Source organism: Staurois parvus, unplaced genomic scaffold (assembly GCF_062004578.1).
Source record: "Staurois parvus isolate SC_StPar_1 unplaced genomic scaffold, SC_StPar_1.0 ptg000415l, whole genome shotgun sequence".
Classification (NCBI taxonomy): Eukaryota; Metazoa; Chordata; class Amphibia; order Anura; family Ranidae; genus Staurois; species Staurois parvus.
This window is the reverse complement of record NW_028318211.1, coordinates 3,662,890-3,728,372: the sequence shown is the minus strand read 5'-3', so window position 1 is coordinate 3,728,372 and position 65,483 is coordinate 3,662,890. Positions and strand designations below refer to the sequence as shown.

The window sequence follows — 65,483 nt, the reverse complement described above, 5'->3', positions numbered from 1 at the left end:
GGAAAAATTCACGGGTCCTTAAAGAATTGAGCTCTGTCATTTCAAAGCCATTGTTTCTAATCATTGGGGACTCTTTAATGACTGGCATAGTACCAGTGGATTGGCGTAAGGCCAATGTGGTGCCTATATTTAAAAAGGAATCAAAATCTTTACCAAGTAATTATAGACATGTTAGTTTAACTTCTATAGTTGTGAAGATACTGGAGAGTTTAATAAAAGACCACATAGATGAGTTCTTGCTGGAAAAAAATATTTTAAGCAACAGACAGCATAGATTAATGAGAGATAGAAGTTGTCAAACAAATCTGATTTCTTTTTATGAGGGGGTGAACAAAACCTTGGACAGAGGGGTGGTGGTGGATGTGGTATACTTGGATTTTGCAAAAACGATTGACACTGTTCCCCACACACGGCTAATGTGTAAGGTAAAGTCTACAGGCTTGGAAAAATCTGTATGTAAATGGGTAGAAAACTGGCTAAAAGATCATATTCAGAGAGTAGTGGTTAATGATTCATACTCTGAATGGTCTAGGGTTGTCAGTGGTGTACCCCAAGGTTCAGTGTTGGGACCCTTATTTTTTAATATATTTATAAATGATATAGGGTCTGGGATTAAAAATACCATTTCAGTCTTTGCAGATGACACCAAGCTGTGCAGTGGAATAACGTCCTTACTGGATGTCTCCAACTTACAAGCCGACCTCAATGCACTGTTTAATTGGGCAACTATGTGGCAAATGAGGTTTAATGTTGATAAATGTAAGGTTATGCACTTGGGGGCTAAGAATATGCATGCATCATACATACTAGGGGGGTACAACTGGGGGAATCAATGGTGGAGAAGGATCTGGGAGTTCTGGTAGATCACAAGCTTAATAATGGCATGCAATACCAAGCTGCGGTTTCTAAAGTGAGCAAAATCCTCTCTTGTATTAGAAGAGGTATAGACTCCAGAGAGAGAGATATCATATTACCCCGGTACAAATCATTAGTAACACCTCATCTGGAATATGCAGTTCAGTTTTGGGCACCAATTCACAAAAAGAACATTGGGGAAGTGGAGAAAGTACAGAGAAGGGCAACCAAACTGATAAAAGGCATGGAGGAGCTCAGCTATGAGGAAAGATTAGAGGAACTGAATTTATTCTCTGTTGAGAAGAGGAGATTAAGGGGGGATATGATGAACATGTATAAATACATCAGTGGTGCATATAGTGAACTCGGTGTAGAGTTATTCACCCTGAGGTCATCACAGAGGACAAGGGGGCACTCTTTACGTCTGGAGGAAACGAGATTTAATCTCCAAATACGGAAAGGTTTCTTCAAAGCAAGAGCTGTGAAAATGTGGAATAGACTCCTGAAGAGTTGGTTCTGGCCAGCTCAGTAGATTGCTTTAACCACTCACCTACAGGGCACTTATACCCCTTCCTGTCCAGGCCAATTTCCAGCTTTCAGTGCTGTCGCACTTTGAATGACAATTGCGCGGTCATGCAACACTGTACCCATATGAAATTTTTATTTTGAGACAGACAGAGCTTTTTTTTGTTGGTATTTAATCACCTCTGGGTTTTTTATTTTTTGCTAAACAAACCAATAACCACTGAAAATTTTGAACAAAAAAAATGTTTTTTCTTAGTTTTTGTTATAATATTTTGTAAATAAGTGATTTTTTTTTCCTTCACTGATGTGCACTAATGAGGCTGCAGTGATGGGCACTGATAGGCTGCACTGATGGACACTGATAGGTGGCACTGATGGGCACTGATGAGGAGGCACTGGTAGGTGGCACTGATGGGCATTGACAGGCATCACTGATGGGCACTGAAAGGCAACACTCATATATGGCACTGATAGGCAGCACTGACTTGCACTGATAGGCGGCACTGACTGGTACTGTTAGGCGGCACTGACTGGCACTGTTAGGTGGCACTGATAGGCGGCACTGACTGGCACTGATAGGCGGCATTGACTGGCACTGATTGGCAGCACTGATAGGTGGCACTGACTGGCACTGATAGGTAACACTGAAAGGCAGCTCAGATGGGCACTGATATGTGGCATTGATGTGCACTGGTAGGCACTGATATGTGGCATTGATGTGGCACTGATGGTCACTGGCAAGTGGCATTGATGAGCACTGACATCTGGAACTGATGGACACTGACAGGTGGCACTGCTGGGGCTACACTGATCATCAGGGCACACTGATGATCAGTGCCCTGATGATCAGTGTACATGTCCCCTCTGAGTAAAGCCGATTACTGGCTCTCCTCTCCTCTAGAGCTGTCAGCGTGACAGCTTGTGAAGAGAGAAATGCCGATAACCGGCATTTCCCTATTTACATGTGATCTGCTGTGATTGGACACAGCTGATCACATGACCGAGCCGACATCTTTGGCTCTTTCCATTGATCAGTGATCCGCTGTGTCCAAGGGACACAACGCACCACCGATCGCCATGCTGCACGCTCCCGGAGCCACGCATGCGCAGTTAGGATGTGAGGACGTCATATGACGTCCTCCCAGAATGAGAAAACCGCTTTGCGCCCGTCATTTCCTTATATGGTGGGCGGGAAGCGGTTAAAAAAGGTCTGGATTCTATCTTAGATACACAGAATATAACTGGATACTAACATTTATAGGTAAAGTTGATCCAGGGAATATCAGATTGCCTCTCGGGGGATCAAGAAACAATTTTTTCCCCTGCAGGAGCAAATTGGATCATGCTATGCTGGGTTTTTTTGCCTTCTTCTGGATCAACTGTGAGTATAGGATTATAATTTTTTGGTTGAACTGGATGGACTTTTTTCTTTTTTCAGCCAGACTAACTACTGTATGTAACTATGTAAAAAGGAAGGATGCTGTCACAAATGTGCTGTGTGCCGCCTCAGAAGTGTCAGCCTGTAATCTACTGATAGGATCTCTGAAGTGGTTATAAGATGTGCAAGTGCTGAGTGCATGGTAGTGTGTGTTCGATGTATTGGAGTATATCATTGACTGTGCTGTGCATTGGGGTGCTTGGTGAGGTGTTCAGAGTTCATTGGATTTCTTGTTGGGGGATGCTGATCATATTGGGGTATACACTACAGTGTTCTACGTTTGTTGGGGTGCATGGTAGGGTGTGATTAGTTTATAAGGATGCATAGCAAAGTGTGCAGAGTGTATTGAAGCTCATAGTGAGAAGTGTTGAATATATGAGGGTACACGGTTGGACACTCTGAGTCTGTAGGAGTATACACTCCTATACATTCCAATGGTAATATATAATAAATATATTGGGATGCATGGTGTTATGTGCTGAGATTATTGGGGTACATGGTGAGGAATCAAAAACAAAATATATCAACTCAAAGGGCTTCCCTCTATAATAAATATAAAACAAACTTAAACTGCATATACAGTATATGCTGTATAGTAAGTATCCAAAATAATATTCATTATGAAGTTCAACTAATAGTGTAGTCTATGGTGAAATTGTGCAATATTCTTCCAAGTAAGTGCAGAAATCACAATTCTGTGCTCCCCTCCTGTGTACCCACACTCACCAACAGTTGTGGACTCTCACATGTAATGTAAAGAGTCTAATGCGCATGTACTGCAGATCTCTTGGGATTGCTGAGATTTTTTTTTCCTCCTGATCAATCACTCCTCTGCTGTATTGACAGGATTCAAAAGGCTGATGCACTCTCACATGAAAAAGGAATGGCAAGAGGGGCCCAATAATGTAATTCCATTTTATTGAGGTAACATCATACAAAATCGGTTGCACATATATAAAATCACATAGAAGTGCCGAACCAGAAGTTAAGCACTGGCATGCGTTCCACCGGCCGGATATGATGTCACACTTAGCTCAGGAACTTCTCTTGCGCAACACACTTCACATAATGCGGTTTGCTACTATTGCAGTGGGATTTATCACACAAGAATCGCAGCAAAACCACGCTGAGTTTTAGGTGCCATTAAAATGAATGGCACCTGAACATGTGGTTCCACAATTTTTCATTTTAGGAGAGCGTTTTGAAATCAAGGAGAGAATCACTGCAATTCTGCTGGCGATTCAAAATGCCCATGTGTGAGTGCAGCCTCAGACAAAGCATTAAAAGGTTATAGGTTGGTACAAAGTATTTCTGTAGGGCATCCTTCACACTAAGTAAGTACCTAATGAGCCCTTCTCTCCTAGATACAATATCATTGTACATATTTTTCTATGTAGAAAATCAAAATCATATATATTTAATGTTGCCCAACAATTGAAGAATTTAATCCCTCATGTAGGGAAAGTGGTTTTGCTCTCAGTGGTAGAAATAGGGTAAGTGGGTAAAGTCAGAATGCTGTTTGGTGGGTTTTTTTTTTACCATAGTGCAATAATTTGCAGTAGTGTGTAAGGACCTGAGGTACCTCACCATAAGGGGTCTGGTAGGAGGAATAGAAGATTCCGTTATTAGCTGAAGGCATTCCTATTTACATGCGATCAGCTGTGATTGGACACAGCTGATCACATGATAGAGCCTGTGTCATCGGCCTTTACTGCGATCGATGATCCGCTGTGTCCCTGTGAGCACCGATCACCGCGCACCCCCAGGGGCACACATGCGCAGCTAGAGTGGGAGGATGTCATATGACATCCTCTCAGAATGAGAGAGCCACCGCCCTCCCGTCATTTCCTTATATGGCGGGTGGGAGGCGGTTAAGCAACGCCCAGGCTCCAAAATAGCTGCTGTCTTGTCCTCTGCTGGACAGGTTGCTTCTGGCTTGACTGGGAGTCTGCAGCTAGGCTATGTTTAGATCTAAGCTGGGTGAGCTCCTGGAGCTCTCCTCTTCCTTCTCTCTCTCCCTCTTCTCTTCTCTGCCCCAGGGACAAAGCTCCCCAGCACAGGGATCCCTCCAGACGAATGAAACCTGGACTCTGCTCCCAGACTGCAAGGCTTCAGAATATTTATGGGTTGCTTCTCCACCTTTTGGGCCCACCTCCCCAGGGATTGGTGGACGTTTCATGAATATTCAGGTTGCAGCCTCCACCCACTATTTTCTGGAAACATCCATTGAGTTATAGAATGCATGCAGAGGTAACACAATCTCAGAAAATTAGAATATTACATGCAATCAATAAAACAAGGATTGTACATAGAACAATATCGGACCTCTGAAAAGTATAAGCATGCATATGTACTCAGTACTTGGTTTGTGCCCTTTTGCAGCAATTACTGCCTCAATACAGCGTGGCGTGGAAGCTATCAGCCTGTGGCACTGCTGAGGTGTTATGGAAGACCAGGATGCTTCAATAGCGGCCTTCAGCTCTTCTGCATTGTTCAGTCTCATGTCTCTCATCTTTCTCTTGGCAATGCCCCATAGATTCTCTATGGGGTTCAGGTCAGGCAAGTTTGCTGGCCAATCAAGCACAGTAATCCCACGGTCATTGGACCAGGTTTTGGTGCTTTTGGCAGTGTGGGCAGGTGCCAAGTCCTGCTGGAAAATGAAGTCAGCATCCCCATAAAGCTCGTCTGCGGAAGGAAGCATTAAGTGCTCCAAAATCTCCTGGTAGATGGCTGCGTTGACCCTGGACTTAATGAAGCACAGTGGACCAACACCAGCAGGTGACATGGCTCCCCAAATCAACACTAACTGTGGAAACTTCACACTGGACTTCAAGCATATTGCAGTGTGTGCCTCTCCATTCTTCCTCCATACTCTGGGTCCTTGGTTTCCAAATGGAATGCAAAAGTTGCTCTCATCGGAAAAGAGGACTTTGAACCACTGAGCAACAGACCAGGTCTGTTTTTCTTTAGCCCAGGTAAGACGCTTCTGACGTTGTTAGTTGTTCAGGAGCGGCTTGACAAGAAGAATACGACATTTGAAGACCATGTCCAGGATCCGTCTGTGTGTGGTGGCTCTTGATGCCCTGACTCCAGCCTCAATCCACTCCTTGTGAAAGTCCCTAACACTTTTGAATGGCCTTTTCCTGGCAATCCTCTCCAGGCTGCGGTCATCCCTGCTGCTTGTACACCTTTTTCTTCCACACTTTTCCTTTCCACATAACTTTCTATTAATGTGCTTTGATACAGCACTTTGAGAACATCCAACTTCTTTTGCAATTACCTTTTGAGGCTTTCCCTCCTTATGGAGCGTGTCAATGATGGTTTTCTGCACAACTGTCAGGTCAGCAGTCTTTCCGATGATTGTGATTCCTACTGAACCAGACTGAGAGACCATTTAAAGGCTCAGGAACCCTTTGCAGGTGTTATGGCTTAATTAGCTGATTAGAGTGGGACACTTTGAGCCTAGAATATTGCACCTTTTCACAATATTCTAATTTTCTGAGATTGTGGATTTGGGGTTTTCATGAGCTGTAAGCCATAATCATCACAATTATGACAAATCACGTCTTGAACTATCTTGCTTTGCATGTAATGAGTCTATCTCACATATTAGTTTCACCTTTTAAGTTGCATTACTGAAATAAATGAACTTTTGCACGATATTCTAATTTTTTTGAGTTTCACCTGTATGTATTTTCTCTAAATCTGTGTTTGGAAAACCACTGCACAAATGCTGTGTGGAATAAAAAAAATTGCAACACCCACTATTTTAATCTCTAGGGCCTCTGCTTAAAAAATATATAATGTTTGGGGGTTCTAAGTCATTTTCTAGAAAAAACACTGATTTTTAAATGTAAACAAAAAGTGTCAGAATTGGCCTGGTCTTAAAGTGGTTAAGCAACATCTCTGTATTTCATGTTTGCTAGATCAGTGTTTCTTAACCTTTTTTCAGTCAAGGCCCCTTTAGAATTATGGGCAGTCCTGAGGCACCCTTTAAAATTATAGACAGTCTTGAGGCACCCCATTCTAAAATGTGAAAAACTATTGTAATAGATTTTTTATAATGCAGCAACATCCACACACATAGGACACCCAACATTAAAGGTGATTTATTCTTTCAAAGTAAATACACTTTCGCACACTGGTACTGACTAGTATTCCAGTGTTTCTCTTCTCCCTCAGTTTTTCTTCATCACTGAGCTCATGTGACCCCAGCACTGATGGAGAGGGGCAGGGGAGGGTCAAACTAGGATGCTCTGCAGGCAGTTGACATCCTCCTTATCAACTGATGATGTCATTGGTTGTCAGGATGCCGGTGGCTAGAATGTTGAAATGGTGCACAATGAAAACCTATGGCGTTGTGTAACTAAATGGCAGGCTTGTTCCACCCGCTGACTTGTATACAAGTTTTGGTCAATTTTTAGACACTTTGCCAAGGCACCCCTGAAGAGACCTCAAGACACTCCAGGGTGCTTGGGCACCCTGTTTGAGAAAGGCTGTGCTAGATTATTGTGCCTATGACAATATCTCATTTCTTGTTGTTGGTATATTGCAAGTAGCTTCATTTACTGCTATCAATGTATTAACTCTTGGCTAACTTCTCTTCATGGACCTTCTCTTCTTATCTAATACCTCACATAATCCATCACATCTTTTGCCAGTTATGTACCAAACCCAGCTTGCGCTTTTCCTTGAACTTGCTTTCCAGCAACTGGATTATTTTCCTGATCCCAGTGACAGAAAAACTTGACAACATAAAGTCTGCTGGAGCAGGTGGTATGGCTACTATAAGGCAACAAGTTGCTAAATTGAAGGTGTTTGTTGTCATTTCAAAAAATTCTGGTATACAAACACAGTTAAAGCTCAACAAAATAAAATGTGTGTTTTATTAAAAGGCTTCATTAAGCAATCTACATCTCCTGCATAGGCAGCCATAGTGTTAAAAAGAAGAAATCAACGTTCTGTCCATGCATTTACTGGAAATAAATAAGGTCACTGTTAAGAATTGATATCTACTATCCCTCCTGAACTACTTGAAAGACTTCGCTCAACTAAGATATTTACCGAATTAGACCTACATAGTACATGTGCATCCACCAAAGAGAGGAAAAGAAAATGACTTCAAAAACATGATGTGAACATTTTGAATATTTTTGGTTACGCTATTTGGCCTTTGTAATGTGCCTCCTATTTTGCAAAATGTTATAAGTGTGTGAAGTGTGAGATAGATGTTCTTTCTCAATAAGGAGACGAGATGTAGACTCCTCCATGTGCAATAGCATTGCGAAATTATCCTTGTTACAATATCCTTATCATTTACAGCAGTATGAGACATATATATATATATATATATATGTATATATATATATATATATATACAGTATATACGTATACACTATATTGCAAAAAGTATTGGGACACCCCTCCAAATCATTGGATTCAGATGTTTTAATCACCTCCATAGCCACACGTATAAAATCAAGCACCTAGGCATGCAGACTGCTTCTACAAGCATTTGTGAAAGAATGGGTCGCTTTCAGGAGCTCTGTGAATTCAAGCGTGGTGCCATGATAGGTTGCCACCTGTGCAATTAGTCTATCCCTGAAATTCCCTTGCTACTAAATATTCCATGGTCAAATGTTAGTGGTATTATAACAAAGTGGAAGCAACTGGAAATGAAAGCAACTCAGCCATGAAGTGGTAGGCCACATAAAATGACAGAGCAGGGTGAGCGCATGCTGAAGCGCACAGTGCACGGAAGTTGCCAACTGTCTGCAGAGTCAATAGCTAAAGACCTCCAAACTTTTTGGCGGTTTCCAGGAGAACGGTAGTTACCTGACTGCATTGTGCCAAGTGTAAAGTTTAGTGGAAGGGGATTATGGTGTGGGGTTGTTTTTCAGGGATTGGGCTTGGCCCCTTAGTTCCAGTGAAGGGAACTCTTAAGGCGTCAGCATACCAAGACATTTTGGACAATTTCATGCTCCCAACTTTGTGGGAACAGTTTGACGATGGTCCCTTCCTTTTCCAAGATGACTGCGCACCAGTAGCAAAGCAAGGTCCATAAATACATGGATGAGCGAGTTTGGGATGGAGGAACTTGACTGGCCTGCACAGAGTCCTAACCTCAACCTGATAGAACACCTTTGGGATGAATTAGAGCAGAGACTGCTAACCCTACAGACTAAGACTGGGATACCATTAAAGCTCATGTGCGTGTAAAGGCAGGCGTTCCAATACTTTTGGCAATAGAGTGTATATATATATATATATATATATATATATATATATATATATATATATATATCAATGTGTGTATACACAGTGGATATAAAAAGTTTACACACCCCTGTTAAAATGTCAGGTTTCTGTGAAAATGAGACTGTTGGATTTTTGAGACACATATAATACTTCTTTAGTGTCTTGAGGCGATTATGAATAAAAGAGCCATTGAAATAAAAAATAAAGTGTGATTTTATTCTATCACACAATGGCTTAAAATAACAAAGTAAAGCATATCATGAACAGTTCCATGTAAATGTCAAAGCAGAAGTTATAAAGATGTGTCACCATTATGTCCGTTGTCTCATGTGCTTTTTGTCTAGTTCAATGCAGTTGAGTCTGACCAAGTGACGAGATCTTTTCTTACAGCATGCACCTGTTCCAGCTTCTCAGAATATGCTTGTGCGTGTCTGTTTGGACAGACGTGTGTGTGTGTGAGTGTGTATGAGCGTCTGTGAGACTGTCCCTTAGGGCCTTCTATGAAGCAAGTAAGCGTCATAATTTGGGATCTTGGGACCTTGTATGGCAATCAATACTGCTTAGCAAAGCAATTTCATTGAAGGGAGGGGACGCTACATATATGGTGTTTTGATTGACAGGTACATATGTAACGACCATAATAAGCTGGTGATGTAACCTCAGCTTACTCATATTTAAATGATAATATAAATTAAGAACGTATCTTTACAACATCACAATAATGTTGTATAACCACAAATCTACGTATGTAACAATATTACCAACTTATAAAACATGAGCTAAATACACACAGATACTATTAGTATACATCATGTAATACTTATTCTATTTTGGTTACTCCATGACATTCTACACTAGAGTCTTCTAACCAGCTATGCCTTAATATAGAATACTCAGCTCTCAGCTGGTTAGTTAGCTCAGCTGTCTCAGCTTAACTGAAGAACCTAACACTATCACCGGCTAAAGGCGACCATTCACACATTTTAATATTAATTATGATTAATCATAAAAACCAAATATTTTGCAAGCTTGCCATCAATATAATATAAGTGCCAAATTATGAATTTGATATAATGTTTATCAGAGACAAAGATAAATCATTTCAGAACTTTTTCTACCATTTAATGTGACCTATAAACTGTCCAACTCAATCAAAAAACAAACTGAAATCCTTTAGGGGGGAAGTAACCATTAAAAACTAAAGTAATGTGGTTGCACAAGTGTGCACACCCTCTTATAACTGAGGATGTAGCTGAGTTCAGAATTAAGCAATCACATTCAAAATCATGTTAAATAGGAGTCAGTACACATCTGCCATCTTTTAAAGTGCCTCTGAAGAACCCCAAATAAAATTCAGCTATTATAGTAGGTCTTTCCTGACATTTTCGTAGTCGTATCCTACAGCAAAAGCCATGATCCGCAGAGAGCTTCCAAAGCATCCGAGGGATCTCATTGTTAAAAGGTATCAGTCAGAAGGGTACAAAAGAATTTCCAAGGCATTAGATACAGTGAAGAACAGAAGTATTTGAACACCCTGCGATTTTGCAAGTTCTCCCACTTAGAAATCCTGGAGGGGTCTGAAATTCACATTGTAGGTGCATTCCCACTCTGAGAGACAGAATTTAAAAAAAAATTCAGGAAATCACATTGTATGATTTTTAAAGAATTTATTTGTCTTGCACTGCTGAACATAAGTATTTGAACACCTGAGAAAATCAGTGTTAATATTTGGTACAGAAACCGTTGTTTGCAATTACAGAGGTCAAACGTTTCCTGTAGTTCTTGACCAGGTTTGCACACACTGCAACAGGGATTTTGGCCCACTCCTCCACACAGATCTCCTCTAGATCTGTCAGGTTTCGGGGCTGTTGCTGAGCAACACAGAGTTTCAGTTCCCTCCAAAGATGTTCTATTAGATTTAGGTCTGGAGACTGGCTAGGCCACTCCAGAACCTTGATATGCTTCTTACGGAGCCACTCCTTTGTTATCCTGGCTGTGTGCTTCGGGTTGTTGTCATGTTGGAAGACCCAGCCACGACCCATCTTCAATGCTCTGACTGAGGGAAGGAGGTTGTTGCTCAAAATCTCACAATAAATGGCCCCATTCATCCTCTCCTTAATACAGTGCAGTTGTCCTGTCCCCTTCGCAGTAAAGCACCCTCAAAGCATGATGTTACCACCCCCATGCTTCACAGTAGGGATGGTGTTCTTGGGATGCAACTCATCCTTCTTTTTCCTCCAAACACGACGAGTGAAGTTTAGACCAAAAAGTTCTACTTTGGTCTCATCTGACCACATGACTTTCTCCCATGCCTCCTCTGGATCATCCAGATGGTCATTGGCAAACTTCAGTTGGGCTTGGACATGTGATGACTTGAGCAGGGGAACCTTCCGTGCAATGCATGATTTGAAACCATGACGGCGTAGTGTTCTACCGACAGTGACCTTTGAAACTGTGGTCCCAGCTCTCTTCATGTCATTGACCAGCTCCTCCCTTGTAGTTCTGGGCTGATTCCTCACCTTTCTTATCATCATTGATACCCCATGAGGTGAGATCTTGCATGGAGCCCCAGTCCGAGGGAGACTGACAGTCGTCTTTAGCCTCTTCCATTTTCTAACAATTGCTCCAACAGTTGATCTATTTTCACCAAGCTGCTTGGCAATTGCCCCGTAGCCCTTTCCAGCCTTGTGGAGGTCCACAATTTTGTCTCTGGTGTCTTTTGACAGCTCTTTGGTTTTGCCCATGGTAGTAGTTGGCGTCTGACTGACTGTGGGGTTGACAGGTGTCGTTAAAGAGCTCAGACCGGTGCTACTAAGTTAGATTAATGAGTGGAGTAGAGGTGGACTTTTTAAAGGCACAGTAACAGGTCTTTGAGAGCCAGAATTCTTGCTGTTTCTTAGGTGTTCAAATACTTATGTTCAGCAATGCAAGACAAATAAATTCTTTAAAAATCATACAATGTGATTTCCTGAATTTTTTTTTAAATTCTGTCTCTCAGAGTGGGAATGCACCTACAACGTGAATTTCAGACCCCTCCATGATTTCTAAGTGGGAGAACTTGCAAAATCGTAGGGTGTTCAAATACTTCTGTTCCTCACTGTATACCATGGAACACAGTGAAGACAGTCATCATGAAGTGGAGAAAATATGGTGCAACAGTTACATTACCAAGAACTGGAAGTCCCTCCAAAATTGATGAAAAGACAAGAAGAAAACTGGTCTGGGAGGGTGCCAAGAGGCCTACAGCAATATTAAAGGAGCTGCAGGAATATTGGCAAGGACTGGCTGTATGGTACATGTGACAACAATCTCCTGTATTCTTCATATGTCTGGGCTATGGGGTAGAGTGGCAAGATGGAAGCCTTTTCTTATGAAGAAAAACATCCAAGCCTGGCTAAATTTTACAAAAACACATCTGAAGTCTTCCAAAAGCATGTGTGGAAAATGTGTTATGGTCTGAAACAATGGTTGAACTTTTTGGCCATAATTCCAAAAGATATGTTTGGCACAAAAACAACACTGCATATCACCAAAAGAACACCATACCCACAGTGAAGCATGGTGGTGGCAGCATCATGCTTTGGGGCTGTTTTTCTTCAGCTGGAACTGGGGCCTTAGTCAAAGTAGAGGGAATTATGAACAGTTCCAAATACCACTCAATATTGGCTTCGGCTAGAAGGCTGAACATGAAGAAGAAGACAACGACCCAAAGCATACATCCAAATCAACAAAGGAAAGGCTCAACCAGAAGAAGACTAAGGTTTTGGAATGTCCCAGCCAGAGCCCAGACCTGAATCCGATCGAAAATCTGTGGGGTGATCTGTGCACAGGAGATGCCCTCGCAATCTGACAACTTTGAAGTGTTTTTTCAAGGAAGAGTGGGCAAATATTGCAAGTCAAGATGTGTCATGCTGATAGACTCATACCCAAAAAAGACTGAGTGCTATAATAAAAGGTGCTTCAAAAAAGTGTTAGTTTAAGGGTGTGAAAACTTATGCAACCATATTATTTTAGTTTTTTTATTTTTACTTCCCTTCACCTAAAAGATTTCAGTTTGTTTTTCAATTGAGTTGTACTGTTTATAAGTCACAATGAAGGTGGAAAAAGTTCACAACATGATTTATCGTTGTCTCATCTTTTCAACAGCACAGAAACCTGACATTTTAACAAGGGTGTGTAGACTTTTTATCATATATATATATATATATATATATATATATATACACACACACACAAAACCCTAGCACTGGAACACTAAGCTGTGTGTTTTAAGATAACTGCAAAAGTACGAGTTCAAAAAGTTTAGTCATTGCTAAAAATAAGTACATAATATGGTTAAAGTATCTAAATTTGTCTTGATATGCGGTGGTTTTAACCTCTGCAGAGAAATGAGATCTGATCCTAAAACTGAAGTAACAAGGCAGAAGTAAGAAACTATGTTCACAAGATAAACAGTGAGCAGGAGAGCAGCAAGTGGTCCACACAGATTTTTTAGAAGACATATCAAGGCACCCTCGTCTACCAGGGATTTCTAGAGATATAAGGTAAACTGAATAATTCAATTGCAGTAGTCTAATTTGGTAATACTTCAGAACTCCAGGATATTATTAATATGTACAGTTTTTAGAAAAATATTGTAGTTGTCTTAAAGCAATTTTTTTTCTTAGGCTGGCCACGGTTTCCCTAAGACAGAAAACAAACCTGCCACACAGTATATTGCAACCTGGCGAATGTTGCCTGCATTTTGCAGCACCTGCATCTCTTTCTCTGTCAAGTGTACATGGGATTGGCAACCCAGGGGTCCTCTGGGTATCACTATGGTTTTGGGACCCCACTGTAAATGAACACTAGGCCACGACAACACCCCATTTTGGGCTATGCCTTTTGGCTGAGACCAAGGCAATTTTTGTTACTAGGCAGAAAAGGCTATCCGTTGTATATGCTGTACACTTTGTATTTCTTCTTCTTCACTTTAGTCACTACACTTCATATGTATGGCGTTTTTCATTTACCAAGGGTGGTAGGTTTGTTTTCTTCATGCTTGCTCTGAAGTTTAGGGATGGGGAGGATGTGTGGCTCATAGGTTCCTTCCTCCATTGCCCGGGGGTCTCTCTTTGGGATAGCCCCTTGCCTAGTACTCAGTGGATGGCTTTGACTAGCCACGTGCAGTGGGGTCCACCAGGCATTTTGGCTAGGTGGGCCAGAGTGCCTTGCCCCAGTCAGGAATCTTGAGCCTCAGAGGGGCCAGGGAAGTTTTTCCACTTTGGGAGGGGATCACTGATGCACCCTGTGCATTTTTGTGTGTGTTCAGATGCACTTTTTTGGCTCATATGGTGTGTAGATTGTGTGCACCGAATGAGCTAAAAGAAATGTGGATTAAATGGTGTAGCGTTGTTTTCAACTAAAAAATATTTTTTTTCAGCCTCTATTCCCCCTATTTCAGTGAAATAGTATATCATGCAAATATTGTCCACCATAATATTAAAATAAATAAATACAAACTACACATAAATCACATGACAATCAAGTACATCTAAATAATACAAGTGTTATACCCAATTACAATAAAAAGCAAAAAGTTAAATCTGCGTATAGATCTGTTTAAAAAAATTGTTCTTGGATCAGCACATAGAAGTTTTTTATTATTATATATGAAACACTATGAAAAGTTCAAACTTTCCACTTTTTCCAACTTTCACCCGAAGTGATAGGTAAAAGTATGGGCTTTTTTTTTCTCCCGTTTATCCTTACCTAGGTGGATGCAGCATCTGTTTGATGCTGCATCTGTCCCACGCTGGCTCAATGTGTGAAAACTCAGTGATCATACGACCGCTGATCGCTGAGTTCTCACAGTGAGCACTGGGGGGGTGTAGAGCAGAACCTGTGTCATTAATATGTGTTCGGTTTTAAAGGGATGAGGTGGAAACCTTAAAGGGAACCCATGTCACTTCAGCACATTTCTAGCAAATATATGGTCAGGGACAGTAGCCCACTTGTGAGAGAAAGGTTCCCGGGGGTGTAGGGACAGCATAAAGCAGGCTCCTTGGTTATTGCTAATCCTTCAGTGTTAAGAACAGAGACCTGTAGTAGGAGAGAGGTGTTACTTTTTTCTACACACCTCTTTTAAAGGCAGTCTACCCTCACTAGCCGTAGCTGCCCTCTGGTAACACAGTTGGTAAATGCAATACTCTATAATCCTGCACTGTTCTGCAAATACTGAATATATCCATACATCTTTGCTGAAGACAGTATACTTGACTGTGTTGTGCAATAATAAGGACACATAAAGGAACTATGTTTATCTGAAGTGTGTGGATGATTACTCCTAACCTAACCTACTCAGTTTATGCCCCACCTACAATGGCAGTTAACAGTTTGGCCTCCTTTCTTTTCCTTGTTTCACTATTTATTTCCACTATTTATTCCCTTCTTTACTCCTGTTGGGCCTCACAGGCAAATCTTTCTTTGACATTACCAGCAACAATGCTATGTCCAAACAATTAAACAATAGATTGCACCTATTCCATCAGGAAACCACCCCTCTGCAGTCAAAATTGAATGTAACACTTTCACTAGCTCTGCAGTATTAGAGAAGCTGAGTACAAGGCAGGTCATAGATGATGCAATTCCCCCACTAGTGCAGCCAGTGCTAATGGGGGAATCCCTCCTGCTAAGTTATTGTGTTCCCCAACGGGATGGGGGACGCAGGTATAGCCACTGGCAATAAATGCATGCAAGAAATTTCACATGCTGATTGTACCCAAGTTGATCAATGGATTGACTTGGGTGCAACCAGCCTGCCCATGCTTGGATCCGTAGTTCAGCAGGGACTGGCTGAGATTCAAACCATCTATGGCAGGCCTAGGGTTGGCCATAAATTGTGTAATTTTCTTTTCTTCAACCATGGGAGTACACACAGGAGCCTCTCACTGACAGCCTTCCCTCCTCTAGTTGTGGTGAATGAGAACACTCCTTTCTAGTGCCACTTGCTGCCAGAGTTCAGTGTTGTCACTTAAACCAAATGATATGTCTGTCTCCTTACTAGCAGTGTGGTTTGACTGCAGTGGGGGAAGCAAACTGTTGACCATGGATCAGAACAATATCAGGTTTATGTTGTGGTGATACTTCTTTTTTTAAGTGGTTGTAAAGGCTGAAGGCTTTTTAGGTTCATGCATTCTATGCATGAAGGTAAAAACCCTCTGTGTGCAGCAGCCCCCCTAATACTTACCTGAGCCCCCTCTCGATCCAGCGATGTTCACTAGAGCAGCGGCTCTCCTGTAACTCTTCCTCCTCAGTGGCTGAGACATAAGTGGGAACAATTGACTCCCGCTACTGGCAATCACAGCCAGTGAGCCAATGAGGAGAGAACGGTGGCAGGGCTGAGCCGCATTCTGTGTATGAATGGACACGTAGAGCAACAGCTCGGGAGTGAGCCTGCTTGGTTGCTCCCATAGCAAGCTGTTTGCTATGGGGGCACATGGCAGGAGGGAAGGGCCAGGAGCGTTGGTGGAGAACATGAGAAGAGGAGGATCAGGGCTGCTGCAGGTACCTATAGGTGATTACGCTTTATAACTTAAGCAGCTCATTTTTTAAGGTGGACCAGAACAAAAACACTGTGTTGAAGATGTACAGTGCCTTGAAAAAGTATTCATGAAACGTAAATGTATTTTATTGGGATTTTATGTGATAGACCAACACAAAGTGGCACATAACTGTGAAATGGGAAGGAAAATGATAAATGGTTTTTAAAATTTTTTACAAATAAATATCTGAAAAATGTGGTGTGCATTTGTATTCAGCCCCCTTTACTCTGATACCCCTAACTAAAATCTAGTGGAACCAATTGCCTTCAGAAGTCACCTAATTATCAAGTCCACCTGTGTGTAATTAATCTCAGTATAAATACAGCTGTTCTGTGAAGCTTTGAGAGGTTTAATAGAGAACATTAGTGAACAAACATCATCATGAAGGCTAAGGAACACACCAGACAGGTCATGGATAAAGTTGCGGATACGTTTAAAGCAGGGTTAGGTTATAAAAAATATCCCAAGCTTTGAACACACCAAGCTTTGAGCACTGTTCAATCCATCATCCAAAAATGGAGAGAGTATAGTACAACAGCAAACCTACCACGGCATGACCATCCACCTAAAATGACAGGCTGGGCAAGGAGAGCATTATTCAGAGAAACAACCAAGAGGCCCATGGTTACTCTGAAGGAGCTGCAGAGATCCACAGCTCAGGTGGGAGAATCTGTCCACAGGACAACTATTAGTTGTGCACTCCACAAATTTGGCCTTTATGGAAGAGTGGCAAGAAGAAACCATTGTTGAAAGAAAGCCATAAAAAGTCCTGTTTGCAGTTTGCGAAAAAGTCATGTGGGGGACACAGCAAACATGTGGAAGAAGGTTCTCTGGTCAGATGAGACCAAAACTGAACTTTTTGCCTTAAAGCAAAACACTGTGTGGTGGAAAAATAACACTGCAAACCACCCTGAACACACCATCCCCATTGTAAAACATGGTTGTAGCAGCATCATGTTGTGGGGATGCTTGTCTTCAGCAGGGACAGGGAAACTGGTTAGAGTTGATGGGAATATGGATGGAGCCAAATACAGGGCAATCTTAGAAGAAAACCTGTTAGATTTAGAGTTAGATGTCACTCTCTAGATGTGCAAAGCTGATAGAGACATACCCAAAAAGACTTGCAGCTGTAATTGCAGCGAAAGGTGGTTCTACAAAGTATTGACACAGGGGGGCTGAATACAAATGCACACTACACTTTTCAGATATTTGTAAAAATGTTGAAAACCATTTATCATTTTCCTTCCACTTCACAATTAAGAGTCAGAGCACATGACGTCAGCACGCACCGGAACATGGCGGCCATCTTGTTAGTTAGAAACATACCATTTGGTTATTTGGTGACATGCTGTTTTAATTAACTTTTAATGTACATTTAATACTACGTTGTAAGGCAATAAATCCTGCTAATCATACTACACTATGAGGATTCTTTTGCTTTTTGGATGATTTTGTCCTCTTTGAGGATAATTCATTGTTTTAGGTCTATATTTGGCAAATTACCTGAAGTATCAATTGAGAGCTAATGCCTGGATTTGGGAATCTATTGAGAGGGATCCAATAGGCGTCCATCTACATCCAACATTTGGAGTTCACCTTATCCTTCCAGAGTTAATAGTGTCTGGGTTCGTCAGCCTAATTTGATATCTGTAGTATGCTTCTCCTGACCGGCACTTAATTGTGTGGTCATTCAAATCTGGAAAGAGGCAGTATGTCTTGAGGTGCTGGTGATGGTGGATTCCCAAGGCGTTTTTTTTTAACTATTTAACTTTATATTTGTCTTGAAAGACTTTTTTTATTTTTTATTTTTTCTGCAAATCATTGGACTTTTTAATTTTTATTAATTATTTATTTCATTTTTAGTTGTAGTTTTTGTTATTATAGCGCCGTACCTTTTCTTTTTATGTGCCATTTTGTGTTGGTCTATCACATAAAATCTCAATAAAACACATGTATGTTTTTGGTTTTAACATGACAAAATGTGGAACATTTCAAGGGGTATGAATACTTTTTCAAGGCACTGTATAAACATTCACCCAAGGTCTATACAACTTTCATGTGAAAACTACTACTAATCATTGGTGGAAGTTGTGTGAATCTTAAGGCAAAATGTTGTATTGGACATTAATAAAACATCCCCAATATTTCATCCCTCATCTGAAAAAAATCTCATCTTTCCTCCATAAGTTCTTATCCATCATTTGGCAAACCCTCACCCTAAATCTAATAAATTTGCATCCTTTTTCTGAAAAACAGCCATCCTTCATTTAAACCTTAGATTGTGATCTACATTTATCACACAAAGGATCAGATTTTGACAAATAATGGATAACAATCTGCACACTCTAAAGAAATACTAGTAGGTTAATTGGCTCCTTTCTAAATTGGCTCCATATGTGTATGTATGAATGTGAGTTAGGAACCTTAGATTGTAAGCTTCTTGAGGGCAGGGACTGCACAATATACTGTATATGTAAAACACTGCATACATTGTTGGTGCTATATAAATAATAATAATAATTTGAATTTGACATTTTGCTAGTTAATGGAACTGTTTTAGTCATGTACTGCAAGTGATGAGCTTGTGTCAGCCATAATAAATGAGTTTGCCTGGGACTGTGAATGAGGGTGTATCAGGCACACAATTAATTTTCCTGGGACAATAGGACAAGATGAATTTGTGTTGGACATATCATAAGGTAACAGGCAGAGTGCAATTTTCTCATGTGCACGATGGTATACCTAAAGGCAAACCTTTTTTTTTTTTATTTGGATCTGGTTTTGGAGTGGTGAGTAGGTTCGAACCCCTGTCAGGTTTTTATTGCTGTCTGTGTCGCCAGTTGGGAAATTCACTCTCTATTTTTGTCCTGATCACCAACGTCAATGTGAATGAGGGTGAATCCAAAATTTTGGGTTGCCACCAAAACAGGAATAGAGAGGAAATCTTACAGTGGGGACACTTGAAAACTAAGAATGGAATTCCCTTATATTGGAAATATATTTTCTGACTTCCAGTTAGGTCTACATGGCAGGAAGTGAAGGGAAAGGCCCCTAATAAGGTTCTCCCGTACTGGATCCAGATATACTTTCAACTCTGACACTTTTGCAAAAAGCTAGATGGAACTTACATGAATAAATGCCGGTTACATTTTGTACAGTTAACCCATACAGTGGCAGACTGTAAAGTGCAAGTGTAATGTGTATCCGATTCTACATTTGTGATAGAGATTCTGCATATGGGAAAAGAATGGTGCTGGTACTGGAATGCATGAGCTGTACCTGTACTGTTTAAGTTTGTTACCTGGGATCAATTTACATTGCTGTTATCTTTTTTTAATGTCATTTTCTGCAAAGATAAGTCTTATATGCTATATCATGTTCATCAATAGTTGTGGTGTTTGTGAGTTAATTTGTATGACTTTACCTTCCTAGGCTCCTTCAGGACACATTCATAATCTGCTGAAAACATGTCAATTAGCTGTGCAGTATTGTTTGGTGAGTACAGAAATCAAAGCACCTGTAAAACTATTCCTATTATGGGGGTCGTCTCATTGTTGCCCATCAGGTGCACCTGTTGTTAATGTAATTAATAACAAAGCAGCTGAAAATGATTAACAACCCCCTCTGCTACTTATCTGACCAGATCAATATCCCAGGAGTTTAATTGACTTGATGCTATACTCTGATTAAAAAGTGTTTTTTTTTTTTTTGAGCAATATATTATCCCACTAATAACTGTAAATACATTGCCGCTCTAAACCATCATTGATTACAAATGTGTACAAAAGAAAATGGTGTAAAAAACATCAACATATAGTCCCAAATCAAGTCCAAATAGAGAAAAACACAGAGGAAAGTCCCAATATTCTGATAATGTGTAATCAAATACCGCGTGTCTTCAAGTAAAACAAGTGCACCACCACCGAATAATGGTAGGACTCTTACTGGAACATATAGACTCTTAAGCTAATAAGAGTCATAAACGCATGAATATAAGGCCTGAAGATGTGTTTCCACCATAGCTATCAAGCGGAGGAAAGATGCTGGACAACCAATATAAACAGAAAGGATCCCTTCTGGCTATCCCCGTTTTATATGTCTCTTCAATGCATATAATCAATCAATCCATAAAGGAAGAAACAGGAGAACAATCATCGCGTAAAACCTTACAGAGAGTCTTGTGTAGACAGATAAGCACTGTGTAAAAATACAAAACCTCTTGTCCTGGGAAAAAATCCAACTTCTTGGTAAGCTAAAACAGAGTGATGACATCAAGAAAGCAGACTCCACCCGATGCACCAGGTGATGTCATTTGTGATGAAATGCATCGGCAATTTATTTATGGTTATCTATACGCAATTTATCTGATTGTTTTGCCAGCAGCATATTTTTAATTTTTTACTTTTTGCGCACCTTTCTTGACATTTTTTACCTTATTATCCCACTGACAATGGGGCTTATTTTATCCCACTGAGATTAACAATGGGGTTTATTTTGTCCCACTGACACAAACGACAGAGCTTGTTTTTTCCACTGACAGCAACAACAGGGCTTTATTTGTCCCACTAACACCAATGGCAGGGATTATTTTAGAACATTGACACCCACGGCTGGGTTTTAATTATTCCTTTAACACTAAAGTCAGGGATAATTTTATCCCACTAACTCCAATGATGGAGCTAATTTTATCCCACTGACTCCAAAGATGGAGATAATTTTATCTCACTGACACCAATGACCTTGTTGTTTTATAGCCCACTGACATCAAAGACATAGCCCATTATAACTTATGCCGGCCATAGATGGGTCGAAAACCGGCCGATTTTTCAGCCGAAAAAAAAATTGGCCGATTTTTGCACTGTTACTGGGTTAATTGGTTGGCCATTTTTCGGGGTTTTTGCACATTTTTTTTAATTGGTCATGTTGGAAAATTCACGTCCAATTTTGACAATTGGCCGATTTTCCCAGCAATGATGGGCAAATCGGCCAATCATTTTACTGATAAAAAAATCTGCTCATGAGCCATGACGAAGAAGAAGAAGAAGAAGAAGAAGTTTTATTCTGCTATAGTGTATCAATCATAGGAATGGGAGACACCTGAATCCTTCCTACGAACTGGAAGTCCAGTTCTATTCTATTCTGTTCCTATTATATTTTATATGAAAGTCTTGCGGTTGCAACAAATGTATCCATTTGTATCTAAATAAAAACATCTGTATCCAAATAAAAACATTGTAATCCAAAAAATTTATTTGTTTTGCTGTCACATTGTATGGTGTTCTCCCCTGTCTCTGTCAAATGCCGGCTATAGATGGGTCAAAAATCGGCCAATTTTTTTAACGTTGGTGGTAACGTCGGCCGATCGAACGACCGATTTTTCGGGGTTTTTTTTAAAAATCAGCCGATGTTCGACCCGTCTATGGCCTGCATTACTAACACCAACAACAGGGTTTTTTTTTTTATCCCACTGACAATAGCAACCATTGATATCAACGATGGGGCTTATTTTATCCCACTACACCAGTGACAAGGGTGTCTTTTATTTCACTGACACTAATCATGGTGCTGATACCAGCAATGGGACTTTTATTTATTCCCACTGACACCAACGGTAGCGTTTATTTTATAACAACATCATTGAGGATTATTTTGTCTCAGTAACATTAATAGAGAGGCTTATATTTAGTTGCACTGACATCAAAGATAGGGTTTATTTTTACTCTGACACCAAGGATGGGGATTATTTTACTTCCACTGACATCAATGATGAGTCTTTTCTGTTTAGTGTACCCCTGGGCCTTATTCTGTCTAAAACATAGCAAAGCAGAAGGGCAAAGGGGCGACACTACAAGTCATTCACTGTAAAGCCACACTCACTTTGGTTATAGTTATTGGCCAAGTTACCATGTATCCTGCAGGTGACACACTTCCTGCACTATATTTATTTTTTTTAACCATTTAAAGGGTAACTCCATTTTTATGGAAAATAAAAGGTTAAAGCATATAACTTTGTTGCGCAAGCCATATTGTAATTTAAGGTTATAAAAAATCAAATGTCCTTTTCAAACTGCAGAGCTGCAATTTTCTAAAAAAAATCAATGCAACATGGCAAACTGTAGGTGTCATGTACACAAAATTCCTCCATTGGCAATTCATTTCACAAAAATGGACACATTTCTACAAAATGTCTAAAATTTTTCTGAAAATTGACAAAGCAGCATCTGATCTTCCTTTTTTCTCATACATAAAGTGACCACCAGAAAATATGTGGTGAAAGCAATTCAAAAGCATTGTACCCTAATCGCCAGCGTGCAATGACTCTTAGGCTGAAATAACACTATGCAGTGCATCATGGCAGTACGTTTGCGTGCATTTAGATGCACTGCATTAATGCAGCTTATTCAGTTGAATGTGCTGGTAGTGCAAACTTAATGCAGGAAAAACTGCCACTTTTTGTGTTTTGCACCACAACACACAGATGGTTCACATCTATACATTGTGCTGCACTGAAATCTTGTGTGGTGAGGTGTATTTACAAGGTGCATTGGGCCACCATTCAAAATACAGACTGATGTGTATAAAAACTGAGCAAACATCATCATGGTTTTCTTTTATAATGCATTAGTACTAGATATTACTACAGATTTGGGATCTACTGTAAGAGTACTTTTTTGAATGGAAGTCCAAGACTTTTTATCTATTTTTCTAATAAAATTTATAGAATAATACATTTTCTCCATCTTTTGTATTTCAGTGACAATGTGCCTTTCCGGATGCCTCTGCAATTTCTTAAACCAACCAGGTTTGTATTCTTCTGTCCTCTAAGTCCCTACTAAAAGTCGAATAATAGTGAAATTTCAGTTATAAGAGGAAGCTGGCAGGCTAAATCACCCATTACCCTCTTTTGTCCAATGGAGTAATAACAATAAGAAAAACTCAACAGAAAAAATGAGATCACTTCATAATGGCTTCAGCAGATTGGAATACGTGGAACTGGTGCAGAAAGGTTATCAAGGGAGTCCTGGTTCCAAAACACTAACATCTATGACTGATAGTATAGCCACCTCATAACAGCTTATTAACTGAATATACATACATTGTATCCAGAAGTAGGTTATGGCCTTGGTAACTTGTTATGTAGCCAGGCTGCAATAATTGGCCCCACAGTAGTAGTGTGGTCTATTTTGGCCAAAGTATAGGAACTCAAATGGAATAATGCTGAGAGAGACAAATTTTAAACCCTTCCTGCTGCCTCCTCCCAGCACTATAAGTGGATCAAAATGCCAAAGTTAGAGGCAGGTGACCATCATGTGACCGCTGTGATTGGCTGTCACAGAGGTCACATGATCGAAAGCTCCCAGCCAAAAGTTTCCTTTAGGGGCTTTCCATGACAGTTTAGTTACTGTGCTGATAGCGCGCTCTCAGCGCAGTAAATTGTTTACATGTAGACACATATATGAGCCCGCTCGGCATTAAAGCCTACGCGTCGAGACACCGCATATATGCATGTGGCAGCAAGAAGAGGGGAAACAACATTAATATCAATAATGCCAAAGCTAGTAATGCACTGTATAACCTGTGAAATACTATAGATGTATAAACACATAGTAGATAAGGTCGAAATAAAGACATAAGTCCATCAAGTTCAACCCCAGTGTGTGTGTGAGAGAGAGAGAGTTTTATGCATTTGATCCAGATGGCTGGAATGGTTGCATGTAAAATTGTAGTTCTAATCGGCAACATGCACAAACTGGAGACCTTGGCGCGATATAGATCCCAGCAGTGGTCAGGGGGGTACCCACATACCAGTGCAGCCAGGACACAAGAAGAGAAAATACATTTTTTAAAAGAATAGCAGAAACATGTAAGCCCTACTAAAAGCATGACAACATAAATTATTTCTGAAAATAATACCGTGGAGGTCCTTTACCAAGACTAAATAATGTGAGGGCTCGCCTAAACAATCCATTTAAGACATATCTATGGTCAGAAGTAAAATCACATATTCATTTGCACAGTGCAATTTATTTTTTGTAGCCTATACCTATTAGGACAATCTTGAAGTTTGTAAACTTTCTTTGTGAAGATCTCCAAACATTTATTTCCTGAATTCTGTGACACGTATTTACTTTGCCCTGTGAGTAGGCACTGCTGTATCACACAATTCACAGAGTCGGCCTTCCGAACTACAAAGGTGCTGATGGGTGGAGTCAGTACAGGAATGTTATATTGTGACCATAAACTCCCTTTAATTTGCATCCAATCAAAATGTATCTTGGATTATCAATTAAATAGACATGTGATTAGCTGTGACCAAATCACAGCTCAGCACAAAAAAAAAAAAAAAGCCCTGAATGAATCGATGTCATTCAGGTAAATGCTTGCTTATAGCAAAGTAATTCTTTGCTATAAGCAAATTGTGTAAAAAAAAACAAACTGATCACTTCCCCAAATTAGTACAATGTTACTATGGTAACATTGTACTACTTTGGTCAAAGTGAAATATGAAAAAAAAATCTTAAAAAAAAATGTAATAAAAAATTATAAAATAATAAAAAAAATTTTAAAAAATGTATTTTTTTTTCATACTGTCACCAGTCAGTGTCCCTGATCACCGCCATGCCAGTTATATGATGATGCTGTACTGCACTGGTAACAGTATGTAAAAAAAATTTTTTTTCATTTTCCGAAAAATTATGACAAAAAAAATACAACTTCCAAAAACTCGCCATGTTTCTTATGAAGTACATCGGACTGTCTACTTTGCAAAAAGGGGTCATTTGGGGGATATCTGTACTGTTCTGACATTCTTGGACCTCAAGAAATTAGATTGGCTGTCAGTACTTCGGGACTGATCAATTTTCAGATCTATACCATAGTTTGTAAACTCTAACTTTCCTACAAACTAAATAATACATCCTAATTTGGGTTATTTTCACCAAAGACATGTAGCAGAATACATCTCAGCCTAAATTTATGAAGAACAATTATTTATTTGCAAACTTTTATAACAGAAACAAAGAAAAATGTGGGGGTTTTTTTTCAAAATTTTTGGTCTTTTTTTGTTAATTTAGCAGAAAATAAAAACCCCAGTGGTGATTAAATATCACCAAAAGAAAGCTCTAGTTGTGTGAAGAAAATTATAAAATTTTAGTTTGGGTACAATGTTGTATGACTGCGCAATTGTCATTCAACGTGTGAGAGCGCTGAGACCTGAAAAATGGCCTGGGAGGGAAGGGGGTAAAAGTGCTCGGTATGGAAATGGTTAAAATAATGTCAATCTTCATAATGATGTCTCGCTAGGCTAAATTAGTACAAAAATGTATATATTTTTCTTATGTGAGTTTCTTTCACTATTTATCACCAAACATGAGATATATCCTGTCTTTATATACTTTATATACTTTTCACTAATGTACATTTTGTTAAATTTACAGATGTGGAAACACCACCAGTGCTAACATTATCAACGGGTTACCTTTGGTACTTAGAAGGAGAATCTGTAACATTAAACTGTTTGGTTCCAAACGAATCAGAGATACAGAATTTTGTGTTTTTTAGGGATTATATTTCAATCAGCACACAAAACAGTTCAACTTTTTACATCCGAACACTTAAAAACTCTGATAGTGGTTCGTATAGTTGTGAAACATTGCAAAATAATTCCAGTTCTACGAGAAGCAACAACAAATCCATCAATGTGTATGGTAAACTATTACTATTTTTACTCTTATTATGTCAAGTAAAATTCTTGTCAGACCCTAACTACTCTTAAAAGTACTCCTTCCTTCCTAACACCTGTTCTGACTAACCTGTGTAACAAAAGATCTGTAGACATACCTATTTTCAGGCCACCCTAGTCCAGGCACATGATCTCCCCTATGTCAGCCAGGGGAATGGAGAGGAATACTACTGTTAGGGTATACTCTAGTGGTGTTATACAACTTGACAAAGAGATAAAAAACTACAGTCATCCTGAGATTGGGGAGTAGGCCCAAAGGCATTAATGGGCTACAGTCAAAACTTGGCCTTCATGGGGTGCACTTGCCTTGCTGCCCTCACAAGACTAGGAAGGTCTGGGAGCACTGCAGTAATGAAAAACAAACAGAGGGTGCACCGGCCTACTGCATTATCCTTTAAAATAATACATTTGATGTGAAAAAGTAAGTATTATACTCACAAAGTCATAAAAGGTGCAAATACATCTCATGAGTACAGCACAAACTTATCCTCCAAACGCGTCAGTATATAAATGTTCCATCGTTTCTGTACACCTGTTTGTTTTGTGGACTGTTTGTGCTGTACTCATGAGATGTATTTGCACCTTTATTGACTTTGTGAATATAATATAACAGGGAGGAGTGGGGCCGGTCCATTCGTAACATATTAATATAAATATCAGTGTAACATGTTACAAAAGGTGAATTTATCCTTTAAGGTGAAGACTACTCTAGGCCCCAAAAAATTTTGAGTGCAGCTTCCTGAAAAATACCAGCATTTAAAGACCCTTTAGCAACAGCCACAAAGTAGCACCGATAATGGGCAGGGCAGCCAAATAAACGTGTGACTCTATGAAAGAAGTCACAATCTCTCTGTCACTGCATATTGCATAACAATGTCCAGGTGGCAGCTTCCGCCAAGCTCCTCTGCAACATTCTTCGTGAGGGATCCATTTTCAAGCCCAGCTTCAACAGATGTCTGTTCCGCAGGCCTGATCAGCTAATCCCAAATATTTATCTTCTCCCCAGCCATAACCTCTGAGATAGCCTCCCAGGGATTGGCTAGGTTGGATAAATAGTCCACACTCCAGAGGTTGATCCTCACATGCTATTTGCTGTAACATTCCTCCACCAACAGGCAGGAGTAATCAGCCACCAGGTTTAGAGAGAACCTGCAGAATCCTGACAAATAGATTGTAGCTCAGCCATAGTATACTAAATTTAGTGAGGCCAGAGAAAGGTGTTGCAGGGGGATATCACATCTACTTCTACTTCAGCCTTCAATTCTGCTTCCCCATAAATAAAAAGCACTAACACAACCACAAAGGTATCTGCAAAGACAGAAGAAAAAAAGATAAAGTCTGCGGAGACACAATCAGTACTGTACTGACACAAAAACAGATCTGCAGAGACATTATAATATCATTGCCAAACTACAAACACAATCAACCAAATATCCAATCAATAGTACTAACCAGAAACATGCCTGAAGATGCACAATCACTACCATACTGACACAGACAGAAATATTGCAGAGATACAAATGATACTGTACTGACAAAAGCAGAATAGTCCACAAAGACAGAATTAGTACCACACCAACACAGCCAAAAACATGAGCCCAAATCAATACTGCAAGGTCACAACCACAAATGCATCAGCAGAGACAGAATCAGTATCCACTGACAGCCACAGACAGGTCCACAGAGATGGAAATAGTACCATGCAGACACAGCCATGAATATGTCAGCAAGGAAAAAAATCAATACCGCACTGTCACAGCCACAGACAGCTGCAGAGACTGAATCAAAACTGCAATGACAGAAACAATGCAAAATGTGCAATATTATTGGGACTTTCACTGGTACATAAAATCAAAATGAATATCAAACACAAATGTGGAAAAGTATATATATAAATTTTAAAAACAGTTCTTTACGTTTAGAAGAATCCCGAAAAAGTTAAAGTTTCCGCTGGTGACTACGTAACTTATTCACAATCTTTAAAAAAAATATTACTTTCCTCTCTGTCAGAGACTTAAAACCACGCATAATGTTATCTAGGTCTAGCCTAAGGTTTCATAGCATTATGTTTAACATTTTCGAATGATTTTACATTATCCATAGACGCTGTTTTTTTCCTCAACACAATTCATGAACACTTCTTCAGGAGAACATTGTCAAGAAATGTGAACCTTTAATATACAAACATCAAACAAATTACAATAGAGCTATATACATGTCTAAAAATCATTGACAATTAATTTGGCTTAAAATGTTCATATACCTAAAATCAAAACCAGCCAATTAAAATAACAAGTGCCATACATTTGTAGGTGTCTTAACCCTTTGAGGACCATAAGATTAGGGAACACCAAAAGAATCAATTTTTTGTTTTTAAAGTTTTTAAAGTTGATGTGATTTTAGGTAAATGGAAAAGTAAAGCCAAAAATATTGTCAACTGATAATGTTTACACATATGTATAGATTTATTGTATGTAGCAATACCCCCTTAGGAGTCGCTAAGCTATTTTCAGGTTCCCTGTTGCTCTTGATCCCACTCTGAAAGCTCAATCCCTGCTGACATCACCATACACTTCTGGCCAGAGTAAACTCTCTCAAAATGACCAGAAAATAGACTCACACATCAGTTAGAGGGAACTGCTATTTTGTTTATAATATAGTTAAAGAAGCACAAAGTAATAATCGTGCATATAATAAAAGTTATCACTCTTAGTAACTTTAAACAAAAGTCAACACATACAGCATAAGGTTCCATGTGCTCTGGGCATTTTAATAACGCTGGTAACGTTAGCTGTGCAAAGTCACGTTAAAAATGTGAGTTTTTCAGCATTTATGTATAAGCATTTTGCCGTGTCTTGTGTGTTTTCAGTTTTGCGTTTTTGAGTTTTTTTTAACCAGAAAAAAAAAATTGGGGGGGGTCAAGAAAACGTCCAAAACTGCTGCTTTGCCGCAATTTACCGCGTTTTACCTTGTTGTGCAGCGCTTTTCAGCGTTAGAGCATTTTTACAGTTAGAAAACACCTCTAGAAACCCACCAGTTCTGGGGTTTTTTTCCAGCCAAAAAATGCCCCTGCCAAAAAACGTTGATTACAGTCTATGTGTGAATGAACACATAGGATAACATGCTGGGGGGTTTTCTAGCTGTAGAAAAAAAACGCAAAAGCAAAAAACAGCCGCTGTAAAAACGTCCCATGTGCATGAGGACTTAATCTCAGTCAGTTCTGGACATCCTGCAATTCAGAATTTAACCAAGGGCCCCAACTCTGAGTTGTTTCTGTTCCCAGTGAGCAAAGGAAAAACTACTAAAGAGTAAAGATAGCTCACTTTCAGCCCTCAGAAGCTGATAGCCAGGTTTAAATCTGAGGTAAGGAAAGAGCTCTGCCACCCTGTGTCTTTTTTAACATCCTGCAGCCTGTATAATAGCAGGGTGTTACATGTAATATATACATGTTTATTATTTGTATATTATAGATTCACATTTTTTATCAACGTCCTCCTAAAGATGTGAATGTTGTTCATGAAATACATTGAATAAAAATCATTATAAACATTATGAATGGTTATATCTCTTTGAGAGAGGGAAAAATTCTTGTCTGTAAAGATTGTGCATAAGTAACCTAGTTGTCAGCCAAAACTAACTTTTTAAGGATTCTTCTGATCTTATATGTTGTAAATAATGCATTTAAAAATAGTTTTTAGGATCATACATAGTTGTCTTCCTTTGTACTTGATACTCATTCTGGTTTTATATACCAGTGAAAATCCCATTAATATTGCACGCTTAGAATCTACTGAATTTAGGGATGATGGTACTGAGTACTTTCTCATGAAACCCTTAATAATATAAAAACAAGGGAGCTTGCTATGTGCATACATAGTTAAAAAAAGGAAAAGCTGCGTGTAACAGAGAATACAGTATAAATTAGGAAGAGGGGCAAGACATGTAAGTTGCTAATTAAGGATGCTGGAGAAGAACATCAAGTCCCATTAAGGTCCAAGCTAAACCAATGTAACTATACACAAATATCCATAGTAAAGCTTTAGCTTTAACACATGACATATTTTTTAAACCAGGGGTGTTCAACCTTGGATGTGGCCCTCCACCTCAAACAAATGCCGGAGATTTGGTGCACTTTCAAAAAGTGCACTACACATACAAGATATAATAGAAGTCTATGGCAAAGCATAGCTAACCTGCAGGTGCATTGTAAACTGCATTGCATCAGTATTAAAAAAGCCTTATAGAAGGCTTGCAATGGAAACTCCGGCTCATGCTCCAGGGGGCCCGTGCAGCCTCCCTGTTACATTCTGTTTTACACTTGGACAGGAGGGGCAGCAGGGGGGGCATATACAGGAATCGATCCTCTGCTTTTTCCTCCTGCAACTGCTGAAAGCCAGCTTCTCCTCCTCTCCTTCCCACCAGTATTCAGCTCTTTCATTATTCTGTGTTCATTATGCTATTCAAAATAAAAAACTTGAAATTCTGAACCATTTCATTTCATTGTGGCTTGCTACCTGTTACCAAATCACCTAAGTGGCCCTCGCTCTTCAAAAGGTTGAGCAGCCAAAGGTCTACAGTATATGAGCCATATCTTTAGCATGTTGCATGTAAACTAATTTTTACCTTTTGCGTTTGTTTGTTACAGCCCTACCACCAGCACCCATAATTTCACTGCAGCCATTACAAGATATGTTTTTGGCTGGGAAGCCTGTTGCTATGACATGTTATACCTTTAAAAACCAAGAACAAATGATACTCAGGTTTTACAAGAATGGGCAGAAAATCTTTTCGCTGGGGTACTGCACAGGAAATGTTACCTTGCACATAGATACCTCTCTGCCAGGGTCAGGTGGACAATATAGTTGTGATTATCAGATAGAGAGACTTGGAAAATGGATGAGTTCTATCATGAGAAATGTGTCTATCAAGATATCAGGCAAGTTTCTGTGATATTACATAAATATTGCATTTTTTACATAATACTCATATTATTTTACATATTGCATATCTCATTTTATTAATTCAACTTCTGTACATGTTTCCTCTGCGCCTAAGTAAATATATTTTTAAAGGGTTTAAAATAATGGTCTCTTCAGTCTGCACAGTCATCGAAATACACTATATTACCAAAAGTATTAGGACGCCTGCCTTTACACACAGGAAATTTAATGGCATCCCAGTCTTAGTCCGTAGGGTTCAATATTGAGTTGGCCCACCCTTTGCAGCTATAATAGCTTCAACTTTTCTTGGAAGGCTGTCCACAAGGTTTAGGAGTGTGTCTATGGGAATGTTTGAGGTCAGTCAATTAACTGGCAGGTCAGTCAATTTCCTCCACCCCAAACTTGCTCATTATTATGGACTCTGCTTTGTGCACTGGTGTGCAGTCATGTTGGAACAGGAAGGGGTCATCCCCAAACTGTTCCTACAAAGTTTGGAGCATGGAATTGTTCAAAATGTCTTGGTATGCTAATGTCTTAAGAGTTCCCTTCACTGGAACTAAGGGGCCAAGCCCAACCCCTGAAGGACAACCCCACACCATAATCCCCCTCCACCAAACTTTACACTTGGCACAATGCAGTCAGGCAAGTACCGTTCTCCTGGCAACTGCCAAACCCAGACACATCCATTGGATTGCCAGGGAAGCATGATTCCTCACTCCAGAAAACATGTCTCCACTGCTCTAGAGTTTAGTGGTGGCGTGCTTTACACCACTGTATCTGACGCTTTGCAAATGCACTTGGTGATATAAGGCTTGGAAGCAGCTACTCGGCCATGGAAACCCATTCCATGAAGCTCTCCACGCACTGTTGTTGTGCTGATCTGAAGGTCTGACTCTGCAGACAGTTGCCGACTTCTGAGCACTGTGCAGCATGCGCTGACCCCACTCTGTCATTTTACATGGCCTACTACTTCGTGGCTGAGTTGCTGTTGTTCCCAGTTGTTTCCACTTTGTTATAATACCACTAACAGTTGACTGTCAAATATTTAGTAATTTTTCATGGATGGACTTATTGCACAGGTGACAACCTATCTCGGTACCACGCTTGAATTCTCTGAGCTCCTGAGAGTGAGCCATTCTTTCACAAATGTTTGTAGAAGCAGTCTGCATGCCTAGGTGCTTGATTTTATACACCTGTGGTCATGGAGGTGACTGGAACACCTGAATCCAATGATTTGGAGGGGTTCCCAATACATTTGGCAATATAGTGTATTTACATGCTTGTGATACGGATAGAGATAAAAAAAATATGTATGCAGCTAGTGTATACTTTTGCTGTCAATGTTACTTATGTTATGAGCAATGCACTAGCAGCACTTGTGCAAGAGTATTCAGAAAAGCCAGGGCTGACTAAGACTGATTATAGAAAGCATGGGAAATAGCTAGAGCAGTCAAACTGCATTCATGGGGATTATTAGTAAAGCTGGAGAGTGCAAAATCAGGCTCACTTCTGCATAGAAACCAATCAGCTTCTAACCTCAGCTTCTTCATTTAATTTTTGGCAATAAAACCTGGAAGCTGATTGGCTTCTATGCAGAAGTGAGCCTGATTTTGCACTTTCCAGCTTTAGTAAATAAACCCCTATATGTGTCTGCAAGTTATGGACTTTGGTCCCATCGTCAGCAGGATATACTCACCTTCATTTTGATTGTTTTACCAATCCATTCAGCTGACAGGAAAAGTAGTTCTGTGTAAGTCTTACCAGTTAGATATTGTACAGGAATGGTGACTCTCCCTGCACCCATATGACTTCATTGGATCAATCACCAAGCATGAGTGCTGTCACATGGAATCAGTAACATGATTCTCCATACCTGGAAGCACTGGGTATTTTCTTTACTGAAATGGTGAAATGACTGATAGGCATGTGCTGATTGTGAGTGAGGCATTAAAATAAACATGTTGCTTTTCCCTGCATGGGCAAAGCATAGATTTGGTTTAAAGTGGAAGAAAAGTCTAACACTATCCATTCTTAAAAATGTTACCTTCCCGCTCCTCCTACCTACCCTGCCTAACCTGTAAAGATGTGTGTACGTACCTATTTTTAATTAAAGCAGAGCTCCACCCAAAAGGGGAAGTTCCGCTTTAAGTCTTTAAGGTTCCACATTAAGGATTGACACCTCTGGGGAGTGGGTACCCGAATTTGACAAGTACCTGCTCCCACTTTGGCTGCGATCGCCTAAGGTGATCAGAAGCAGAAGTTATCCTCCCCCTCCCCGAAATAAAAAATAAGGGGGTGGTTTTCTTTAGAATCCTGTTTTCATATAATTATGTACTATTTGTCTGTTCCTATTAATTAGTACATATAGAAGCTTTGACGATATTACAGGACCTAATATACTGCAATATTAGCTATAATAACAAACACAATGCTCAAAGAAGCAAGGTCTTATTTATTTACAAAGGAAGTAAAACCCTAAGAGAGAGATCCAAACCAATATTACAGAGTATATAGGAATAATAGTAAAGATGATATGTTACGTAAGTTCCTTCTCAAATCTGAGTATCTTTTAGCTGGATCCCATGTAGGAAAAATCGTCAATTAATCAGAGCCTGGCCAAAACTGTGTTTAAAAGCCCTCTCAAGCACCACCCACACACACACCCTTGACCCGCCTGGTGTATTCCTCCTTCCAATGAGCAGACATCCATAAGTCATAAGGGGCTGTCCTCCCTATTCATTAAGAAGTGTAGAATTACCCCAGCCATCCTCCCGGAAGTATGTCATCTCCACCAGGGGGCACTGCTATATTGCCAATAATGCTTGGACCCAGGTCAATCACATCAACATACACACAGGTAAGGTGGATAGAGTAATCTTCCCCACTGATTTATTGTATTCTGACAGTGGGAACTCTTCCTCTGTCAGAATACACTGACCAGCACTGTAGCCAATTGACTGCAGAGCTCATATAACAAAAAGGTTTGTGAGAAGTCAGTTATAAGATCAAGTTATCACTCACAGGAAAAAACATAGATGGATTGAAATTCAAGCGGTCTTTTCTGAACCGGCCCAATTTCAATCCATCTATGTCCATCCTAAACGATCTCCATAAGAAACCTAATAAATCAGATCAAGAATGGAACACTCTACAGCTAGATAAGAACATAGACATAACAATATTGTTCTATATAGTATACAGAGAACAAGAGCTGCCTACAGCTTTGGCATTTCAATGTAGTAGATTAAAGTGGTTGTAAAGGCTAAAGGTTTTTTTTACCTTCATGCATTCTATTCATGAATGACTCCCTCTTCTCATTGGCTGAGACAACAGTGGGAGATATTGACTCCCACTGCTGTCAATCACAACAAGTGAGCCAATGAGGAGAGAGCAGGGGCGGGGCTAATCCAAGGCTCTATGTGTTTTATGGAAGCCACCAGTGTCCCCATAGCATGTGGCTTGCTATTCGGAGCACTGGTCAAGGGGGAGGAGCCAGAAATGCCAGTGGGGGAACCAAGAAGAGGAGGATCAGGACTGCTCTGTGCAAAACTGCACAGAGCAGGTAAGTATGACATGTTTGGGTTTTTTTTTTTAGCCAAACCTTTAATATCACTTTACTATTCTGAATAATGCTAAATAAGTGTATCTTAGAAATTCTTAGTGTATCTAAACCCAAAATATTCTAGTCCTAGTCCAATTCCTGGGTGGCTAAATTTCTCATCCACTGTCTCTATAGAGGGAGCCATGGTTGTCACCCTTGGCTGCTCTCCTGATATGGACTAAAAACATGTTCCTGTCTCTTCATCTCCTTCTTCTACAGTGCAGCTCACAGGAAGTGACAAGTACACTGGTAAAACCAACATGTAATTGCTGTGCTTGCTGAAAACGTTCTTAGCTTGAAAAAAGAAAACAAATGCAGTTGCTGCATCTGTAAGCTGCAACATTGCATTTTGGTCTTAGGTTTAGACATAGTTTAAAGAAAATTGTTATAGCATAGCAGAAGTGATTTAGCAGTATGCCTTACTCTATATCTTGTGTCTTTCTAAGTACATTTATCCAAACATATTAGAAGAGAGGATATGACAGCCGTAGACAATATAGAGCTGCGCACAGAGGAGCTAAACAATGGCTAATGAGAGATCTATGACCTTCCAATGGTTAAATGTTATCTTTAATCTAGCCTCCCCCCACCCCCATAAAGTTTTCCATTAATTAGACTATTAATAATATCAGGAATAATTTGGTATTCTGTTATCATCAGATCAGGCACCAGAAGGCACAGCCATATCTACTTCATTTCTCCGGACAACAGAATTTCAAAGAAATGGTGAAGTAACAACAGAGGCTCAGGAAACACATATATCCACAGGTAAATAATGCTCAAAGCACATTTCAATACACATTATACTCTTAGAATTTTATTTAAACGGCATTAATGAACATGTCAGATGCTGTTTTACTACCTTTTTGTCAGATATGGACATAAGGTTACAATTATTACCAATATCTACTGTATGCTATACTTCCTTATTGGCTCTATGTTCCTTGCTTATACAATGCTGTTATACTTATTTTAGCTAAATGGTAGCATCCAGAATAAAGAAATCATCCCAAAAAGGCCCATTTATTTAAAATAAAAGAAAACCTAACAAGATGGTAATTGCCATTTCTGACTTGTTTTGGAGATACAATATGTGGCGATGTCATCCTTTTTTTAACCATGCATTCGTTGAATCACTGACTCAGAACAGAGACGTGAACAAGCTAGACACGTCAGAGTAGAATGGGAACACCAGACATGCTTTCTCTACGTCAATGACTCTCTAAGGAAGCAAAGATAGCAGCTTGCACCTCCTAAAGTCAGCAATGACAGGCCTTACTGTGTATTTCTATCCTGCCAACCTCCTTTATTACATTGTTACCAAATTGTTTGTTCTTTTTAAAGGAACAGCTATAAATGCAGTTTCTATGGATTCTGTCTCATCAACATCAAAACAAGACCAAAAAGCTGATGCAAAAACATCACCAACAATAGAATCATTTACAGGTAAATTAGTTAAAAATTAATGGTAAAGAAGGTTTTCTACAGCATATCACTGAACTCAATGAGTGTCTTGATGTAAGCAACAAAAACGCATGCCTGATTCTACCATTGTAGATAATGATTGGGAGTAAATGGCTATAGAGTAAGGAGATAAAGTGCATCTAAAGCTTCATGGTAAAATAATATATGCTCTATTTTCTTAACTTTATTTGAATATTCCACTTTCAATCTTTCTGATACCTCAGTTACAGCAAAACAGTTTTTCATACGGGCATACATAAGCATACACCTGTTGTAGGGCTGTGTTTTTTCTACATGGGATGCACTGTTCCATGTATCAGCATGCAGGAAGTCCCATTCATTGTAAGCTCTAATGAGCAGGGCCCTCTGTTTCCTCTTGTACCAAATTGTATTGTAACTGTAATTGAGAAAAAGGAGAGAAGCGCCTCTAAGTGCAATAAGTCTTTTTATTCAAGTCTAAATGTAGAAACACTCACATGTGTGAAGTAATCATAAGCTTAAAAACCGTGGTTAACAATAGTTAACGGTGGGGTGGTAACCCGGGTGAAGAGCCGTCATCTTACTGCGATGTGGGGAGGTCAGCTCTCGGCTGGAACAGCGTGGTGGCTGGAGGGGAACAGCGGTGAGACCGGCCGGCGTGCACGTCCTCCCTCAGAGCCGGATGGAACGCACGCTGGAACGTAGCGGCGGCGTGGCCGTGATGACGTCAGATCCCAGGGTGCACTGCGACGCGTTTCGGAGCATGCACTGGCCGTGGAAGGCGGAAGTGCACTCCTTTTTCAAGCCTGTGGGAGCGGGTGCATACAGGTCCCTGAGCACAGACAGTATGAGTTTGCGGACCCATGCCTGCACCCACACAGATGTCAAATTGGGAGCAGCAGCTGTGTCCATGCAACCACTGCATACCAACTGAGATGCATGGGACTGCCTGCACGCGGGTGCACAGAATACCTGTACATCCCATGCAGGCTAAACATGCTCCTCACCTGGGCTTAAAGCTGGCCCCAGCACTACTGCTGATCAGGTGACACTGCTGTGTTGTTAATCAGGCTTAGTTCTCTCTTTTCTTAGAGAGGCTTGGCTTTATGCAACCTGGGTTGCACAATTTATCCACGGTGTGGAAGATTTAAGCCCCATACACATTGGCCAAATATCAGCCGGTATCAGACGGTTCAACAGAAACTGGCCGACATTTGGCTTGTATGTGCACTAGCCTGTCTGATAGTAGCTAGTCAATTGGCCGGCTTCTGTCGAATGGGCATGTTGGAAAATCAGCATCTGATCGCCATCCGATCAGTGCTGCCAGCCAAAGGCTGCAATCGCTGACTGGTGTGATCTGGTGGTGGTGGAAGATCATGGCTCATAGGAAGATCTCTAACATCGTATAGTTAGTACAGCGTGGTTCCTCTGAGCTCTTCAGTTTTGTTTGGTTCAGCCCACTGGGGTACGACTGGGGCTAAACTGATAGTGTGCATCTGGATTTAGGCAGGTCTGTTATTTGCTGTTGCAATTTTAAGTGATAGATTTTTTTTTGCAGTAACAGTCTGATAATCCTTGAGATGTTGATTCAGAGATTTTTGGCCCATTTGTGTTTTCCTCCACTGCCTTTCCAGCTTATGTTCTTCCATTAATTTGCCTTACAGTCCTATTGTACCACGCTATATGGCAATGTAAGGGATGAGTCTTGATCTTGACTGAAACATTAAAGATAAAAGCAGAAGTTTTTGTTGTGTAGGTTGATTGGGAGGTCTGGGACATGCTTTGGGGTGTCCCAAGATCTCCTCAAAACAAAATTAGAAGTAACCTATGTAAATACTGCTGTTTTAAGAAATGATAATTTACAAGTTACTCTTGTGTGTGGGACAGAAGAGCAGTACTGAAATGTACAAGGTGTTTTGATCATACAACTGGGTTTATAGTTACAGTAGATTGGTTATTTTGACACCCAAATGGAAAACAAGGTCAAATGTAGGACCTTTTTTGTGAGTAGCAGATGATTCTTTTGAGTGGATCCCAGTGCTGTCACCATAACAAGGTGTTCTTTGCAAACTGGGATTGCTCATCATGAACGCAAGCACTGAAGTCTCTAAGGATGAGCAATATGTGGTGGTATATAACCAGCACAGTCATAATGCAATTTTTTTCCTGAAGAAAGGCTTTCCCATTACTTAGGGGGTCTTTAAATGAGTAACATTTTAAAGCTCAATCCCCCAAATAGTTGCACACCTACATATTCAAATGAGTACAATTTGCCCAATGGAGAGGGGTCTATGGTTCAGTTTAGATTTAAAACAGGTTGCAACTTCCCTGCCCTTGGGGGTCTTGTCTTGGGTAGAGAAATACTGAGTAGTTACTTGACACTGTTGGTTCAAGGATGGGTCCTGCATCTTTCTCTTTTTTTTTTTCTGTAGTGGGGAACCTCTTCTGTTTTCTTAATATTAACCCTAGACAGTTTTTGATTTTAACAATGAACCTTGTTTGTACTGTACTGGTATATCCTATTATCATTTGTAAACTAGATGTGCACACTGTTTGTCCTAACAAAAGGTTCAATATCGCTTGAGTGGTACACAGGGACGGACTGACAACTCATGGGGTCCCCGCCCAAACTCAAAAAAGCCTATGAAAAAGGTACCAGGGGCATCTCATGGGGCCCCCTACTGACCCTCGAGCAGTGCCCGAGTTTCCAAATGGGCAGTCCGCCCCTGGTGGTACATTATATGTTGTCGCGCTTTAAGAAACTGTCCCTCAGTCTTTTGCTTAATTTTACATTGGAATCTATTCTAAACATAAGAATCTGTCTGTTGAGTCTCATGTGTAATATCCCTACTGACCCTCGAGCAGTGCCCGAGTTTCCAAATGGGCAGTCCGCCCCTGGTGGTACATTATATGTTGTCGCGCTTTAAGAAACTGTCCCTCAGTCTTTTGCTTAATTTTACATTGGAATCTATTCTAAACATAAGAATCTGTCTGTTGAGTCTCATGTGTAAACCTGCTCCAAAGAAACAACTAGAAAGGTAAGAATTTAAATAAAAAATAATATTTTAGGTATGCTGTGAGAATGGGAACACATATACCTATACAAAACAGCTAGTGGGGGCTTCCCAATTTTAAGTGCAAAAGTGGAAATATACTTTAAAATAATGTTAATGAATTGTCTGTGTTTTTTAAAGGAACAGCCATAAATTTTTAGTTAGAGGCTAGATAGCAGCCTGGTATGAGTCAACCTGGGATGAGTCAGCCAGGTAACTTTAGGTCAGGGCTGAGGGCTCTGCACGTCAGTTCCCTGATAACCCCCCCCACACACACACACACACACACACACACACACACTTCCCTGCTCTAAAAGCTTGAGAAGTTTCTAGAAGGCAGTGGGCAGTGGGTGGGGGTGAGGAGGGGCTGGTCTGCATACTCAGGGGACTCTCACCAATCCGCAAGCAGTAGGCTTGGAATGGGGACATGGCAGCCCTTAAGTATGGAAGAGCCTGATCAGGAAGTAGTCAGTGTTGGGTGGAAGATGGAGTGAGAGGCTAGAGTGTTGCAGAGCCTGGTAGGGGGCCCAGGGAGAGACCTAACTACAGGCAGGTGCTGGGCAGGAAGATCTCTCTACCTCACCCAACCCCTGAGAGGATAGCTGGGAAGTAGGGTAGGAACCAGCCCAGCATAAGGCCTAAAGGCAGCCACCAACCCAACAAGCTTACAGGAGAGGCAGAGTGAGTAATCCTACTCTCCCTGGGTCAGATATGGGGAAAGGGCGGTCAGGTGAAAAACTAGCTAGCTAGCTAACTAGCTCCTTATCTGGGACTGCTTATCTACAGTGGCAGCCCCTGGGTCCCCTTGCCCAGAGAATCTCTCAGGCAGCTGGGTGAAGAGGAGGATTTATCTGGGGTCTGAGGTGGTACACCAGGAGGGCTGGAGAGCTCTTCAAAGGAAAGACTTTCATTCTTTTTTTCCTTATATGTACATAGTTGTTAAGGAGTTTGTCCTCATGTTTCTACAGTTCCTTGGGCATTCCATACACCCCTCAACCCCATCCAAGTTCAATACCCCTTAATAAAACCACAAAAAACAAGCTCAATGACTGTTTACTGTTTCCAGTGTGCATGTATGGAAGAAGGAGTATAGGGATACCCAAAAACTCAGCGAATCCTAAGGGAGTAGTGCTACACTTGTGTGTACGCTTCAGAAGGAAAGTACCAGTACACAGCTGTGCCTTCTAAGCACTGTACTAGCACAGTGCAAATAATTTTGGGGTTGTATTTCCCACAATGGTACTACATCACTGCACATTGCCATGCACAGGCACAAGGAGGTACAGGAAGTGCTGCTGTCCTCTGCTCCCACACAGTACAAAGCTTTTGGCATAAATGTAAGTTTTTAAAAAACAAATAATTAGGTGGTGATTTGGAAGCTAAACACTATCAATCGAATATTTGTAATAATGAGAGTTTACATGTACTTTAACTCTTCCTATTTCCACTCTCAGTTCCTGACTCAGGCAGGAGGAAGTATGAAGTAATATGCTAAATGTACAGTGCTTCCTCTTTTAATTAACATAGAATGGGCAATAGCTTACACCTCATACAGTTATTGCAGCAAAAAAAGCATCTGATGATAGTCAGTATATCAGTTGACCTAAGGAATTCTCATGTTAGAGAAATTTTTAAATTGTTGTAAATTATGGGTGGTATTTATAAAAAAATTTACTTTGCATTTGCTGTGTAATTCTCAGCAGGTTAGTTACATTTGCCAACATCTGTTCTTCTATGGGAATCAGTGTTTGGTGTACTATGTACTATAACTTTTCACATCCTGACTCTTTATAAAGTAATTGAAGGAGTGATTCCATCATTTTGCTCTGTGGTGAATACCAGGGAGTCTTTAATTTTTTTCTTGGACACCAGAGGACCTTGTTTTGGCACCACCAATTGGTGTGCTAGATGGTATGAATATACTGTACTTGAGCCCCATGGAATCTTGCTTCATCTACCCAAAGGCATTATATGTATATTTTACATCAAAGGCCCATCCCATTACTCAAAAAAACAATGCTAGTTCCCAAATTGTCAATTATCAAATCAAGGTCAGATATGAGTGCTGTACAAACCTTACCCCTGTGTAGACAGACATATTGGTGGAGTCCTGGAGGCATGTGTATAGTGTTGTAATGTCCCTGGTCTCCACAAGAGTGGTGACTGTTTCCATTACCTCTAGTATAGACAAGCACATGGTAGAAATTATTAGATTGTATGTATTCACAGTTCCATCATAGAGTTTGAGAACCTGAGACCATAGGCAACTGTAGAACTATTACTCTTAGCATGGTTTGCTGGGACATGTTCACATCACATGATGAATCATGCTGAAAATGTGTACTGCTATGTATTTCTCTGTGCAGCTCCAATTCCATCCCCAGTGTAGTCTTTTCCATTATCTGTAATACCCACATAGTTACATACATAGTTAGTCTGGCTGAAAAAAGACAAAGGTCCATCCAGTTCAACCATAAAAAAAGTTATAATCCTATACCCACAGTTGATCCATAGGAAGGCAAAAAATCCAGCAAAGCATGATCCAATTTGCTCCTTCAGTGGAAGAAATTACTTTCTGATCCCCCGAAAGGCAGATGTTCCCTGGATCAACTTTACCTATAAATGTTAGTAACCAATTATATTCTGTATATAACAGAATGACCCATTGGTGACCTATTAGCTTTTATGCCTTGGTAAAACTAGAAATCCATCTGCTTTGGTGTCTCTCAGATCTAAAATTAAAGACCCAGAATGGCTCACTGGTAAGTCTTGTCTCTGAAAATTCTAAGCATGTCCCACATTGGCTTCTTGTTTCTTCTGTGTGCGGGTAAAATCCCATTCTCATTGCCCATGACCTCAGCCACAACCTGTACCACACACCACACCCCACAGACATACACTGCCTGGAAAAAGTATTTATACCCCTTGAAATTTTCCACATTTTGTCATGTTTTATTGGGATTTTATATGATAGACCAACACAAAGTGGCACATAATTGTAAAGTGGAAGGAAAATGATAAATTGTTTTAAAAAACTTTATGAATAAATATCTGAAAAGTGTGGCGTGCATTTGTATTCAGCCCCATTTACTCTGATACCCCTAACTAGAATCTAATGGAACCAATTGCCTTCAGAAGTCACCTGATTAGTAAATAGAGTTTACCTGTGTGTAATTTAATCTCAGTATAAATACAGCTGTTCTGTGAAGCCCTCAGAGGTTTGATAGAGAACATTGTACAAATAGCATCATGAAGGCCAAGGAACACATCAGACAGGTCAGAGATAAAGTTGTGGGGAAGTTTGAAGCAGGGTTAGGGTATTAAAAAAATATCCCAAGCTTTGAACATCTCACGAAGCACTGTTCAATCCATCATCCGAAAAGTAAGGAGATCATTAATCAGAGAAGCAGCCAAGAAGCCTTTGGTAACTCTGGAGGAGCTGCAGAGATCCACAGCTCAGGTGGGAGAATCTGTCCACAGGACAACTATTAGTCGTGCACTCCACAAATCTAGCCTTTATGGAAGAGTGGCAGAAAGAAAGTCATTGTTGAAAGAAAGCCATAAGAAGTCCCATTTGCAGTTTGCGAGAAGTCATGTGGAGACACAGCAAACATGTGGAAGAAGGTTCTCTGGTCAGATGAGGCAAAATTGGAACTTTTTGGTTTAAATCAAAGCATATTCTTGTGTTAGAATAGCCCAGTCAAAGTCCAGGCCTAAAGCCAATTGAGAATCTGTGGCAAGACTTGAAAATTGCTGTTCACAGACACTCTCCATCCAATCTGACAGAGCTTGAGCTATTTTACAAAGAAGAATGGGCAAAAATGTCACTCTCTAGATGTACAAAGCTGGTAGAGACATACCCAAAGAGACTTGCAGCTATAATTGCAGTGAAAGGTTGTTCTACAAAGTATTGACTCAGGGGGGGCTGAATACAAATGCACGCCAGCCACATTTTTCAGATATTTATTTATTTCAGGTACTTATATAGCGCTGTCAATTTTATGCAGCGCTTTACATACATATTGTAAATTCACATCAGTCCCTAACCCTCAAGGGGCGTACAATCTAAGGTCACTAACTCACATTCATACATACACATATTAAGACCAATTTAGACAGGAGCCAATTAATCTACCAGCGTGTCTTTCTGAATATGGAAAGAAACTGGAGTACCCGGAGGAAACCCATGCAGGCACAGGGAGAACATGCAAACTCCAGGCAGGTGGTGCATTGGCTGGGATTTATTTGTGAAAAATTTTGAAAACCATTTATCATTTTCCTTCCACTTCACAATTTTGTGCCACTTTGTGTTGGCCTATCACATTAAATCACAATAACATACATTTACAGTTTTGGTTGTAACATGACAAAATGTGGAAAGTTTCAAGGGGTATGAATACTTTTTCAAGGCACTGTATGAACACATGTTCAAATCACAGTAGTTTTTATGAAATACATACTTTATTTCTAATAAATGTAACACTCACCCCTGAAGAGGCTGCTGATAATTACGCCCAGGTCTTCCTTGCTAAAACAGAGGCTGCCTGCTACAGATACAATTCCATACACACCGACAACACAGGCTCAGTCTAGGGGATGTGTTTTTAGAATTTATTGCTGAATAACTTGAAAAAGGAGAGGGGTTCAGGGATCAGGATACTCCAAAAGATAGTAAAAAATAACAGGAGGACAGCTTCTCAATAATCTTCTGTAAGCAATTTTTCCTGGAGATAAAAGATAATGGTCAGTATATGTAGGACTCCATAAGAGCAGTCCAAGGCCATATAGTATTCTCTGGCACTTTCTTCTAGCTTTGCACACCCAAGAGTCTACAGCAAGGTCTTTATTCACAATGTCCCAGGAATTGTCACATCCACAGATAGTTCCTTAGTGAGGGAGATAAAAGATCCTTCTCCATACCAGGACGTCAGGACAATCCCCTTCAGTGAACATAATCCTTTAGAAATCTTTTCCAGGCCCATAGGTCAGCACCTGATGAGTCCCAGACGGCAATTTCTTGTTTTATAAGCTATCTCCCAGATGCAGCAGCCCCAGGAGAAATGGAGCTCCTCCCTGGAGAGGAAAGAACACTCTGGAAAGGCCTCCCAAACATTTATCACCTTCCCAGTCACCTTCTGGACACATCCCTCCAGAGATTGGCTGGGGCATGGTAAATATTCATAGTGGCCATCTGCTTCTCCCTTCCCTTTATTCTGGAAACTTCAGAAGCAGGTGGATGAAATCAAACACATAGGTGGGAAACCCTGACCAGACAGAAATTGCTCCTCTGCTGACTGTAGTGAAGACAAAAACTAAATTTAGTATAGGAGGGTGCTTCATCAATGCTGTTTTTATTATTTTATAATTTTCTTTTTTTTTTGCTCTCAGGGATAATTTTCATTTTTTTGTTTGCTTATCAATATAATACAAAGGAAAATAAGCTGTCTGGTAACTCTTTAAGTGACAGTAGTTATCATTATGTTAGAAAAGTGTCCTCTTTTGGACACAAGAGGAATTGCAGAGAAACCTCATTAGGTCCACTGTGAAGTAAGCAGCAGTATTTATTGAGAATTATACATGAAAGTACAAAGATAAACCAGTATGTATTAGAACAATAATCTATAACCAGTAACAATATAAAAGGAAGAAAACAAAACAGAAAGAAACAAATAGAGGGATTCCAGTGACAAGTTAATGCATGGGCACGGTGCTTCATGACTTAAAGAGAGATCAGCTAGAGGAGATTCTACAAGAGTAAGGGGTTTACACGGGAAAGTGTGTTTGGTATCAGGGGCGGACCGACAACTTATGGGGCCCCCAGGCTATAGGGGATCATGGGGCCCCTGTGTTCTCGCCCACACTCAAACCACATGTCAAGGTCCTACCTTTTCCCAGAGGTTATGTTACTCCATGTGCTGGCATCCATCTTGGATTTATGCTGAGCATGGTGGGAAGCTTTATTGCCTTCAGGTCTCTGAGGTCCATCCCCCAGAGGGGTGTGGCTGAGTACATATAAGCCTGTGATCCGCACATGCTCTTTGCACTTGTGTCTTGTGTCTTTGTCTTGCTACAGCTCTGTGTATATGCTCGTGACTCTTCTGGTATTTGACTCGGCTTGTGACTAGACCATTCTCTGTGTTTTCCTTCGATCTGACCTTCCGTTGCTGAACCCGGCCTGTGACCTGTGATTCTCGGTCTACTGTTCTGTACTGTTTTGTCCCGTTGTTGTTGACCCAGCTTGCCTGACTACGCTATTGTCATTCTCACCAGCTACACGCCATTGGCGGCGGCCATTACCGCAGCCGAGGTGTCTCGGGGGCCGCGACCTGGTTCCTGGCTGCGTCAAGTCCATCCCCACCATCAGGGGCCCTGGTGAAGGGCAGCCTGGGACTTAGACTCCGCGCCCTGAGGGACTTCGGTCTGTTGGTGGTGGTTGTCGTCAGCCAGTGCGTTACCCTGCCACTAGGCCTACCTGTCCGTTCCACAGCCCTGCCCTGACACCACACCCAAAAAACCTATGAAAGGTACCAGTGACATCTCATGGGGTGCCCTACTGACCCCAGGCCCTTGGGCAGTGCCCGAGTTCCCCAATGGTCAGTCCGCCTCTGTTTGGTACCATCTGAACCATGGTTGCCATAGGGAGAATACTTTTGTATATTTACCTTTGCCCGGAAGCCATGATAAGCTCATAAGAGCAGTGTTTCTGAACTACAGCAAGAGCATCAAACACAGTAGGTGGGTGAGAATTGTTCCACGATCTTATGATGCTCAGTCTGGCTGCCAGATGGATGTGGGTGACAGAGTGTCTGACATGGAGATTAATAGTTTCAATATGTAAGTTCAATAACGCTAGATCTGGAATTGAGGGAACATGGGAATGTGAAATAATAGATATCATTTGGAAAATAGTGGACCAGAAGTTGAGTAGGAGTGAGCAATGCAGTTCCTCCAGCATAGAGGGGAGAATTGTTTATTGAAATGTGCTATTTTGGGGTGAGATACCATCTAAGGGAGAGCTTTTGTGTTAATTCCCAAAGTGCAGAGCAGCAAGTGGATTGGTACATTGATTGTAATGTGTAGGTCCACTGTTGCTCAGTGTAAGTGGTAGCTAGATCATTCTCCCATTGGAGAAGTGGCTTGGATTTTGTAAATTACTTCTTTTGGTTTAGAATATTGTAGAAAAGTGAGATACCTTTGTGTTCCTTGGAGGTGCAAGATACAGTAGGTAATTCCAAGTGAGTTTGGGAAGGGTGTTAAGAGAATGGGATTGTTTAGAAAGTCAAAGAGATATCCTAAGATATGTGAAGAGTGATTGGGGAGATAATTGTAATTCTTGCTGAAGTGAATGACTTGATAGAGGAGCCGGTAAAAAGATCCTAGATGTATGATATGCCATGGTCGGTCAGTTGGTATAGGGCAGTGTTTCTCAACTCCAGTCCTCATGGACCCCCAACAGGTCATGTTTTCAGGATTTCCCTCAGATGAAACAGCTGTGGTAATTACTAAGGCAGTGAAACTGATTAAATCACCTGTGCAAAATAATGGAAATCCTGAAAACATGACCTGTTGGGGGTCCATGAGGACTGGAGTTGAGAAACACTGGTATAGGGGAATGTGAGGTAAGATGTGTTAAAATGTCCAGGTGGAGTTTGGGCGTTACTGCCTGTGTGGGAGGACAAGAGGATTAGATTAGTGCCTTCCATGCGGAGATTGTTGCTAGAAAAGGAGGGTGGAGAGTAGTTGATACCGGGATTCCTAGGGGTACTCCTAGTGTCTGTGCACTCTTGTTGCCTCCCTGTATGTAGGTGAACTCAATTTGCCCTCCACAATGTAATAGTGGATGGGGTATTAAACCACTCTCTCAATTGTGAGAATATAGTGGCGGTATAATAGTCTCTAAAGTTAATACAGTTGCAAGAAAAAGTATGTGAACCCCTTGGAATTACGTGGAGGTTTGCATGAATTGGACATAAAATGTGCTCTGAACGTCTTCTAAGTCACAACAATAGAAGAACACAGTCTGCTGAACATAATACTACACAAACATTTGATGTTGCCATGGTTTAATTGCACATAACATGTAAACATTCACAGTGCAGGGAGGAAAAAGTATGTGAGGCCCTAGCTTAATGACTTCTCCCAGAGCTAATTGGAGCCAGGAGTGAGCCAACCTTGACTCCAATCAGTGTGATGATATTGGATGTGTTGTTGACAGCTGTCCTGCCCTTAAAAAACACACACCTGTTTTGGGTTTACTGGTTTCAAGAAGCACTGTCTGATGTGAACCATGCCTAGCAGAAAAGAGCTCTCAGAAGACCTACGATCAAGAATTGTTGACTTGCATGAAGCTGGAAAGGGTTATAAAAGTATCTCCAAAAGCCTTGATGTTCATGTGTCCACGGTAAGACAGACTGTCTACAAATGGAGAAAGTTTAGCACTGTTGCTACTCTCCCTAGGCGTGGTCATCCTGTAAAAATGACTGCAAGAGCACAGCGCAGAATGCTGCATGAGGTAAAGAAGAATCCCAGAGTGTCAGCTAAAGACCTACAGAAATCTCTGGCACATGCTAACATTTTTGTTGACACATCTACAATAAGGAAAACATTAAACAAGAATGGAGTACATGGGAGAACACCACGGAGGAAGCCATTGCTGTCCAAAAAGAATATTGCAGCACGTTTGAAGTTTGCAAAAGAGCACCTGGATGTTCCGCAGCACTACTGGCAAAATATACTGTGGACAGATGAAACCAAGATTGAGTTGTTTGGGAAGAACACACAACACTATGTGTGGAGAAAAAAAGGCACAGCACACCAACATCAAAACCTCATCCCCACTGTAAAACATGGCGGAGGGAGCATCATGGTTTGGGGCTGCTTTGCTGCCTCAGGGCCTGGACGGATTGTTGTCATTGATGGGAAAATGAATTCCAGAGTTTATCAAGACATTTTGCAGGAAAACGTATGACCATCTGTACGCCAACTGAAGCTCCGCAGAGGATGGGTGATGCAACAGGACAATGACCCAAAGCATACAAGTAATTCAACAAAACAATGGCTGCAACAGCACAGAATACGCCTTCTGGAGTGGCCCAGTCAGAGTCCTTACCTCAACCCGATTGAAATGCTGTGGCATGACCTTAAGAGAGCGATTCACACCAGACATCCCAAGAATATTGCTACACTGAAACAGTTTTGTGAAGAGGAGTGGTCCAAAATTACTCCAGATCGTTGTGCAGATCTGATCTGCAACTACAGGAAACGTTTGGTTGAGGTTATTGCTGCCAAAGGAGGGTCAACCAGTTATTAAGTCCAAAGGTTCACATACTTTTTCCTCCCTGCACTGTGAATGTTTACATGTTATGTGCAATTAAACCATGGCAACATCTAATGTTTGTGTAGTATTATGCTCAGCAGACTGTGTTCTTCTATTGTTGTGACTTAGATGACGTTCAGAGCACATTTTATGCCCAATTCATGCAAAACTCCACGTAATCCCAAGGGGTTCACATACTTTTTCTTGCAACTGTATAACCAGAACCTCCTACTAATCTGTGTTTTGTAAGTGTTACATGAGTAGATTGAGGTTTCTTTCCCTGCCACATGTACGTATTTAGGGAAGTTTGCAAAGATTTGAGTAAGCAGCAGTATTTAAATTGCTTAGATCATCTGATAAAGACTTTTCACAAATCCATTCTTTTGGGAGTGACAATCTAATGTGTCACACCAATGAAAGAAACCAGAGGGTGTAGCAGAGACACAGCAGATTGACATTCCTGGGCAGGAGTGTTGATTTCGAAACAAAAACTTCAGCAGAAGATTCTATTTCAATAGAGTGGTGTTTTGCAGTGGGGGCAGCGGAGGATGTATTTACTCTCTACTTTATAGGTACTGCTATTATTTCAAATGTATTTTTTTTGTAACAGTCACTTTAACAATGGCATTTCACATAGCATCGTTCATAAATTTTGTCAAACGGCCACCCTAACCAGTATATTTTAAGAAAAACTATGTGCATTGATAACAATATTTTTGATGAAAGTGAACTTTATAATATTTTACTACTGTCCTTTCCAGCATCTGCTTTACTGACCTCACAGAATATCTTAGTGTCCCAGTGGACTGCCCAGACCAACCTGACTTCACCTTATGCAGGTAAGGCTTTGTCCTTCCAACTCCTGAGTTCCACATCAAATTGGGGTACCTGGGGAACACCAGAGGAAATTAAATGAGGAACCACCCTCAAGCAAAGCATGCAGCAATCAATGAATGTGGATTACTGTGAGCAGGTATGGCTAATTAAACAAGGTACAGCGGTGGTGACTTTTTCTTATTTAGTATAGCAAAATAAGGCCATTTGGGGAACTTATTGCAAAAGGAAAGTGTTTACCTATTTTTTAGCAGCAGGTTAACCAATTCAAGATTATATGCAATATTACTACCTACAGGGGACTGTCCGAGATTGCTAACATGATACAAAAGACTGCCAGTGAATGCACACAATTTACAAGGACTGTCAGAGACTGCTTGCATGTTACAAAAGACTAACAGTAGTAAGGATAAAAAGGTTGACAAAGGAGCATGCATGCACACCTCCTGTTATGGTATACTGCGCATGCTCCAAAACGCATTGTGCAATTCCTGGTTGATGACCACTTCCTTTTGGCGCTGTTTTCCATGCTGCGCTCCATCACTCCACCTAGCTTCAGGCTTCCATCGCTGCCCTTGGGATCAAGTGGCTAAATTCTCATGGAAATTGCACCCCAGAGGACTCCCCAAAAAAACCACAGAGGTCCCCTATTTTTCTGATGGGCTTGCATTTCTCTTTTACCATGTGAGTGGCTAGTATTTAGCCTTTTAATAAATGGTTTTAATGATACTACACTTAGAAGCACTTTTTCTGCCTTGCTTTTTTTTTCCAAAAGACTGCTCGTATGTTAAAAAAGACTCACAGTGACTGCTTGCATGTTACAAAAGACTTACAGTGACTGCTCGGATGTTATAAAAGACTCACAGTGACTGTATGAATGTTATAAAAGACTCACAGTGACTGTTTGGATGTTATAAAGGACTCACAGTGACTGTTCGCATGTTGCAAAAGACTCACAGTGACTGCTTGGATGTTATAAAAGACTCACAGCGACTGCTCACATGTTACAAAAGACTCACAGCGACTGCTTGCATGTTACAAAAGACTCACAGTGACTGCTCACATGTTACAAAAGACTCACAGCGACTGCTCGCATGTTACAAAAGACTCACAGTGACTGCTCACATGTTACAAAAGACTCACAGCGACTGCTCACATGTTACAAAAGACTCACAGTGACTGCTCGGATGTTATAAAAGACTCACAGTGACTGCTCGGATGTTACAAAAGACTCACAGCGACTGCTCACGTTACAAAAGACTCACAGTGACTGCTCGGATGTTATAAAAGACTCACAGCGACTGTTCACATGTTACAAAAGACTCACAGCGACTGCTCACGTTACAAAAGACTCACAGCAACTGCTCGCATGTTACAAAAGACTCACAGCGACTGTTCGCATGTTACAAAAGACTCACAGCGACTGCTCGCATGTTACAAAAGACTCACAGCGACTGCTCGCATGTTACAAAAGACTCACAGTGACTGCTCATGTTACAAAAGACTCACAGCGACTGCTCGCATGTTACAAAAGACTCACAGTGACTGCTCATGTTACAAAAGACTCACAGCGACTGCTCACATGTTACAAAAGACTCACAGCGGCTGGTCACGTTACAAGAGACTCACAGTGACTGCTCGGATGTTATAAAAGACTCACAGTAACTGCTCGGATATTATAAAAGATTCACAGTGACTGCTCACATGTTGCAAAATACTCACAGTGACTGCTCGAATGTTATAAAAGACTCACAGTAATTGCTCGGATGTTATAATATTGTGAACAGCACTGTGTGCGGTCCATATTATCATTTGCATAGGAATTTGAGTAACATTAAAAAACTCCCTTCAAACTCCTGCTTTCAATGCCAGTGTGAACAAGGCCTCAGGCTCATCATAGGCCCAAATAAGTTGTGGGCAGCACAGTGGCTAAATGGTTAGCACGTCCACTTGGTAGTACTAGGGTTGTTGGCTTGAATCCCAACACAGCACCCCCTGCCTGGAGTTTGCATGTTCTCCCTGTGCCTGCGTGGCTTTCTTCGGGGTACTCCAGTTTCCTCCCACACTTCAAAGACATGCTGGTAGGTTAATAGGATCCTGTCTAAATTGGCCCTAGTATGTATAACTGTGAGTTAGGGACCTTAGATTGTACGCTCCTTGAGTGTTCGGGACTGATGTGAATGTACAATATATATGTAAAAGCACTGTGTAAATTGACAGCGCTATATAAGTACATGTAATAATAGGATAGACATCCTACCTACCCCTGTACTGACAAAGATGATGATGCTTTCACTAGCTGAACTACAGTCTGCATGAAGCATAAAACTAATGGTGGTCCTTCTGGGAACGTCATTCAAAGACAGTGCAATGCCTGCACCCTGCAGTAAACGCTTATTTGTAAAGTAATTATTTAATCCAAATAACAGCCTTATAAATGTTCAAAACAACAACAATTTTGCAAACATTGACCACAAAACAATTTAGTTACCATTTAAAACACAGAGATATTTTGATCTTGGTGTTATTCTGCTTTATCTCCAGTGCTAAGTAATAATACATTTCAGAGTTTTGACTATATTACTCTGCTTGAAACACTGTATGGTACAAAGCAGTGGAGAGAACAGCATGGGACATTTACTGTATATCCTGTTTGTCAATGTACCTGACAGAATTAGATAAGTAACACAGTCAAATGAATTCCAATATCTATCTGTTTAACTTTTTGGCTCATCCTTCACATATAATATCACTGTACTTCTCTTTTCTAGGTCTCCCGGTAACATGGATTTTTTATGTTATTAGTGGCTGTTTCCTCTTCATTTTAATATGTGTTCTTCTGGTTGTTCTTCTGCTTAGGGGCTACTTTTCCAGAAAGGGTAAGTCTCTGTATTTTGCCATTGAATATCGGAAATTATGCAGATCCCTGCATAAAAATGAGTTGTAATTGACACTGTACCTTTTTCATATAAGAAAACTTTTCTTTATTTATTTTTTCATATGTACATACAGCAATAAACAAGTCTGCAAGCACGTAACCTGCAAACACATTTAATGACGTGGTTGGTGATGTGGACTTTTTAGAGTTAAAAAGGCAGTGAAAAGGCAATATAACACCACCCGGCTGCCTGTCAACCACCCTCTGAAAAGCGATTCACCACAGATTGCTTCTCAGAGGGGCTGCAACGGCCGCCGCAAGTGTGAAGGAGTCTTTAAAGTAATATTAAACTGGTTGTAAAGCTTAATTTTTTTCTAAAATAACAAACATGTTATACTTACCTGCTCTGTGCAATGGTATTGTGCAGAGAGGCCCCAAACCGCCTCTTCTGGAGTCCCCTGCCGTTGCTGTCTTCTCCTCTTCTCTGTGCACCCCCATATGAAGCCTCGTCCTATGGGGGTGCACCTGCAGGCTTGCTCCCGAGCTGGGCTGAGTGTGTTCATAGACACTCACAGAGTGGCTCAGCAACGCCCCCTGCTCCCTCCTCACAGGATTTGATTGACAGCAGCAAAAGCCAATGGCAAGTCTGGTGAGGAGAGAGAGAGAGAGAGAGAGAGAGCAGTGCTGCTGCAGATGGGCACAGAGATGGATTGAGATAGAACTCAAGTAAGTAGGAAATGGTGAGGGGGATATTTGTTTTACCTTACTTGGTGCCTCCTGGCCCTTTAAGGGGTTACTGATGCCAGGAGGTGGGGCGGGGTTTAGGGTCACAGCGATTGGAAAGCTCCCGATCACAAGTAGCGATCTGAAGCTTTTCATGAGGCATCAGCAACTGTGCCGGGAGCACGCAGAATGCATTTTAGCCTAAATTTATGAAGAAATATGATTTTTTTTTTTACTGGATTTTATAAAAAAAATAGAAAATATCTTTTTTTTCAAAGTTTTTTCTTTTTTTTGTTTATATAGAAAAAGATTAAAAACCCAGTTGTGATCAAATACCACCAAAAGAAAGCTCTATTTATGTGAAAAAAATATATAAATTTGCTTTGGGTACAGCGTTGCATGACTGCACAATTGCCAGTTAAAGTAGCGTAGTGCTGAATAGCAAAAAATAGCCTGGTTATGAAGGTGGTACAATCTGCCAGAGCGTAATTGGTTACAGTTTTAGCAGCAGCGAAAAACCACAAAAAAATGCTTTTATGATTTTTTTTTTCATTTGTATATAATAAGTGGCACATGAAGAAAGTTAAGTATGTATGAAATGATTTCAAAGAGAAGTGCAGGCATGTAGCATCAGACAAATAATAATAACCACCTCCACCTTTTATCATACACAGATGTTTAAAAGTATTTGCAAGTGACTAATCCAATCTAAATGATGAAGTCAAAAACTGTAATTTATAGTAATTATATAATATATTTGTATATAGTATAGTAATTAGTCATTTATTTTCTGACTGCTAAATTATGTACATATTTCTGCGTCTTGGTATATTCTTCATTGTTCAATCTCTAAACTGAAACATATTTTCTCTGTTAGCGAACAAAGCAAACTCCGTGAACGCACCATTTGTAAGTTACTAAATTCTTTGTTGTCAAGATACTGTATTTATTTTTACAAATATGTGTACCGCATATATGTTTCAAGAAAATTTTATTTTCTTTAACAGTAATCACAATTTTTTAATAACCTGTAGGTAAACAATGTAATTTTTTTTACAACTGTTTCTATCAAAAAAGAAAGGCAGACAATTACAATATATGCCTGGCAGTCGGTATGGGTTGTACTGTATTGCAGCCGCTACAGACCACTGTCATTAGTATCCTTGCTTCACTGGTAAATAAGTAACTGACTCAGAACAAGCATGAAAATCAGTGTCCGGACACCTAATATGTGCATGCACAATATATGGTCTGATGCACCCCATGATACACATCCATCCCTAATACACAATTTGCCCTTGGGACGTTCTATGAGGTACAACACATAAGACTAAAGAATACATGGTATACAAATGTATTCATAGATACAGTTGTAATAAAATAACATACAAAACGTATGTCATGCTGTCAAGCTGATTTATGGTAATTCCATAATATATTTCATAACAAGGTACACTAGTCAGAAGATAGATACATAATTGGATTAAAAAGTGGATCTTATAACTCGAAGTTAACAGAGATTCACGAAATAAATCATCAGGAGTAGATGCATATACAATGGGGAAAATAATTATTTGATCCCCTGTAGATTTTGTAAGTTTTCCCACTTACAAAGAAATGAAGGATCTATAATTTATCATAGGTTTTTTTTTAAATGATAGAGACAGAATATCAACCAAAGATCAAGAAAAAACACATGATACGAATGTTATAAATTGAGTTGCAATTCAGTGAGTAAAATAAGTATTTGATCCCCTACCAACCAACAATAATTCTGGTTCCCATCAGCAAGAAGCTTGGTGAGAAGGAGAAAACTGTTGGCTTGATTATTCGCACATGGAAGAAATACAAAATAACTGTTATTCACCCTCGATCTGGAGCTCCATGCAGGATTTCGCCTCATGGGGTAAGGATGATCATGAGAAAGTGAGGTATCAGCCCAGAACTACACAGGAGGAGCTTGTGAAAAATCTCAAGGCAGTTGGGACCACAGTCACCAAACAAATCAATGGTAACACATTACGCCGCCATGGATTGAAATCCTTCAGTACCTGCAAGGTCCCCCTCCTCAAGAAGGCACACGTACAGGCCTGTCTGAAGTTTGCCAATGAACATCTAAATGATGCAGAGAAGGATTGAGAGAAAATTGAGCTCTTTGGCATTAACTCAACTCGTCATGTTAAAAGAAGGAAAATGGTGGCTATGATCCTAAGAACAACATCCCTATGGTCAAGCACAGAGGTGGAAACAAAATGCTTTGGGGCTGTTTCTCTGCTAAAGGTACAGGCTGACATTTCTGCAGTGTGGGGCCAATGGATGGGGCCATGTATTGCAAAATCTTGGATGTGAACCTTCCTCCCTCCAGCCAGACCACGAAAGAGGGGTCGTGGATGGGTCTTCCAGCATGACAATTACCCAAAACAAGCCAACAAAGGAGTGGCTCAAGAAGAAGCACTTTAAGGTCATGGAGTGGCATAGCCAATCTCCAGACCTTAATCCTACAGAAAATGTATGGAGGGAGCTGAAACTTTGAGTTGCCAAGTGACAGCCAAGAAACCATAAAGATTTAGAGATCTGTAAAGAAGAGTGGACCAAAATTCCTCCTGAGATGTGTGCAAACCTGGTAACCAACTACAAGAAATGTCTGAACTCTGTGTTTGCCAACAAGGATTTCTCCACCAAGTACTAAGTCATGTTTTGCTTGGGGATCAAATACTTATTTTACTCACTGAGCTGCAACTCAATTTATAACATTTGTATCATGTATTTTTTTCTGGATTTTTGGTTGATATTCTGTCTCTATCATTTAAATTACACCTATGATAAAATTAGAGACCTTTCATTTCTCTGTAAGTGGGAACATTACAAAATCTGCACGGGATCAAATAATTATTTTCCCCACTGTACACAAATCTGTACAACAGATTATCAATATTGAGATAGAGAACATGATTTGCAATAAATACTGTTGTTCAAAAACCAAGGGCCACCATCAGGGACCCGATACTCACAAATCAGCTAAAATAAAACCACATAATCATATTCCAATGGTGACCGACAGGGATGTCTGACACGGGAGCTGTGGGCATGGGATTGGAGTGGACCCAAGAGCACAAGCAGAGGTTAAGTATTACATAGGTATAATGAAAGTCATATCCAATCCATCACATCCACCAGAGTAATGGCTATGAAAATAATTCATTCTGCCTTGGCTTAGGGCAGCAAGGTTGCTATAGGTGGCGTGGCATACAGCTAACCACACATCAAGCTACTACCAGTAACCTATTTCAGAAACATATTCACTTGTTTAGTAAATTGTTTCAGTTTACCACCCTGCCTGCAAGTACCATCTGGCCAGGTCCTCGTTCATTTTTTCTTTCATTGTTTGCACATTTGTTTTTGGTGGAATATTGTACTGTGTGTATACAGTTCACCTTCTCTGGGTCTGTACATCTAACTGATAAACAGAATAAGGTGACAGTTTGCCTGCTGACTAGTTGTTGGTTTTAGAGGCACTGAATGGACAAAGGGGGCAAACTGTTTCTTTTAGGCTCTCTGCTCCTAGCCTCTATGCTCCTTGTGTTTCTACGACATCTGATTTTGATAATGTGATACCAAGGCTAGCAAATTGATAGTAGCAAGAGGAGAGGATGGCACAAGAGAGTTAGCCTAGTGGGGTAGAAATTATAAATCTGGTTCTGAAGATAATGATATCTTCTGACCATGCACCTTAAAAAACAAGCCACAAATGGTGCCTTTATTACTTCTACCTAGACAGAATCCTTTTAATTATTTACTCTATATGCATTGAAGAAACCCTGCCATGAAAAAATAGTTCCCTAAACAGGCATACCTGGAAGCAAGGACTTCACATTCTTCCTTGCTCTGCTACTTGTGCCACCGTAACATCACTCCTTTTAGTAGAAATCAACTTTCCATGAAAGTCCACAGGGAAACCATTACTTCTGGGCAATGATTTTTTTTCTCAGAGAATAGGTGCAGAAACTACCCCCCCCCCCCTTCTGAGTCACCCTTGTCTCTGCCTCCTATCCACCTCTGAGCACCATCTCTTGGTTTCACTACCTACCCACCTCCCAGTACTGCCCACTTTAGAGAATACAGAACCAAGTATCATATTGTTGTGCTACGTAATTTGGAATTTGTTAATGATAACGAGAAAAGTAGTAAAATAGATCCTCTGCAGCCACCAACAAGATAACCTCTGGCAATAACAGATCCCTCACCAGCAATGACAGATCTCTAAACCCTCCAACATCCAAAAATAATAGACCATTCTCAGCAACAAATGACCCCCCAGAAACATTAGAGCTCCTCACTTAAAGATAGATTTCCTTCAGCAACAATAGATTCCCTTAGAAGGAGGCATCAATAGACCATCCAGCACACCCCAGCACCCTTTGCCATTACATACATCCAGTGCTGGAGGTGCCAAAACTGTGTTCTCCCGTGTTCCCATTGAAAACAGCCCTGCTTCTGGGAGTGTTGCTCTCTATGGTCCCTTGCAGCCCTCACTGTTTTCTCCTGCTGACCTCTACAGTGTTACTGTGTCCTGTAATAATGTGGAGATCAGTGGTGAGAACCAGTGAGCATTAGGGGGAACCAGAGAAATCACAATCCCATAAGTGGTGGTTTCCTTGTGGAATTCAGAGGAAGATTTCTACTGAACTGTACCGGTGGCATGGGCAGCAGAAAAGGTAACTAGTCACAGTCTTCTTTTTGCAGGTATACCTATTTAAGGACATTTTTCATGATCTGATCACTTCAGTTCTAACGCTGAAAGTAACACGATCCAACTTGCCTATAGCATTAATGCATGGTTTTGATGCTGTAGCCAAGTGCCAGCTACAATAATATGAATGCAGTGGATATTACCTTCTTTGCTGCAGACTGCTCCAGTTTCTCTCTCTAGTGATCCACTCAGACTGCTTGCATCATATTCCTTAGCCCAGAAGCAAAGGACAGTGGGACTTGTAGTCTTCATTTCAGCCATAAATAGACTCCTGAGCCTCTTTTAGACTACATTCCCCAGCAAGCTTCTAATTGAAAGGGAGAACCGAAAACTAGCATATTATGACAGACTTACCTGCCATGAAACCCTCCAGCACAGTGCTGTCACGGCTCACTCTGCACTTCCATCTTCTCCCGGTGTTCCTTCTGGCTTGCACATCTTCGGCCTCTTCCCGCACATCACTGCAACACAGAAAGTGGGCCATAAATGTGATCTGAACTGTGCATTTGCAGCTCAGATCACATTACTCCCTAACAGGCAGGGGGGACATTTATGACAGCAGAGACCACTAGGGTCTCTTCTGTCATAAAAAACGTGCTTGTCAGCGGAATTTAGGTATAAGGACTTTACTACCACTTCAATAGAAGAGAGAGGAGGGAGCTTCAGTCAAAGTCTGGAGAGTCCTACAAACATTCCCCATATGACCATAAATGACCAGAGTAGGTAAACTGTCTGTAATGTTTACTTTAACTCATAGCAAACAATATGCTGTCACCTTTTTTGAAGTAGATTAAAACATAGAAATATTATTGATATCAGGGGGTTGATTTACTAAAGGCAAAAGGCTGTTCACTTTGCAAGGGAATTTTCCCTTAGCTTAGTGAAAATTCACTTTGCAAAAAATACCAAATCATTTGGAAGGAAAAGAAAACAGTGTGGCTGCTTTCCTAAAGACAAAAAAAAGCTTTTACAGGGAATGTTGCACATTACGCTAAAGCTTAGTGAATGAGGTGAAGCTTCATTTTACAACTAATACCCAATGATGTGCACAGGAATAAAACCGCATTTTTGCTTGCATATAATTAGATGATGGAAGTCAGCAGAGCTTCAACACATTCACTAAGCTCTTGCCAAGTAATCATTTCCTTGCACAATTAACAGCCTATATGCTTATATTAAATTAGCCCCTATATGTCTATTGACTGTTGCATTTGCACTTTGTTTTTTTACTGCATTAAATAAGTCAGAAAAAACCCCTAAAGCAACACTAACAATGTTCTTAAGTTCTCCAAAGCCTAACCATAACACTCAGGAAATGAGTGGTCAAAATTAAAAGAAGTAGCAGCTTTGGTCAAGGCTATTCTATTTAGGCTGTAGCTAAAAAAGTATTTGTTTCATTTTCTATTTGCATATACTGCACAAGCCCTCGCTGTTAGCTTCCTTAGAAGTATTTTTTTTCCATATGACATTATGACATATATTCATGTGTATTTGTACATCCAGTTGAAGACAAAAATGTACATGCACTAATTTTAAAATATATTTTTGCTAACTAAAGCTGGGGTTACAGAGATGGAGGAAGGGAGCAGTGCTTTACTTCTCAGCATATGCAGTGGATATAAAAAGTCTACACACCCCTGTTAAAATGTCAGGTTTCTGTGATATAAAAAATAAGACAAAGATAAATCATTTTAGAACTATTTCCAACTTTAATATCATCTATAAACTGTACAACTCAGTTGAACAACAAACTGAAATCTTTTAGGTGGAGGGAAGTAAAAATAAAAAACTAAAATATATGGTTGCATAAGTGTGCACACCCTTAAACTATTAGTTAGTTGAAGCACCTTTTGATTTTATTCCAGCACTCAGTTTTTTGGGGTATGCGTCTAACAGCATGGCACATCTTGACTTGGCATTATTTGTCCACTCTTCCTTGCAAAAACACTCCAAATCTGTCCGATTGTGAGGGCATCTCCTGTGCACAACCCTCTTCAGATCACCCCACAGATTTTCTATTGGATTCTGGCCTGGGCTCTGGCTGGGCCATTACAAAACTTTAATCTTCTTCTGGTGAAGCCATTCCTTTGTTGATTTGGTTGTATGCTTTGGGTCGTTGTCATGCTGAAAGATGAAGTTCCTCTTCATGTTCAGCTTTCTAGCTGAAGCCTGAAGGTTTTGTGCCAATATTGACTTGTATTTGGAACTGTTCATAATTCCCTCTACCTTGACTAAGACCCCAGTTCCAGCTGAAGAAACACAGCCCCAAAGCATAATGCTGCCACCACCATGCTTCACTGTGGGTATGGTCTTCTTTTGGTGATGTGCAGTGTTGTTTTCGTGCCAAATATGTCTTTTGGAATTATGGCCAAAATGTTCAACCTTTGTTTCATCAGACCAGAACACATTTTCCTACGTGCTTTTGGGAGACTTCAGATGTGTTTTTTCAAAATTTTGCAAGAAAAGGCTTCCATCTTGCACTCTACCCCATAGCCCAGGCAAATGAAGAATATGGGAGATTGTTGTCACATGTACCACACAGCCAGTACTTGCCAGATATTCCTGAAGCTCCTTTAATGTTGCCTCTTGGCACCCTCCCAGACCAGTTTTCTTCTCATCTTTTCATCAAGTTTGGAGGGTGTCCAGTTGTTGGTATTTTCTCCACTTGATGATGACTGTCTTCACTGTGTTCCATGGTATAGCTAATGCCTTGGAAATTCTTTTGTACCCTTCTCCTGACTTATAAATTTTAACAATGAAATCCCTCTGATGTTTTGTAAGCTCTCTGTGGACCATGGCTGTTGCTGTAGGATGCGACTAAGAAAATGTCAGGAAAGACGTACTAGAACAGCTGAACTTTATTTGGGGTTAATCAGAGGCACGTTAAATGATGGCAAGTGTGTACTGACTCCTATTTAACATGATTTTGAATTTGATTGCTTAATTCTGAACACAGCTACATCCCCAATTGTAAGAGGGTATGCACACTTATGCAACCACATTATTTTAGTTTTTTATGTTTACTTCCCCCCCCCCCCAAAAAAAAAAAGATTTCAGTTTGTTTTTTAATTGAGTAGTACAGTTTATAGGCCACATTAAAAGTGGAAAAAGTTCTGAAATTATTTATCTTTGTCTCCTTTTTTTACATCACAGAAACCTAACATTTTAACAGGGGTGTGTAGACTTATTATATCCACTGTACATCCAGTTGGTCACTAAAAGGCATAGAGAGAAAATGATGGGCGTTGCCTCATTTCCAGGCACTAACAGTAAGTTTGTGCATAGATAACTCAACAAAAAGGCAATTCTGGCAGGTGTAATCACCCATGAATATGTATCTCAGACATTTTGGCATCATGGCCTTTGAATTGGATCTGCCAGGTGTGTCAGAATTTTGCAGCCATTGGGATTTCTTTCTAACTTTTGAATTTATTGTGTGATAAAGATAATGCAACAGGAGGTGTCTTATTGCAAGCTTTGGGGTTTTTTTGTGGATGGATCCCTTAATGGCTAGAAATAATAACTGCATTTTGGCCTCATTACATAAAACACATTCTTTGTTTCTTCTTAGTGGGTGAATAATAACATCTCTGACACAAAGAAATCAAAGAAGACATATGAAGAAACTGAAATGAACATGGCTAAGCATACATACTCAGAAATTGATGAGTCTCCACCTCTAATTAAACCGTCATCGGTGCCAAGATCTTTGGGATCCTTGGCTCATTTTAAACCTTCAGATGTGCCTGCCTACTCCACTGCGCAGGCCATTAGCCCTGTGCCTTGTATCTACTCTACAATGCTGTCACAAAAACCTTTACAGTCTTCTTGTCCAACACTTTTGTGACCAGAAAATCATTTTCCTCTGTAAATGTATTATATTGTATGCAACTGATCAAATGCATGTTGATATTACTTTGGTTTAGGATTTGGAAAAAACAAAACTGCATGGACTGCGCAGAATGTATTTAGTTAATTTAAAGTAAAAGTTTAATGGGGCTGGAAGTAACAGAATTAAGAATGAAGGCTTGCTCATTATGCAGTATGTGCTTTCATATGCGTAACACCAACTATTCAGAACTGGGTGTTAGTAGACTGTAAAAGGAATGTAAAATGGTTATTAGATCAAAAAAGTAAAATGTTAAAAAAGAAAATATTGTCTATTTAGTAAGGTTTTTAGTATGAATATTAATGGGGATATGTAATGTTGTAATCATCAATCATGTTGTAATCAACATGTATAAATACATAAGTGGTCCATATAGTGAACTCGGTGTAGAATTATTCACTTTAAGGTCATCACAGAAGACAAGGGGGCACTCTTTACATCAGGAGGAAAAATGATTTAATGTCCAAATATGGAAAAGCTTCGTCTCAGTAAGAGCGGTGAAAATGTAGAATAGACTCCCTCAAGAGCTGGTTCTGGCCAACTCAGTAGATTGTTTTTAAAAAGGCCTGGATTCTTTCCTAAATGTACACAACATAACTGGATACTAATATTTAGGTAAAGTTGATCCAGGAAATATCGGATTGCCTCTTGGGGGATCAGGAAGGAATTTTCTTCCCCGCTGGAGCAAACTGGATCAAGCTTTATTGGGTTTTTTGCCTTCCTCTGGATCAACTGTGGGTGTAGGATTGTATAATTTTTTTTTCCTTTTATTGGTTGAACTAGATGGACTTGTGTCTTTTTTCAACCAGACTATGAAGCTTAGCATTTTCCGATTTTCAATATTAGCCTGCATAAGCTGTTCCTTTCCATATGCATGTTGGCAGCCCGGCACTTGTGATGTCGTGATGTCTCCTCCTAACTCTACAACATATTTTCATTGTTTGGGATAGTAGCACTCACGGCGGGTGTCCCCCTGGCGAGTCCTGTCCAATTAGACACCCAGATCAGCACCATTTTCTCCTCTCCCACAATGTTGAGGTGGAGAACAGCCAATCCAGTGGCAGCAGGAGGAGTTAGGGGGAGAGAGATCTGTGATCTGAGATCTGTGCAGTGGGAGACACTGCCACTTCTCATGCTAGTGCATGTGTCTAGGCTGTCAGTCACAGGAGAGGGTGTATAGTGAGACCTTTTTTTTCTGTGATGGATTTTTTCACTGAGGGAAACCGAGGAATACTGCAGAAGAGTGCCTTCTCCTTTCCTGGCCAGATTGGGATAAGATTACTTGTCCTGATTTGCAGATTAAGGTAGTATGTTCATTGTAATTTTGATTTTTTTAGTTTACAACCACTTTAACTATCTTAGGACAGGGAACGTGTTATTTACAGGATTACTAGGTAGAAAAAAAGTTAAGCAAGAATAAAAAAAGAAAATAATATAAAATAAGCTGTAATATATTATATTTTTGTTTTTGAGTTTAGTAGCTTCTGTTCTCGTTTTAGAAAACCCACCAGTGCGATGGGTGTTACCTGTAAATATATATATGCAGATCGTGCTTCAAACAGCAAAGTAAGTGTAAACGAGCCCTAAATCTAAAAATATTTTGTATTCTTGACTACAACCATTTGTATGCTTAAATGTGAATACAAAAAACTTCACCCTGCAATAGAAGACTGTCAGGGAGATTTATTAAAAATAATGCACTCAGAATCTGGTGCAGCTGTGCATAGTAACCAATCAGTGTCTAATTTTAGCTTGTCCAATTAAGCTTTGGCAATGAAACCTAGAAGCTGATTGGTTACTATGCAGAGCTACACCAGATTCTGTGTACAACAGTTTTAATAAATACTCCCCTGTGAATACTTACCTCTCCAGCAGGCAGCAAGCCAAACTCCACATCTTCCAAACAACATTCAGTACTCCTTAAAGTATCAAAGTCCTGCCTCCCTGCTATGTCTTGTGGTTCCTCCTTCACCTTCCAGAGAGGTAAGTATTCACCGTATTCTATTGCAGAATGCTGTTCAGAGTCACTTTACGGGCATAATATCAGTCAATGTATATTTGTGTCCTATACTAGTAGTTTATTAAAGGGGTAATAAACTTTGTGTCCATGCACACATAGGCGTTTACAGGAGTTTAGCGGCAGAACAAAAAACTCTCACTATCATTACTATTCCAGCCAATGAAATAAAAGATGCTCAGGCACTTGACAAGCTTAAACATTCCTAAATGCGTTTGAAAAAATGCAGCTTAGGCCAGGAGAAAAGCATTTAGAAGAGCCCCAATCTGCAAGATTTTAGGTCTACCAATACATAATAGTAGATTATAGAGTTAAGATTATTATTCTACCTGACATGCACACTGGATAGATTATGATGACTGATCTCTCCATACAGAATAATACTTATGTTTGTTTGATTACTAGAGAAGAATATGGACAAACCAACAATTTTCAGACCTTTCTGATCAATGACTGTCATCCATGTTTTGAATCCATATACTGTCAAATTGTTTTACAATTGCAGGAGAATAATTTAGAACAATGACAATTTTCTCCCATCTGTAGGTTTCATTGGTTTCCTAGGGCTCAAATAAATGTAAAACTAAGGCACCATATGATCCAAATATTGTTTTTATTACACATTTTGTTTTATTAATATTGTGCAGAAATGTAAAACGTTATTATATCATGCCTTAATAGATTACTGTGATTTGTTATTTCATTACTAATAAAGAAATGTTATCCTTTGACTAGCATATTGTCTAGGTGTGGTAGTGGTATATCCTAAGACTATAGTAGATTAACTAGATCAGCTTTTTGGACATACAGTATCTCACAGAAGTGAGTACACCCCTCCCATTTTTGTAAATATTTTATTATATCTTTTCATGTGACAACACTGAAGAAATGACACTTTGCTACAATGTAAAGTAGTGAGTGTACAGCTTGTATAAGACTGTAAATTTGCTGTCTCCTCAAAATAACTCAACACACAGCCAGGGGCGGACTGACCATTTGGAAACTCGGGCACTGCCTGAGGGCCCAGGGTCAGTAGGGGGCCCCATGAGATTCCCCTGGTACCTTTTTCATAGGCTTTTTTGAGTTTGGGCAAGGACACAGTGGCCCCATGAACCCCTATTGCCCGGGGGCCCCATGAGTTGTCAGTCCGCCCTTGCACACAGCCATTAATGTCTAAACCACTGGCAACAAAAGTGAGTACACCCCTGAGTGAAAATGTCCAAATTGGGCCCAAAGTGTCAATATTTTGTGTGGCCAACATTATTTTCCAGCACTGCCTTAACCCTCTTGTTCACCAGAGCTTCACAGGTTGCCACTGGAGTCCTCTTCCACTCCTCCATGACGTCATCATGGAGCTGGTGGATGTTATAGACCTTGAGCTCCTCCACCTTCCGTTTGAGGATGCCCCGCAGGTGCTCAATAGGGTTTAGGTCTGGAGACATGCTTGGCCAGTCCATCACCTTTACCCTCAGCTTTAACAAGGCAGTGATCGTCTTGGAGGTGTGTTTGGGGTCGTTATCATGTTGGAATAATGCCCTGCAGCCCAGTCTCTGAAGAGAGGGGCCCATGCTCTGCTTCAGTATGTCATAGTACATGTTGGTATTCATGGTTCCCTCAATAAACTGTAGCTCACCAGTG

General features: G+C 40.3%; 1 protein-coding gene and 1 long non-coding RNA gene across 2 annotated transcripts; both read left to right on the top strand.

Annotated features, from left to right (window-relative positions):
* Positions 1–13,531: 13,531 nt before the first annotated feature.
* On the top strand, positions 13,532–26,348 carry LOC149454880 (uncharacterized). The gene is made up of 4 exons (XR_016314166.1): positions 13,532–13,620; positions 20,092–20,154; positions 23,414–23,461; positions 26,097–26,348. It is a non-coding gene; the product is annotated as an uncharacterized LOC149454880 (long non-coding RNA).
* A 9,045-nt stretch (positions 26,349–35,393) lies between these two features.
* Positions 35,394–64,582, top strand: LOC149454879 (uncharacterized). Its single transcript, XM_089687048.1, has 6 exons — positions 35,394–35,710; positions 36,287–36,388; positions 49,516–49,593; positions 52,360–52,467; positions 54,067–54,098; positions 61,511–64,582. Exons 2-6 carry the CDS (start codon positions 36,310–36,312, stop codon positions 61,784–61,786), a joined length of 573 nt encoding a protein of 190 aa, XP_089543174.1. The 5' UTR covers positions 35,394–35,710; positions 36,287–36,309; the 3' UTR covers positions 61,787–64,582.
* The last annotated feature ends 901 nt before the right edge of the window (positions 64,583–65,483 follow it).

Excerpts from the sequence above, each read along its gene's own strand:
- LOC149454879 (XM_089687048.1), top strand. The coding sequence starts at position 36,310 with ATGGATTCTGTCTCATCAACATCAAAACAAGACCAAAAAGCTGATGCA. Across the intron at positions 36,389-49,515 it reads AACAATAGAATCATTTACAG|CATCTGCTTTACTGACCTCA; the intron begins GTAAATTAGTTA and ends TGTCCTTTCCAG. Across the intron at positions 49,594-52,359 it reads CCTGACTTCACCTTATGCAG|GTCTCCCGGTAACATGGATT; the intron begins GTAAGGCTTTGT and ends TCTCTTTTCTAG.